At 30.6% G+C, this 51,547-nt stretch overlaps 6 protein-coding genes, 1 long non-coding RNA gene and 1 pseudogene across 15 annotated transcripts; 3 read left to right on the top strand and 5 right to left on the bottom strand.

Moving 5' to 3' along the window:
- Nucleotides 1–503: 503 nt before the first annotated feature.
- On the bottom strand, nucleotides 504–5,785 carry LOC137821550 (Myb/SANT-like DNA-binding domain protein). Of its 4 annotated transcripts, none has more exons than XM_068626192.2 (7): nucleotides 5,042–5,785; nucleotides 4,406–4,743; nucleotides 4,184–4,334; nucleotides 3,313–3,707; nucleotides 3,154–3,232; nucleotides 1,986–2,311; nucleotides 504–1,507 (listed from the first exon to the last, which is right to left on the bottom strand). In XM_068626192.2, exons 1-7 carry the CDS (start codon nucleotides 5,538–5,540, stop codon nucleotides 776–778), a joined length of 2,520 nt encoding a protein of 839 aa, XP_068482293.1. In that variant the 5' UTR covers nucleotides 5,541–5,785; the 3' UTR covers nucleotides 504–775. The 4 variants fall into 4 exon arrangements, with proteins under 4 accessions (XP_068482293.1, XP_068482294.1, XP_090151932.1 ...); XM_068626193.2 differs by having other exon boundaries at nucleotides 3,313–3,653; XM_090295806.1 differs by lacking the exon at nucleotides 4,184–4,334 and having other exon boundaries at nucleotides 3,313–3,653.
- Nucleotides 5,786–10,924: 5,139 nt separating this feature from the next.
- On the bottom strand, nucleotides 10,925–11,663 carry MAPR2 (membrane-associated progesterone binding protein 2). The gene has a single exon (XM_068624358.2). The coding sequence runs from the start codon at nucleotides 11,562–11,564 to the stop codon at nucleotides 11,262–11,264; it is 303 nt and encodes a 100-aa protein (XP_068480459.1). The 5' UTR covers nucleotides 11,565–11,663; the 3' UTR covers nucleotides 10,925–11,261.
- Nucleotides 11,664–14,544: 2,881 nt separating this feature from the next.
- Nucleotides 14,545–16,024, top strand: LOC137822492 (DnaJ/Hsp40 cysteine-rich domain superfamily protein). Its single transcript, XM_068627389.2, has 3 exons — nucleotides 14,545–14,824; nucleotides 15,423–15,572; nucleotides 15,680–16,024. The coding sequence occupies exons 1-3, from the start codon at nucleotides 14,624–14,626 to the stop codon at nucleotides 15,752–15,754; spliced, it is 426 nt and encodes a 141-aa protein (XP_068483490.1). The 5' UTR covers nucleotides 14,545–14,623; the 3' UTR covers nucleotides 15,755–16,024.
- A 294-nt stretch (nucleotides 16,025–16,318) lies between these two features.
- On the bottom strand, nucleotides 16,319–18,649 carry TIC55-II (translocon at the inner envelope membrane of chloroplasts 55-II). Its single transcript, XM_068627388.2, has 3 exons — nucleotides 17,993–18,649; nucleotides 17,692–17,794; nucleotides 16,319–17,585 (listed from the first exon to the last, which is right to left on the bottom strand). Exons 1-3 carry the CDS (start codon nucleotides 18,445–18,447, stop codon nucleotides 16,467–16,469), a joined length of 1,677 nt encoding a protein of 558 aa, XP_068483489.2. The 5' UTR covers nucleotides 18,448–18,649; the 3' UTR covers nucleotides 16,319–16,466.
- Nucleotides 18,650–19,045: 396 nt separating this feature from the next.
- DBR1 (debranching enzyme 1) lies at nucleotides 19,046–23,070 on the top strand. Of its 5 annotated transcripts, none has more exons than XR_016515747.1 (8): nucleotides 19,046–19,326; nucleotides 19,418–19,539; nucleotides 19,642–19,835; nucleotides 20,373–20,555; nucleotides 20,667–20,766; nucleotides 20,871–21,010; nucleotides 21,689–21,770; nucleotides 22,737–23,070. XR_016515747.1 is itself a non-coding variant. In XM_090295614.1 (8 exons), the coding sequence occupies exons 1-8, from the start codon at nucleotides 19,046–19,048 to the stop codon at nucleotides 22,835–22,837; spliced, it is 1,260 nt and encodes a 419-aa protein (XP_090151740.1). In that variant the 3' UTR covers nucleotides 22,838–23,070. The 5 variants fall into 5 exon arrangements, 1 of the variants encoding a protein (XP_090151740.1); XR_016515746.1 differs by having other exon boundaries at nucleotides 21,651–21,770; XR_016515745.1 differs by having other exon boundaries at nucleotides 20,648–20,766.
- Nucleotides 23,071–25,859: 2,789 nt separating this feature from the next.
- LOC150025191 (peroxidase 46-like) lies at nucleotides 25,860–28,047 on the top strand (annotated as a pseudogene). The gene is made up of 4 exons (XR_016515749.1): nucleotides 25,860–26,160; nucleotides 26,474–26,653; nucleotides 26,742–26,907; nucleotides 27,515–28,047. The product of XR_016515749.1 is annotated as a peroxidase 46-like (transcript).
- Nucleotides 28,048–33,717: 5,670 nt separating this feature from the next.
- On the bottom strand, nucleotides 33,718–34,904 carry LOC137820709 (protein ENHANCED DISEASE RESISTANCE 2-like). The gene has a single exon (XM_068624922.2). The coding sequence runs from the start codon at nucleotides 34,699–34,701 to the stop codon at nucleotides 33,883–33,885; it is 819 nt and encodes a 272-aa protein (XP_068481023.2). The 5' UTR covers nucleotides 34,702–34,904; the 3' UTR covers nucleotides 33,718–33,882.
- Nucleotides 34,905–45,059: 10,155 nt separating this feature from the next.
- Nucleotides 45,060–46,660, bottom strand: LOC137822623 (uncharacterized). Its single transcript, XR_011082948.2, has 5 exons — nucleotides 46,507–46,660; nucleotides 46,285–46,415; nucleotides 45,504–45,695; nucleotides 45,317–45,420; nucleotides 45,060–45,233 (listed from the first exon to the last, which is right to left on the bottom strand). It is a non-coding gene; the product is annotated as an uncharacterized LOC137822623 (long non-coding RNA).
- Nucleotides 46,661–51,547: the final 4,887 nt, after the last annotated feature.

Below are 51,547 nucleotides of genomic sequence, written 5' to 3'. Positions count from 1 at the left end.
TGTCTTTCGGATATATCCGTAAGTCAAATTACAAAGTTCCAAATAAATAAATCCATAACTAATATGTGACTTTCGGATTTCACCATCCAGAAGCTTATTTGGACAGCATAAATAACCTTCCGGATATCAAGATCCGTAAACAAACATAAATGAGTTCCAGATCTCAATCCTCGGCACCATTTACAGTACACCATTCCGGATACAAAAATCTGGAACTCATAACTCACTTCCGGATATGACCATCCGGAAACTTAAATGAAATATGAAAATAATCTTCCGGATTTAAATCCGGAATGTGTAAAAATGACTTCTGGATATTGAAATCCGTAAGCAAATGTGTGAAAAAAGGTAGAATGGGATTTTAAAATTTTTGTTGGGTGGGAGTCAAAATTGATTGGGTGCAGGAAGCAATTGCCAAAATATGAAGGCTAAGTTAAGAAATTGAAATCAAGAAGCTTCCAAATTTGGAAGTTTGTGGACTAGGAGTTTTACAACACCAGAAGCACACTCAATATAGCACGCTTGGAAGAATTTTGCCACTACCAGAATAGCTATTAACTAAGATCCTTGAAGAACAAAATTTTCAATGTCATGAATTTTGTATATGGCTTGAGCCTAATGTTGCACTGTACACAGTCACACTACATTGTAGATGGTTTCTAAGACTTTGCAACAGATGGATAGCAAAATGTGGCCATGGAAAAGAATGAAACTCGTTTAAAAGAGGTAAAAGCAAACAACCATGTGTAAGCTATATACAGTGAGTGTTGTGTTTTTACTGACGAAGCTTTCTAAGCAACCACTTCTTTCTCAAAGAGATATCCAAAGCTAAAAATATCTTTGCCTTCGTCTCATCTTCCAACAGATCAGAAGCATCCATTACTAACTCCTCATCTATGTCTGGCATAGCCTGAAGAACACTCAAAGCATCTTCAAATGATGATTTCTTCTTCTCTCTCTTATTGATCAGTGCCTTGACAGCACTAGCCATCTCAGACAACGCTTCTTTCATTCGCAGCTTCTTTTTGGGAAGTGTTGAGTCTCTAGACATCGTACCAGGCCTTTTTCTGACATGGTGTGTCCTTTTCTGACATGGGTTTTGCTTATCTCCAAATAATATTTGAGCGTAGCCAGTGATATCCTTATCAGTTTCCCTTGGCCTTTCTGTGTCTTGGTTCGATACTTCATTGTTACTAGTCACATCTAAATTTCCATTTGTTTCATCGGCAACATTGTCAACTTCATTGCTGCCACTCACCACCAAATTCCCAAATGATCCATCAGTATCATTTTCCCTTCCCCTGCCCATATCTTGCTCTGATATGTCAATATCGCTAATATTAACCAAATTTTCAGATGTTTCATCCATACCCACTTCAATGGTAAAATCATTTTCTTCAATCAACTGAAGCTGCTCCAGATCACTCACTTTGTTTCCGAAAATCTTGCATAAATCATGGAAAAAATACAAACATTTGTTTTTATATGAGATGGCATCTGGGTGATCCTGCAAATATCATTCAGCAACAAGTTGTAATCATAATATTTTGAAGAAACGGTATTTGAAAACTATTCTACCATAGGCTCCTTTGCAAGCCGACACCTATAATCATGAAAATGGGATACTTGGAAGTGGGGAAGAGTACTAGAGTACTAAAAGAAATAAAATAATTTGAGAAAACTGCGAGAGATGATATCATGGTTCTAAATCTTGGATAACTGTGTGTAACTCCTGTTCCCAAGAATGCTATAGCAGGTAGCAGATAGCCGCTATTTTGAATATTTTTATAGTTTATGCACACTATGTACATATAAATACTAAAAAATTAATGACATTCATAAGGAAGAACAAAAAGGTCTACGGCAGCAGCTATAGTGGGCAGGGGCTGCTCACCACTATGCCACTATAGCAGTGCTGTAGACCACTATTTAAAACCATAGACGATATCAAACAAAGAATGCTGTCAAATGAGAAAGGACCAAACCTTAATATATGCATCCCAGACATCATCCTCAGCAATTATTGTTTGTAGGGTTTCATTCCATGCAAACTCATTGTGACTGAGAATGTTGCAGATGTCATCATGCTTTTTCATCAAGCATAAATATTGATCCATTATAACCTTCTTATCAGATTGGAGTCCCCATCTGGCGTTAAATGCTTGGGCCACACGCATCCAAGCTTCCTCATTGAATAAATTTTCAATCCGATTTCCATTATTTACTTGCTCAGTCATAAGGTCAACAAAACGGCGTTCCATTGTAGAACCAGCATCATAAACATTTGAAAAAACGTCATTCTTCTGTTCACCTTTAAATGAGAAATATCCATAAGATTTTGGAACACCATCTAAATTTATATGGAAAACACTTGATTCCCAAAAAAAGCCAATGCATTTTACCCTATAGAACATTTCGCAAGTATAGTGGTGACAATGCCATAAATGAGAGATATGTTCAATGTCAACCATTGCTCAACTTCCTATCAAAATGTAATAGTGCATTTTGGTGGTAGATGTGTTAGAATAGGATACAACAAGACATGGGATTCTATTTTATATTTGGAGCATCTGAAGAAAAAAAAAGAGAACAGGATGAGGTTAAAAAAACGATAGATTTTCCATTCCATCTTCAGAGGAAAAACAAACACAACAACCTAAGCCTAAGTGGTTAAATCAATTTGGTGTAGAATTTTGAACATCCAATTGGCTAGGAAACAAAAGAAAAGAACCAATGAAGGAAAGCATGTGGAGGTTAAAGAAAATAACCTGACGCCTATTTGTTGCTTAATATTTAAAATTTTAGGTGTAATTTGTGAAATTATTCCCTTGACCTTTGTGATATTGAATTCATGCCAAATTTTGGTTGGATATAAGAGGTTTGCTTTAGAATTTGCCTCGAAGTAAAATAAATATTATCAGCAGAAAAGAAAATTTGAAACCTCTAGAAGCAGAAACTAACAGGTAGTTGGGGATGTAAAGGAAAATACTAAATACATTCATGCCACACTCATCAATCTACCAGCCTGTGTTATACAAGATAATGCCTTACTGTAGCAAGTAATGTGAAAAACAAGCCTGCTATCAATGCTGGTAAGTCTATACTGAGTTGTGCATTATGTGCTAAATAAATGGAGATATCTTGTATCAGTACCTTTCGCTCCAAATATGATACGCAAGTTCCCATAGTCGGGCAAGGTTTTAACTCTAAGCGATCGAGCTTCAGGGTGTGCCTGCATGAATTATATGTTAACGTGATAATAGAACAATAAGTCACAAGAAACCTGATGAGAGTAGGAAATGGGTCGGTCACCTTTGTATAAGAATCCCAAACATGATCCTCTGCATCAATCATTTCTCTTGTATCATCCCATGAGAACCCACCATGCTGAAGAAGATGGTTGACATCATTGAACTGTTTCCTCAAATGTTTGTAACGATTCTTCAGAACATCTTTGTCATATTGAGAATTGAATCGTTCATTGAAAGATGTAATCATGTCATTCCAAGCCTGGGAAATGAATGTCTGCCCAAGTCTATTTCCATCTTTCACTTGCTCCAATAACAAGTTAATGAGGCATCGGTCCATCAGGGGTGTCCAATATGTTCTAGTTCGGTCAGTGCCATTTGGGTTGCGATTTCCTTTTGCTTCACCTTCAGGTACATGATCACATAGGCAACTACTTAGTTCTCCAAAGATCTTAAGGCCTAAGATATCAATTATAACAACATATTCAATAAATGACAAAAGAAGAAAAGGGATCCCAGATACAATCTACCCATGCTAATTATGTAGCTTGTTCAAACATTCTCACATCTCAATTAGATTCGTAAATATAAGTTTCTGACTAGTTAAAAATATAAAGCACCTATAGACCAAACATGCCTTTGGTATTTCCATGCAGTAAATACATCTGAAGTGACAATGTTACAATTGCAACAAGGGGAACTGAAATTCTCTTTCGAAGTTGAAATTTTAAAACCCACACGTTCCAAACAAATTCTTTTCTTTAAATATTTTTATGTTCAGTTACACCTCCATACAAGTATAATAATATATTGGACGATTCTTCATTAGTTTTTCATGACCGATATGGCGCAAACTGATCATTTTGCTTTAGAGAATGCAAGAAAATAACATAATAAATTGAACAAGATGATGAAAGCTTTTCATTGATACACACCAGCCTTTGTTCTTTTTGATATGACATCTTCATGATTTTTCTCCAGTTGCAAATTACTGATCTCATTTTCAGACACGTTTCTGAATATTAATTCTAAATCACGATAGTTTGGCAAAGTTTTCGATCTATATATTCGTGCATGCGGATGTGCCTACAAAATTTTTAAGTTAATCAGTGCTGAGAATCATGTATATCTTATGCTCATTCTTATTGATCACATACCTTGACATAAGCACCCCAGAAATCATCATCAGCCAAAAGCATTTGTTGTTGTTCATTCCACGAAAAGCCTTGTTTTACAAGATTTGTTATATCACGGTAGTATTTCAACAGTTTCTTGAACCGATTCTTTAAAACCCTTCTACCATGTTGACAACCAAATTTAGCATTGAAAATGGCTAGCATATCTGTCCAAGCTTTTTTATTGAATCCATTGTCCACTTGATTGCCCCTACCCAACTGATCAACCATAAGCTCTATAAAAAACTGGTCCATAGAAGCAGTCCAATCCGTCCTGGTACGCTCACTACTTGGTATAGCGATGGCTCCTGTTCCATCAGCTACAATCACAGAATACATTAGTAACATCAGCTTCCATTACTACTAAACAATTAACTAAATTCCTTGCACTTATCACCGGAAAAAAATGCTGTTAACAAAAGAAAATAGTACAAGTAGAGAGAGTTTAAGGGGCTTTTATGGTGTCAGCCAATAAAAAATTCTTATGTATGTTAAAGTTTCTTTATTTTTACAATAACTACTCTAAAAATCATGCCTAGCCGGACTTTTTATTGGTTGACATTACGTTGACTCTAACTTAATCTCTGTTCTAAGCATTAGGGTGGAAGCAATACTCACCCAAATGCAGTTCTTGCAATTTATCATCAAGGCGTACGTCATTGCTAGATAAACTATATCTTCCATCAGCAACAGTGTGGCCATATATGGCACACAAATCATCAAAGTTCAACACTGGTTTTGTTCTGTAGCATCTAGCATCAGGGTGAGATTTCAAATAAATATCCCAAGCAGAATCATCATCAGCCACGACCATTTGCCGGGCAGCATCCCATGAAAAACCGAATTCAGAAAGAAGACTCTTGACATCATTGAACTGCTTCCACAAATTGGCATACCGTGTTTTCAAGACATCTTTGTCGAACTGCGAACCAAAGTTGGCATTGAACGAGGTGAGCATGTCTGTCCAAGCTTGCTTGTTGAAAGTGTGGCCAATCCTGTTTCCTCTCTGCAAATGCTCCAACATGAGATCAATGAAGTAGCGTTCCATTAATGGAGTCCACTGCATCCTTGATCGTTCGGTGCCATTGCTTAAACAACTTTGGCTTTGGCCACTCATTGTTTGTTGCTTACCAAACACCAAAGTTGCGTGTATTTTTCAGCAACAGTGCCCACATGCATAAAAAGCATTTCGAAGCATCAAAATCACGACTTTGGAGTTTGAACATAAAAGGGGTGGAAAAAGTTTGGGGCTTTTACAGTGGCGATGATGAGAGTCAAGTGAGAGGGGGTGAGTCCAAGTTTGGGCAATATTGAAATCTTAACCCTAATCCAGAATAAGGGATGAAGCCCCGCGCAGCATTCATCGTTTGTTTGGTTATAGCTGCATTTATAATCAGGGCTTGGACTTGGGCCTAAATATTCAACTAAAATCACCACAAGGCTTTTTTCTTCCTGCACCCCATATTGTAAAAGACTCTTTCTTCTTACACCTCCATACCTTCTTGTGCCACCCACATACTAAATGTGAAATACCATTTTATCCTCTTTTTTTCCACCCTTGAATTTGAAATAATAATCCTATGGATTATGTAATCCGGATACAGAAGTCAATTTCATATTTAGAAAAGACTTCCGGATTATGTAATCTGGAAGCTAATAACACATTTGAAAAAACAGCTTCCAGATTACATAATTCAAAAGTTAATCTTATGTATAGAAAAGACTTTTGAATTATGTAATCCGAAAGCTAATCACAAAAAGACTTCCGGATTACATAATCCATAAGCTAATTCTGGATCTAGAAAAAGACTTCCAGATTATGTAATCCAGAATATTGAGAAGGGTATTTTTGGAATATGAAAAACTTATGGGGGTGGCACAAGAAGGTATGGAGGTGCAGGAAGAAGCAGCCATTGTAAAAATAGTAAACTACTCTCCCATGCTGCATCATCCCACTGTTGTTGTCCCTGACACTGGTTCACTCTTTTGGAGGAAGAAGAAAAAGAAGAAGAGAGAGAGAGAGAGAGTAAAATGAGATTTGGTTGGAAGTTTGTTCTGAAAATTCCAAAAGGTATCATTTATGGTATAGAAAGCTTGTTACGAAGAATCCTTTTATCACATTTCTCTAAAGTTTCACATTAAAGTTTGAATAATTAATAAAGTAAATGGATTATACTAATTATATCAAAGTATCATTAAATCTAATATGTATTTAATCATCAAATGAATATTCATCTGGTTCCTAATTTGATTCTAAATTAAGAACACACAATTTGCAATCACAACAACATGCAAACCCAAAACTATAAAAAAGAGAAGGAAAAACTTATAACTATAAACAATAGGTTAAAACTCAATTTGGTTTGTTTGATTTTGACTTTGTGAATTAAATATCAATATTTAATTCTCCATAAATAAAAATCAACAAGCAAAATTCAGAAAAAAAGAAGACCAAAAGTCAACTTTTGAGAAAAAAAGTAAATAAAAAGATAATTCATAAAACTTTAGAATTTCGTAAATTTAAATGGTATGAAGAACGTAGACCTAGGTGTGGATTGTAATTATGTTCATAAGTTCAATTAGGGTTTAAGCTAATAAAAAAAAAAGTTAATTCGCATGTTACTTAACAAAATTTCAGCAAATCTTCCTCAACTTTCAAAATCCTAAAAAATAGTAGACAATTCAAAATTCAGCAAGCCATATGTCCATTTTGAAACTTTGAAAATGTAAAGTCTAATGAAACTAAAAAAAAACAAAAAAATAATAACTACATACAAAAAAGTTATTATTAAAATAGTGAGCAAAGATCAAATAAGTCGGAAATATAAAATAAAAACAAATATGTACAACCAATTTATTACTATCGAAAGAAAATGAGTTAAAAACTAAAAATAAAGCATATGGAAATTGCATTCACTATACAACAAAGTTATAAGTGTGTGTCATAATAGAGTTAACACTGACGATGAAAAAAAAAATTAAAATATTATGAAATATTATAGAAAAATCGAAAAAAATAATTTATGAAACTGGATTTAGGTTAAGAAATTTGTTATGTAAATTGTTAGTACCTATCACGCTTATAGTAAGATGATACCTTTAATTAAATATAAAAAAATATGATTTTTGAAATGTTTATTTTTTTTCCAAAAATAAAATAAAGATATATGTGAAATTAAAGAAAATATTTAAAAAAAATTATTTGGACTATGTAGTTCTAAAGTTCAAAATATGTTATTTGAAAAATGTTTTTTTTTTTTAATTTTGAAATTTTAATATTTATTAGATTTGAAGTTTTTATGATTCACGTTGATTAGTATGAACAATTATATTTACTATTCTTACAAATCATACTTTAAACGGAGATAATATAAATTATACAGTGATACCACCGCATATTATTGTGTGAATTTATTTAGAAAAAACGTATTTTTTAATTTTTCAAAAAAAATATATTAAGTAGAAGATTATACAGTCATTCATGAATATAAAAAAATTCTGAATTGAAAATAATACATTTTGGAAAAATTTATCCAGAAAAGATTATTGTGTTCCGGAAAAGGGGTCTGGAATATAATTTTATATGTACCCCATTTTGTTAAGGGTATTTTTGTCTTTTCTCCTGTAATTGGGTGCAATTATATGGTGCAGGAAGCAATTGCCTATATGTTTTGGGGTCAAAAAACTATTTAGAATACTCTTCTCCTTCATTAGTTGGTTGGTGGGTCGCATTACACTTTACCTTCTTTCCTTACAAACTCTTTATTCCTCCTTACTTGTCTTACCTTTCACTGTTCTCGTAGTCCAGACTCGGATGGTATATGCAGCAGATTAAGTCAGTAAAAATATTCGGCGCTCGGTTGTCAGAGCACTGGATGTACCTAAATTTTGGAATGTGTGTTATTTATATTATTTTAATGAATATTTCTTATTAGGTTAGATTAGATAGTTGAACTGTGTTTAATAATACATTACCTAACTCTTAATCATAGATTAGCTTCGTAACTAGATTTTGCGTTGTTAGTCAAATTGATGGAGACATTGACCTTTAGTCAATCCAGTAATGAGGACTAAGGCCTTGTTTGTTTATGTGCAAAGAAAAGTAAAGTTTCACTGTGCCAATGGAAAGCTCGAAAACCAATGTAAAATGACACGGAATTCAAAAAAAATTCACGCTCTAAACTTTCTTCGCTAAGTTGTGAAGAAAGTTGAATATACATGTATATTTTTAATTAATTAATTACAATTTACTATTTTACCCTTTTTTATTTTAAATAAAATATTATTATTTTATTTAAAATAGAATTATAATTTAAATATAAAAAATATAATTAAGATTATAAAAAAAAAAATTCTTCTAAAATAACATAATTAATACTTTTTAATAATAAAAAAAATAAATTTATATAATAATTATATTAATTAAAAAAACTAAAAATAATAATAATAATGTTATTTAATATAAAAATATTTTTTATCAAATATTTATAATTATAAATATTTAAATAATATTATAAATAAATAAATAAAATTAATTTTTTTATCAATTTTTAAATGTAAGGACAAATATGTAAAGTTACAGTTTTATCAATTAAAAAAAATACAATTTCAATCACACCCATCATATCACTTACAAACTTTCATAAACTTTCCTCCCACTTTACACTTTATTTACCTTAATCCAAACACCCTAACCTTCTTTACACTTTCCTTTCAAATCATCACAAATCCACTCCCTCATTTCCACTCCCTAATCCAAACAAAGCCTAAAAAATAAAATCGCTCTGGCCGCAATGTATCTCTATTTATTTGTTTATTTATTTTATATCTCTTTTTGTTACTTTATATCATTAACCATTATAGTTATTTTTATCTTTTTTTCTGATTCACCTTTTGCATTATCGATATTAATACATAAATAAAATACGAACTTTTATAACTGATGTACATAGTTTTGTACAATTTTTTCTTTACTTATAAAATTTTCCTAACTGTTTTACTTCTATTAAAAATGTTTTTCTAATTATATTTTCAGCGTGAAAAGTTGTCAACCCAATATGTAAGTATTTTCACTATTTTAGTATAAAGAACTAAAGAAAAAGGAAAAAAAATAATATTGAAAGAGAAGTAGAGACTCACCAACCAACGACATTTTATGATACTTTAGAAAAGCTGCCATTTTTTGTTTGGCGTCCACCGGCAGTTAAAAATCACGAAAAACCTTTCTTACATTTTGTTTTTTTATTGTGTTTTCCAACAACTATAAAAAAATAAAAATGTATTTAAAAGATACAATTATTTATAATACAATTAATTTCTCTATTTTTAATTCTATTTCTCTCAAACCAAATAGTTCTTATTTTATTTTTCTCATTTAATTTTCTCTCTCCATGAAACACAATTTATTTATAGTTATAAACAACCAAAAATGGTATGAGAATCATTAACCACGGCAAAAATAACATAATCATCACTTGATCCAATCTTGAACATGCTTTAATAAAAAATGATACATATAGCATAACTTCTGTGAGACATTTTCTATATGCTTCCTTCCTCCATTGATATTGTGTATATATATGCCTCTCAAAAATCATTTACCAACACAATATTAACTCAGCCATGAACACTTACACTGCAGACAATTCTTACACACTATAGCAACTCATACTCATTGATGAGCCAGGTGATATGAATGGTATGAGTTAAATCATGGATTTCTATGTGCAAGAGAGATGATAATTCAGCAAATAGCAGAGCAAATTCCTTCATTTCTCTCTGATTGTGACCTTTACACCTCCTAAATCACGTTTGTAAGTGTATATTTTCATCAAGCATCATTGTTAATCAGATATCTGAAAACAGCAAATTCACGGGATACCCAAATTCAAAGATGGGAGGAGCAGAACATAGTCTTTGGTGAAAAACATTACAATTTTTAATAAAAATCTGATGAATCCATGATCTTTAACAGACTTTACACAGTATGGTCACATGAATTCTCTTTCCCTGTATTTGGTTGAAAGAAAAAATAATTGTTTCTTGAAGGGTTTTTTTCCTAAGCAAAGAGACACACAGATTTGAAGTCAGAACAAGTATCATTGTTAATAAAAATCTGATTAATCAATGATCTTTAACAGACTTTACACAGTATGGTCACATTAATTATCTTTCTCTGAGTTATTGGCATAGTTTAAAAGGTCAAATCTTTGATGATTCCTTTCACAATACATGGTTGAGAGCCATGAAAACTGCACTCTAGGTATGTTACATCTCAGCTTAATTTTTGTCTCTGCCTAAATCTTTTCTTGACAAAGAGATTCTGAACATGCAATGAGAGGGTTATCTGCTTTTTCAAATCAATCAAAAGTTCTAAGAAAAATATTCAAATCTCGCCAATATAATACTAAATCCTAGAAATCAAATCACTTTCACAATAAATAGGATAAATCTGATAAAACAATCTATAGTTCAATAAAAGAAACAGCAGATAATGAAGAATTGATAAAAAAAAAATCTGATTTATTTCTCTCTGTTTTATTTTGTCTCCTTTCACCCCTTCATACATAGATGATACCAGCGATAAATATTAGGTTTTAGGAAGATTTGTAGTCCTGGAGGAAACACAAGGCAAACCCAAATTGGAAAAGCAACAGGAGGAGAAACGGAATCCCTTACCCAGAGCATGGACAGAGAAATTTTATTGCTAGTATTATCACTATTATTGTTACTACTAGGGTGAGATTGAGGGTGATGGATTGAGTTCAGTTACAGAAACAGAGAAACAAAGAGATGGCGATAGAAAGGGAAGAAGAAGGAGAAGAAGAAGAAGAGTGAATCAATTGAGAACGCGACCAACCACAGGATACTTAGCTTGAAACTTGTTCTCCCAATCGTTGAGAACTCCGATCTCCTTTTCCGAGAGGCCGTCCAGGGAGGGCGAGATGTCGTCGTCGTTCTTGCTCATCTTGGCGAGGGCTCTGCTGGCGTCCTTGCCGGCGAACATGGCGTAGGCGCCGCCGGGACCGTAGAAGGATTTTCCGGTGGTGACGTCGTAGACGCGGCCCTTGACGGCGACGTAGATGGGCTTGGAGGGATCGGTGCCGTTGTACTGGCTGAGCTGGTGAGGTGTGAGGTCCATTAGGCTTAGCAGCGTTGATGAGAAGAGATGAGATTGCGATTGCGATTGAGATGAGAGAATTCAGAATATAAACTCACTGCTTCACCTTTCATTCTTTTCAACAACTTGTCCTTATTACACATACCCCACCCTTCACCTACTTTTTTTTCACTTACTTTATTATTCTTATCAAAATATAATATATTTATATATATTTTTTATTTGATAGACTTAGAAATGAATATATTTATATATATAAAGTTGTTGTATGAAATGTGAGTTGTAAATGTATTATTATTTAAATATGTTTATTTCTTTATTTTAAATTACTTATTCAATAAAAAATATGTTTGAAAGAAAGAGAGTGAAAAAGAAAGAGAGAATTAAAGTTAAAATTTGTAAATTTTGGATTAGGTGATGCTACACCTCCATTCTACCATTCTACATCACATAACATAATCTTTTGAAAGGGAGTGTTGGTGAGATGTTTTTTAGGTGTAGAGATGTCAAATTTTTGGTGCATCTCATTGTTTCACTTGCAAATCACTCTTCAATTCAGCTCTTACCTCTTGCAACTTCCTCTACCTCTCTTTATTAGTATATTCAAAGGAAAATGGTTTTTTTACACCTCATGCTCCACCCTAAACCCACTAAATATTAATATTTTTTTTTAGTTTTTTTAATTTTGAAAATTATTTTAACATTTTACATTTTGCCTATATTTTCATTAAAGAGATTTTTTCATTTTTTATTACAAATTTTAATATTTAGTTGTGGGTGTAAAGTGGAGCAGGGTGTCAAAATATCATCACCCATATTCAAACCTCCTCGTAAAACCAACACAAAAATCTTTCAATTATTTCAACAACAAATAGTTGCACTTCGATATCAAAAAACAAGCGTGACTGCACTCATTACACGTTAAAAGTTGGGAGTTATTCTTCGCTACAAAATCTCATCTCTTACACATTATAATACATTGACTAAATCATCTAAAGCACATAAACCTATCGGTACAATAATCTTATAATCCTACTCCCATATATCTATACCAAAAATACTAATGTAATATTGCCCTGTCTAGAATATAAATTTTTTATTTTTTATTGTACAATCCAAAATACAAATTTTGTATATTAAATTGCACATTTCAGAATACATAAAATCACAAATGTTAATTTTTCGATTTTGTAATATGTGAAGTCTCCACATTCCATATTCCATAATTAAAAGAAATGCCAATGAAAAAGGATAACTTTGATATTTTTAGAAGTATGGAGGTGCATGAAGAAAACATGGAGTTGAGGAAAAATACATGGAGTGGAGGAAGAATTTGCCTATTTAGAGTTAGGACTCTTTCTTCCTACACCTCCATACCTTCTTGTGCCACCCCCATACTAAATATGAAAATACAATTTTATCCTTTTCTTTTCACCCCCTTGGGTTTGAAATAATAAGCCTATGGATTATGTAATCCGGATATATTCCGGATTACATAATCTAGAATTCAATTTCATATTTAGAAAAGACTTCCGGATTATGTAATCCGAAAGCTAATAACACATCTGAAAAAAAGGCTTCCGGATTACATAATCTGGAAGTTAATCTTATGTATAGAAAATACTTTCGGATTATGAAATCCGGAAGCTAATCACAAAAGACTTCCGGATTACATAATCCATAAGCTAATTCTGAATCTAGAAAAAAGACTTCCAAATTATGTAATCCGGAATATTGAAAAGGGTATTTTTGGAATACGAAAAATTTATGGGGGTGGCACAAGAAGGTATGAAGGTGCAGGAAGAAGCAGCCTAGAGTTAGACATCTAACAATTGGGCTAAAGATCCAACAACATGTGGACCTTTGGGCTCCCCTTCAATTTGTTTTATAGAAGAGTTCCTTGAGTTTTTTGGGAATTTCTCCTACACCTTCATAGTTTTTTTTTTCTGCAGCCTCATAATTATTGTAATCTCAAAAATATTCTTTTTCTTTTGTATTTTGAATTCTATAACTCAGAAGTATTTTTGGATTTAGAAATGACGTTCAAACTGTAGAATTCAAAATGCAAAGTTGACTTATGAATTTTACAATTCGAAAGTCTTCTATAAATCCAAAAATAACTTCCAAATTATTGAATTCAGAAGTCAATTTGTATTATGAATTTTAGAATTTAGAAGCAAATTTTGTATTACAAATTTTAGAATACAAAACTCATAATAACTTATATTCTGAATTTTATAATTTGAAAAATATTTTTTAAATTCAACTTTGTATGTAAAATATTTGTATTCTCTAAATTGTAAAATACTAAAGTTAACTCTGTATTCCGAATTTTACAACAACTTTGAAAGTCATTATATATGTAGACTAAAAACTTAAGGCTATTCTTATTTATGTTTTATTTGGATTATGGAGTAGATTTGAGAGAGTGAATTTGAGATGAACTGAATGAAAAATGAGCTTTTTTAAATTAAGGTAAATAAAGTAAAAAGTATAAAGAAAATTTATGAGTGATGGGATAGATGCCGACCAAAAAGATAAAAAATAAAATAAATGAATGATGAGATAGGTGTGATTAAAATTATATTTTTTTAATTGATAAAATTATAAACTTACAAATTTACTTTTATATTTAAAAATTATTAAAAAATTAATTAGATTATTTATTTATAAATTAAATAACATTATTATTTTTATCTTTATTTTTTATAATTAATATAATTATAATATAATTTTATTATTATTATTTATAATTATGTTATTTTATAATAATAATTTTTTTACAGTTTTAATTATGTTTTTATATTTGAATTATAATCTTATTTTAAATAAAAATAATAACAAACGGAGCCTTAACGAAGAAGCTTATGGAGTGCAGGGACTTAAGAATCATTTTTTTTATTTTACTAAGGGTAAAATGGATTTTTCACTTAAACATGTTGTATGAGACATCTCCACTGTCCTTTTCCCATGTTTATTACGGACAGTGTTTTCTTTATAACAACAACAATCTTTTCATTCATCTTCTTTAGTCTTTCTTCTTCTTCTTCTCATTATTATTGCAGAGAAGACTTTTTAATATGAGTAGGTGCGTCTCTTGTAGCACCGCTTCTGCATTCATTCGCAACAAGAGTTTGTGCAAATCACCAACTCAAATTCCAATTCCAATCAATGCAGTAACGGTCAACAGAACTTCTCGCCTGCGCGTCCACGTTTCCATGGTGGACTCCTCCTCTTCTGATTTCGCCAAGCGCATCGAACGAGCCTGGTTAATTTCCAAGGTTCAATCTCTTTCTTTCTCCCCTCGTTCTAACTTCGTTTTAGGGTTTTTCCTTTTCATAAACTTGCTTCCCTTTTTAGAATTTTTAATTTTATTCTATTTACGTGGTCAAATTCTTTTAATCATATCGTAGAATTCGAAGGCTATGTTCATAGATTAGGTAGTCAAATAATCAAGTCTTGTGGCTATGCCTGATCAGTTATCCTTCCAAGGTTCCTTTCTTAATGTGTTTTTGTGGAGAATTTTGACCAACCATGGTTATTATCTGGGTTGTAAGTGAGGTTAATTTTGATACACTCAGTGTATAAATCTTTACCCTATCTTAATTTAAGATTAGGTTTTAAATCTGTGTGTTCGAATATAATTCAATGCTAAATAGAACGAACATGTTTATCAGAGGGCACCATGAATCCGTGATTAAGTATTAACGCTGGGATTATTAAGCTGTTCCTGTATAGTTATGCAATCGATATCAATAGGCGAGGTATTTTGTAAGATAAAGATTATTTTTCATCGTACACCAAGTTTAAAATTTATGAAATTCACTTTGATGTTTGATGTTTCTGTGCTGGTCTTTGATATATTTGTGATGCTTGCAGCAACCAAGGCCAATCGTGTGTTCATCTTGCGACTCAAAAGGGCATATCGAATGTAAATGGTGTGCGGGTACTGGTTTTCTTATTCTTGGTGATAACATGCTTTGCGAAGTCCCATCCAGAAACACTACCTGTATCACATGCACTGGAAAGGTACCTCTCTATGGCTAAACTAACGTGATGAACTCACTTCACGTGTAAATTCTTAGCATGACGGTTTACTCGGTGTTTAATTTTGGCCTTAATTTGTCATTATTCAGGGTTCAATGTGCTGTTCTGATTGTCAAGGAACAGGCTTTCGTGCAAAGTGGTTGGGAGAACCTCCTACTTCTTAGTACCAAAACTACCACTCAAATGGTGGTGTGGCATGGCTTCTAAGTCCTGAGAATTGTAGTTATATTATACCTCGTTTTACTTGTGTCTGACAGATGCAGCAGCCTCTTTAGCTCGCAGAATACTTTTACTTTGAAAAACATTGTCTGGTTATTCATTTTTTAAGATTGAATTGTTACTAAAAGCAATCAATTAGTACTATCTTTGTATGTTGATTAACTTGTATAAATGTCGTTGTTTTACCAAATGAAATGAAAGCTTATTCTCCCTGACAGAACGCATTATATGAAGTCATGATCGGTATGAATTTTAAGGGGACCATCCTGTTGAGGTAGCAGATTTTTTAACTTCAAAGTTTCTTCTTATTTTATTTTATAATAAATAAATTTTATCTGATAAAAATATCCCTTGGCGAAATTGTGTTTGTTTAGTTACGATAAAATAAAATAAAATCAGGTTTATTTACTTCTAAAGCACAACACTGTGGGTGAAAAATGCAACTTGTATTGATTTTGAAAGTATATGAAATTTTGTAACAAACATATTTTTGTATAAAATCTTTCAAATATAAAATTACCTCACCTCAAATTTAATTTTTTAAAATAAAAATGACTCAAATCCATACAAATGCTGTGCCAAGCCCAATCAATCTGCAACTCATTTAGTCATTACATACAAGTATTAATTTGAACAACTATTTTTCCAACTTGTCACTCACAATCTCCTATGTGTCCTAACAAAGTTTGTAGTGTTCATTGTAATGGCGGTTGAGCAAGCATAGACTCCTATAGAGCACAGGGAAGCAGATGCCAAGAGAATGGCCTTCCACTGTTTCCCAGATACCAGAATTGCCAAAGCGACTAATGTAACTGCCACAGCTGAAAGGGCATTTTGCCAAGCTTGGAAAGCTTTGACAACGGTTCTACATCCTTTGCAATGTATCACATGCCTAAAATATCTGTTGGCTAAATTTGGGGCATGCAATGTTCCAATAACCCCCTTGGCCGGTGAGGAAGCTGATTGTCCTGCAACGAGTCCAGCAGGTGCATGTTCAACCACAGCAGGCTCTTTGGGCAAAGAGATAGTGCTGTGACCAAAATAATATGGCATCCCATGCCCCACTTTGTCCATCCACTTCCTGTATTCAGCAACCCATGTGTCTGATGATTTCAGATTCAGATATAGTTGCTTTGTTGGAACCTTCTCTTTCAAGAGAATTTCATTCTGAGATGATAAGAATCCCATGTCTTGCTCAAAAACCTTGCATGCATTCTGATGGAAGTACCACTTTGGAAACACTTTTACTAGTGGAGATGATTTTGTTGATCCAAACCTCACTATAAGCATGGATTTCCCTTGCCCAGTTGGTCTACAAAGGAACAGGCCACTGAAGTAGTTTGTTTCACCATTCTTATCAACAAATTCCTTGTTATTTTGTAGAACACATGGAGCCTCAAACCGCAAGAAGTTACCCTTGGATCCCTCTTTCTCAGTGCCCCACCAACCTGCAAACCCTCTATCAGTTCGCTCAGTCACCTCAAAACCCAGCGGCTGAGCATTCTCCCTTTTTGCGGTCCAATCCGTTCTGTCATGCGAAATTGGGACATGAGCAGGATCCATCAGGTTCTCCAGAAGAATAGAGTGATCGTAAGGGAGTTCATGAGTTGTTGAAACGTCTCGAAATCCCGGCCTTGCAAAGTTCTCAAACCAAGGTAGTTTACTATCATTTGGAGGTGTCTTGAGGGACATCCACACCCAAATAACACCTTGAGAGTCCCTCACTTCATATGTTTTAACACAAGCTGTCCTAGGTATTTTGGCATCAGCCGGAAGCTGTTGAAAACAGAAAAAAAAAATTGTCACTTGTCAGCATCATGTGGCCTTAAGCTGGGAATGGGACTTTGATTTAGCTGAGGATAACAGAGGGTGCATTACCAACCTGAGGTATCTTCACACATTTGCCCTCCCCTTCAAATTGCCATCCATGGTATAGACACTCAAGCCTTCCATCAAACAACTGTCCCTCCGACAGTTTGGCTAACCTGAATTGTACAAAAGACATAAGGTCCATCATTTGACAAACACAAACATCAGCAATCAGTGAAACTACAGTATTTTCAGTAATTGGGGGCATGCGGATTAAGGTAAAGCAATCACAAATTCCCGGTGAGATCAAAGAAAGAAGATACAAATAAAACAACCAAACTCAACCCACAACTACAATCATAATAAACAGTAACCTGTGGGGGCAGCGATCTTCGTAACAGCGGAACTGGCTATTGCCATCCTTGAACAACACAAGTTGTTTATCAAACACTGTGAGCCCCAAGGGTGCATCTTCGGGCACATTCTGAGTGAGATACAAAGGGTACCATTCCTCCGTCCAGTCATACTCCCCTTTCCCCTCCTTCTCGCTGGTGGGACCCACAAGAACTGCGCGATCTTCTTCACTGTCAGCTAAAGGTGCAGCTTTGATGTCTGCAGTGGCGCCACACGAGGCGTGTTTCGATCTTAACGATGGTTTGAGAGAAGGGGAGTAGAGAGCCCAACGGAGTACCTTCTTTGGCGGCGCGGAAACGCGCAAAGGGAGGAAAGTTCGAGTGGGAGACAGAAATGGATTCACCAACGCCATGTTATGTAACAGAATTGAAGAGTGAAGAGTGAAGAGTGAAGAAGAATAAGAAGAAGGTAGCATAAACAAAAAGGAGGAAGAAAAAGAGAGACTTGCACGTTTCGTGCGTTGTTCCTGGCCACATGATACAACAACACCTAGGACTCTTACCTTCTACCTTACTATACCTGTCATGTAACAATTATCCATTACTTAGGATCATTTTTCTCCTTATATTTTACTTATATGGACAAACCTTAAACATATATGAAAAAAAATCATTGAAATCGAAAACACACGTTTAAAAAAAATTGAGTCTAGTCTTTCCTGTGGGAGCTAATCTTTATTAAGAAATAGTTATTCACATATTTAGAAAGCACCAGAAACATAATAATTTATGAGAAGTATGCAATGAAATTGGAACATTTAAAGCAAGTTTTTGTGAAAAAAAAGTTACATAAGTAAGCAATATCAGCTGGACTTTACGGTATATGTTATTTATTCGTTAATTTAATATTATTACTTCTGTAACGATAGTTGTGTGTCATACTTCAATTTTCAAAAAATGAACTGGTAAAAAAAAATGGAAGGAGACCATTTAAATTTATCCGCTACGAAATAACGGAGACGAGAAATTAGGGTTTTGTCAGGGTTTCCGATCAGACAAGGGAAGCGAGCGAGGATGAAGATAGCGGTGGAAGGGTGCATGCATGGCGACCTGGACAACGTGTACAGAACCCTTCAGCAGTTGGAGAAATCCCAGAACACGAAAATCGACCTCCTCCTCTGCTGCGGCGATTTCCAAGCGGTGAGGAACGAGCATGACTTGAAGAGCTTGAACGTCCCGCCCAAGTATCGCTCCATGAATTCCTTCTGGAAGTACTATTCCGGCGCCGAGGTTGCCCCTTACCCCACCATCTTCATCGGCGGCAACCACGAAGCTTCCAATTATCTCTGGGAACTGTTAGTTCACCTCAGCTTCACAGTCCAATAACTGTTCTGTTGCATTGTGATTTAGGGTTTTGATAAGTGTTTTGGTATGTGTTTGTTTTAGGTACTATGGAGGATGGGCTGCTCCTAATATCTACTTCTTGGGAGCTGCTGGGGTGGTGAGGTTTGGGAATGTCCGAATTGGTGGTCTCTCTGGGATTTATAATGGTCGAGACTATAAATTAGGTTGTTTATCTGTTTGTGAACTGTGGGATTTTGAAGTGTTTGAATCTGAATGGGGCGTTTGTTTGCCGATTACTGAATGATGTTAGGTGTTTGTTTGAGCAGGACGCTTTGAGAGGCCTCCCTATGATCAGAGTACCATTAGGTCTGTGTATCATGTTCGTGAGTATGATGTTCGTAAACTAATGGAAGTTAAGGAGCCCATTGATGTTTTTCTTTCGCATGATTGGCCACTGAGAATCACTGATTATGGGGATTGGAAGGAGCTTGTTCGTCGCAAGCACTATTTTAAGCAAGAGGTGGGATTTGTTGAAATTTTTGAAGTTATGAAATTGCAAGGGTTTAGTAATAATTTGCTTGTATTTTTTTGTCAAGGATTCAGCAACATGGAGAAAGCTAAGAACTAAGCTAGGAGGATGATAGTGTCACGTCTGTCTTATCAAAAAATAAGAAACATAAATTTATTTCAGGGGAATGTGGAACCATCGTATGCATTATCATTGGGATATATCAAATATGCCCTGTTCGGATTAAACTTCTTAACAAGTAATTGTAGAAGTAATTGTAGGAGAGAAAAAAAAAGAAAAATGAAATAAATTTCTCCTTTTAAGTTAAAATTAGCGTTTGCAAAATGTTTAAATAACCTCTTGGAGAAGTTAAATTAGACCACTTCTAAATTAGCTTATGCACAACGCTCTAGCTAATTTTGAAATTTTTTCTGATTTCATTTTATCATCTTGTGTTTTTTTCTTCTAAACGTTTTTATTGAGAAGGTGGTCCAGATCTTAACAAGACAGTGTCTTATTTCTGTACCTGATAAGGCTTATATTTGTCAGATAGAGGAAAAAAGATTAGGGAGTAAAGCTGCTGCTGAACTTCTAGAAAAACTGAAACCAAATTATTGGTTTTCGGCTCACTTACACTGCAAGTTTGCTGCTCTGGTTCAACATGGGGAAGGAGGTCCGCTGACAAAGTTCCTTGCACTGGACAAATGTATTGCCGGGCGTGATTTCTTACAGGTATAGGCATACAATTATAATTTTCAGGGTTAATCTTCTGTGATAGCCATTTGAGTTAGGGATTACAATCATGGCATGTTCTGTGCCTTTAGATTGTGGAAATTGAATCAGATGCAGGTCCTTATGAGATTCGGTATGATGAAGAATGGTTGGCGATAACACGGAAGTTCAACCCTATCTTCCCTTTGACCACCAAAGGTGCAGACTTCAGGTGTGCATGTACATGTGAAAGCATCATAATTGACAATTAGGGCTTGAGTTCACAAATTGTTCTGCTCTTATAGTAATAATACTGCCATATTCACTTGCTGACAGAGGTATAAATCTTGAGATGGAAGACTGTCTTGAGTGGGTTAGAAGCAGGCTGCGCGAGAAGGGGTGCAAACCGTTTGAATTTGTTAGAACAGCTCCTTGCTATGACTCTTCACGGTCCAATTTTGATGGTGCTTTGACTGGTATTTCTTTTGTTTTCAATTACTAAGCACACATTGTAAACCCCAATTAAAAAAATTTCAACTTGTTTTCTGGATAAAGATATTCTAATCATGATCACTTAAGTGATTGGGCTAACTTGTAGCTGTCTAATCTTATTCGTGCATACTTTGTGTGAGTTCCCATGCATGAACATCGTATATGCATGTTATGATTAGGAAGTGTCGACTATGGTGTCTTCCCATTCTTGTACATATGTCAGTAAAAAGTTTGATTTTTGCGTTTTGTGGTGCAGTAATACAGTAAAATAGGCTCCAATTCAAACTAAAAAATACTCCTTTCAATTGAATGTCAAATTGTCAATCACATTCTATCTCCTGAATTAGTCACAATTAAGATTTACTTCTATGATGGGAATGTCTACCTGTGAGTTAACTGTTCTTTTTTCTCTTGTATTTACTCCTTTTATAATTATTTTTTTTATCTTTATAATGGTATAGTTAGCTTATAGAAAAGAAAATTGAAAGAAAAACGACCGAGTTCTTATGCAACGATGATGTTTGCCATTATTTCATCGTGTCATGTCTTGTATTGTTTAAAATGTAACTATAAAAGTGTTAACTTTATTTGATTTTCTTCTCTTCTGTTTATTATTTTTTGTAGCAAGTCCCCGAAACCCTCAGACAGAATCTTTTTTGCAGCTTCTGGAACTTCCATATCTTCTTGATAGCAATCCTATCGCAAAGGACTTTTCACCTTATCCTTCTCTTTCAGTTAAAAGAGGTAAAGCCTTTTTTTAATGGCCATAGATTGGAAGTCAGTCCATTTTTTACAAAAAATGATATAAGCGAAGTCTGGAGAATATCTTGGGGACATACAATTTTAGCATAAGAGCGTTTGTAGTCAACTTAATTAACACTTGTTCCTTCGAATATCTCTCTCTCTTAATTGGGTTATTGTTCTTTTAATTTAAGCTATCTCTTGATTGTTATGGTGTTATGAAATTATAATATCATCATATCCAAGATAGAAACATGTTATGAGTATTCTTGTGAAGAAGATCAGAAGACCCTTATGGGCTGGCATCTCTTCTGACTATAGTCACAGTCCTTGATTGCTAATATAAGCAAATATCACTGCACTCTATCCCAGCTTGCACTTTTGTTTTTTAATGGTAGTAGTTATAACAAAAGAGAAATAGAAGATACATGTGGAATTAAAGTCTATAGTTATGGGGTGAGCTCGTGTTAAATGGTCTGTCTCATCTTAGTACGTACTTAACTGATGTTGCCCCTGGTCGCTTTTGTTAAAGAGTGGGTCACTGCAAAGGGGAAGCTTTTTGTTATCGTTGGGTTACCCCGTAGGGACATTTTCTCCTGCCAACTTAAGGATGACTTCTTAGAATGTCTTTCACTTAGGTTTCCTTCATTCATAGGCTTCTACCAGCATAACTTATCTTTTCAATTGGCCCAAATTGGGTCCTTGGAAAGATCTATTAATTTGCAATTATAATTTTATTTAAGTTGAAGATATAGGTAGGTACACACTGCACTGAAACCAATAACCCATACTCATGACATGACTACATTTGCATAAAATGTAACTTTTTTTGGGGGGTGACTAAAACGTTTGAGTTGGTGTCAAATTGTGATTACAAATTTTTTATTAATAGTATTACGCTCGTAATAGTATAAATTTTGACCTTTTTCGTTGAGCTAACAACTTACAATATTTCGTATACATTTCTAGGCATTAGTGATGATAATGAGGACATTCCCATTGATGATGTGGATGATGATGATGATGATGATGATGATGACCTCCCAAAAGTTGATAACGTTGAAAGTTGAGACCGGGACTTCAAATTTGTGAATCTTCATTTCAAATTAACATACTGAATTGGTAATTATCTGCAACTAGCATTTTATGCCTATTACTTACAGAGGACATTGACTCTTGATGAGGCACTCACCAGATTGTGGATTTTCTCACCCACTAATGAGTAGTTAAGTTGCATGTATATTATTAACTGACCATTTTTCTTATAACAATAAAATCTCTCTCAAGGTCTCCATTTTTCTTATAATGGCTGTTTACTGCATTTTCTGAATCAACTGGCTGAGTAGTGCGAATTGGTTCTGTCAAGGGATTTGCTGCTATTAATTGCATTAGTTTTGTACTGTGGTTCCTCTTCCTTCATCTCGTCGGTATTCAAAGATCAGAAGCCATGCTTGTGTTTTGGATTTAAAAGCTCATATACAGTTAAGGATCGAAAGACATTGAACGAAATTGTGAAAATATTTTGAGTCGGTGGAATCCCATCGAGAATGAATGTGCATAAAAGCTGTACTTTTAAAGTTATGTAAAATTTCAATAAAAATAGAGAGAAAAAAAAACGTATATCTCGGTGAAAAATAATATTTTTATTCTTATCAATGATATTTTTTTTATAATCAATAATAATAATGATGATTCTGCTTTGTTAGATAGAAGTAAATTAAATGTACAAGATTATAAATTGGTAGGGGACTAAGGAAAATTAGGATGTCATTTTTACGCTTATTAATTTAACTTGAAGTTAAAAATTTAAATTAAAAATTCGAACTAACTTTTGTGATAAAATTATTATTGATATTTCTTTAACGATTCGTGAACGAGATAAAATATTAATTGCTAATTTGACAAAGATTACTTACTTTATCTCAACTCATTTTTGAGGAATATTTTTTTAAAATATGTTGAGGTCTAAAGTGGTTATCTTTTTAGAAAATAAAAGGCTGTTATAATTAGTTTTTGACAGTACAGTTATAATTGTATTTGATTATATTGTTCAGTTTTAAAAACTTGGCACTACACACCGTGTTCACACAATTCTACCCATAACTCAACTTCTTAGGTAAATTAATTATACCGACTCACATTATATTAAGTTTGGATTTTGGCCCGTATGTGATTTAATAATAATAAAATAAATGATTAATTGGTTAATGTGAAAAATATATATATGATGATATCTAATGAAAATTTACATATGATGATTGAAAATTAAGAGTAGTAGGGTTCTTTCTCTATAAATAAAAGTTGGCTCACTTAACTGTCAAGAAGGTGTGTGACAATAACGGAATTGTCAAGAGATACATTAAGAATAAAGGAGGTAAAGAAATTCTCTCATGGATGAAGATAAGTGTTTATCTCTTTCTTAATTGTATGTAAAGCATGTGAGAGTGAGAATCATAATATGTTAAGATCTGTATGAGAACATTATTGTATGTGTTCATTCATGTTTATAATTTACATGTTGGGAATATTTTAAAATTAGGGTTCTTATGATTTTTGAAAAAACATTGGAGAATCATAAAATGAGCAATGAGGCTAATACAATAATGTTCTCATACAGATCTTAACATATTATGATTCTCACTCTCACATGCTTTACATACAATTAAGACACTTACCTTGATCCATGAGAGATCCTACGAGAGTTTCTTACCTCCTTTATTCTCAATTTATCTCTTGCTAATTCGGTTATTGTCACCCACCTTCTTCATAGTTAAGTGAGACAACTTTTATTGCAGAGACAAAACTCTATTACTCTTAATTCTCAATCTCCATCAGATGTAGGTTTTCATTAGGTATATCAGATATATATTTCTTACATGATTAATGAATAATTTATTCTATTATTATTATTAAATCACATTCGAATCCAAAGTCCAACGTGAGTCACATTATAAAAATTAATTTAATTTTTTTCTAAACCCAACAATTTTAGCTTTACAAACTCATTTAGAAACGAACCAAATGCTAATTTATAATTTATACTTTTACCTTATTTCTCCATTCATTAACTATATTACTCTAAATAAATCACATCATATTAAAGAACACAACAAACATATTTCACTTATACCCTAAACTTAAATTATTACAAAGTTAACTTCTCTCATCTTAAGTTTTTTTTTTTTAATTTAAGAAAGCTGGAAGAAGTGAAACTAAATCATAAAAAAAAACTTATTGATCGCCTCAATTGATTCAACCCTAGTTATAAAACGCTTTTAATAAATCTCATAATAAAAAGTTTCTTTTAAGTTCATATACTTCCCAGTTAATTAAATTTAACTAAATATTTTTTCAGAATATAATTTTTAAAAATTAACAAAAAGATTTTAACGTTTACCAATGCGTAAGTAGTTTTACAATTAAATCTATGTAAATAATGCTTTCAGTATTTAAATGATTTTAAAAACATTAAAATAAGACATTGTCGCACTAGTTACATAAAGGTAATACACATCTTAAGAAAATCTATTGTTATAACTGCATTAACCTAAAGTTTATAATACCTGTGTTTGAATTAAATTAGAACAAAAACACATATTTACACTAATTACATTGATAAAATGATTTGTTTCAACTAAAAACATCGTCATTCAAATAATTAGATGAAATTGTAAGTTAATTAAAGCATTTAAGTAATTTATCAACATTCTGGTCAAACTTAGAACATGAAAGAGGAAGGAAGAGTGAAGCATACACAAGGTTCTAGAAGTTATAACTCAATTTTCTATAAGATGAATCAATTGTCATTTTTATTATTTTTCACTGACCAAGTAGTTGGTTAAATTAAATTTCCTTGGTTCATTGACCAACTAGGAGTTTTTTGTTCATTGAGCTATAAACTCTCTGTTGTAACCTGATAAAGTGTTTGATCAAATGCATAAGTACCAAAAGAGTTCTTGAGCATTTTCACTAATTCTACCAAACTTGATGAGAGAAGAGTAATTAGAAGCAGTAACCAAATCCTCTATCTACCTACTGACTTCAACTAACCACATAAATGTAGTTTTAAATATGCACAATTTCCTAGTTACGTTACCTCTGGTATTGTATCATTATCAAGTGGAAGACTCTGCAGATTCAATGCATTGCCCCAAAAGTACTAAAAATTGGTTCTATGGAGACAAGAACAAGAATTTTTTCCGTGGCAATCTCTTCTCTTTTTATGTTTTCTTTTGTTTGGTTTGTTAAGGGTAACCTCTCTTTCAACTTCTATGCAGCTTCATGCCCATCAGCTGAGTTAATCATAAGAGACACAGTTAGCTCATCCTCTTCTACTGATCCTTCTATTCCTGGAAAGCTCCTTCGCTTGGTTTTCCATGATTGCTTTGTGGAGGTTAGTATTCAACTGTTATGAAATGTGCTTTTCTTTTGATTCTATGCTACTTGATTCAGCCAAGGAACTTATCTCTTAACTAAATGTTCACCAGATAAAAACCAGTTATAGAAGGGAAAAATTCAAATGTGATTGTGAGAAAAAGGATGTTTAGTTCCACAGTGATGCTGAGTATATAAAAAAAAAGAGTAGCATAGATGAGTTGAGATGTTTTGTATTAAAAGAAAAAGTGAAGATGAGTTGAGATGTTGTGAGCATTTACAATTGTAGCTTACAGTGAGTTTCCTTGATGTAACGACCACTTTATATGCAGGGATGTGATGCCTCTTTGATGCTACAAGGGAACAATACAGAACAAAGTGATCCAGGGAATAGATCTGTTGGAGGATTTTCAGTGATAGATTCAGCAAAAAGGGTCCTTGAGAAATTCTGCCCTGGAACTGTTTCTTGTGCAGACATCATAGCTATAGCTGCTAGAGATGCTGTTGAAATAGTAAGTTCTACCTCATTGCATGGATGATATTCTTCAATGGTTATTCACATTTTGGTATGGTTATTAACTGAAAGGCACTTGAGAACAGGCTGGTGGACCTAGGATTATGATTCCTACAGGTAGGAGAGATGGGATGGTTTCAGTTGCTTCAAATGTCAGACCCAACATTGTGGACACCAGTTTTTCAATGGATCAGATGATTCAACTCTTTGCCACTAAAGGATTATCCTTACTTGATCTTGTAGTCCTTTCAGGTGCATGTTCTATGTCCAAAAACAGTTATAACTTTACATTAACCCCCTTACAGGTTTACACAGAAGAATGTGTTTTTTTATGACAAGAAGTGTTAATGATGTGTTTCAAATCCAATGGTTGTCAGTGTAATATGCCCTTCCTATTATTGGTTTGCTTCTTTTTAACAATCTCATTTCCTTTGGTTTTCATCCTCCTAATAACTTATTTGAGGTCTATATTATTTGAATTCCACAATTCAGTGTTTTTTTTTCAAGTAAACTCCAATAAACAAGACAATCTGGTGGATAGAAAGAATGTTAGAGGATTTGTAGATGAGAATCTTCTCAACTGTCATCAAATTTATGTTTTTTTTTACTGTTGTCCAACTTTGTAAATTAATGGTTTAGTATTTAGGATTTAGGGTTTAATGGTTCCATCAATATAAAATTGTACCAAATATTATTGATTTTTTTTTTTATATATTTTGAATGTATTCAAAACATAAGTGTTTGAGATAAGTATTACAGAATTAATTTTCTGTGAACTATTGAATATGTTAACCTTTCACACTTTTTGCTTTGAAATCATGCTAGTAGCACAAGCTTATGTTATATTTAAGCTTTTCAGGAGCTCATACCATAGGCACAGCACATTGCAATTCATTCAGGGATCGTTTTCAAGAAGATTCAACTGGAAAGCTAAGACTCGTTGACAAAACGCTTGACAGTAATTATGCTAATATGCTAATTGGACAATGTCCAGCTGGTGTGCAACCGTCTATAAAAGTGAACAATGATCCTGAAACATCTTTGATCTTTGATAACATGTACTACCAAAATCTTCTGCGTCATAAAGGTTTATTCCAATTCGATTCTGTTTTGATAAACAATGATAGCACAAGAATATTAGTGGAAGATTTTGCAAATGATCAAGAACTGTTTTTGAAAAATGGGGTCCGTCATTCTTGAAACTCACTAGTGTTGGTGTAAAATCTGGTGATATGGGTGAAATTAGAATATCTTGTGCATCAACTAACTCATAAGGGAAAAAACTTGGTGCAGCAACCAAGGCTCTCTTAAGCATTATGGAGGATGTCATCCTAACAGTAGTGTCTCTAAATAGTTTCATTTATCTTGTTCTTCTTCTTTCCCCATTATTTGTTGTCCTCTGATCTATTTTTTCAGAAACTATGTAGTTTGACTAATATATTAACATATTGGGACATGATTTTGTAATTGAACTTTAAAGACGTTTAGGGTTTCAGACAATGTAGTCCTAGTTGAACTGTCATCTTCTAACATTATGATTTGTAAATGTAGTCATAGTTGAAATGTCCTAGTTGTCTTATAGTACTTGGGATAAATTTTTGGTGAAACCCAGCATGCTCAACATGGCCTAGTACATATCTACCCTCTAAATTACCTTCCACCTAATCACCACATTAACAATAGTAATTAAGTACCATGTCATATATTAATACAAGACTTAACAATGATGTTTGTATTAATTGGGTTCAACACTTCATAAATCCAATTCAATTTTATAAATAAGTACATATTTAATAATATTTATTATCTAAAACTACTGAATATCAAACCAACGTTGAAGATTTTTTACAATTATCTTGTGGAAATGCCGACTGTCGAAACCTCCATGTAATGTACATATTGACTGTCAAAACTTAGAGAAAATGCAAAAAAAAAACAAAAATAAAAAACATTCCAAACCCATAAAAACAGAGGCACTAGGTCAAAATACATGATAAATAAAGTAATAAAAATGTTTTATCTTTTAGCAAAATTAAACACGTAAATCCAATTGTGAAAATGAGAATGTTGGCATCTGTGCAAATAAGTATCATAGTGTTTGAAAAATACATTGTTTTATCTGGATTTTTTACTTACAAAATCATGTAATACACTCATCTAATATAGATAAATCTTTTATAATGGAAAAAACATTTTACACATAAGAAGTTAAAAGACTATTTTAGAAAAATAAACTTTACTATTTATGAGATCAAAAACTTTTTTAACCTAAATATAAATTTCAACCTCAAACTGTTCAAGTATCCTCAAGTCAAGGTGTTCTAATAAAATTCAATAAGTAATTTAAAATATTTTTCAAATATTTAATTATGATTTCTAATTTTATTTTTGGTAAAATATTTTATTTCTAATGTTTTTTTTTTCTTACTCGCGTATCTTATTTGACAGATTCAGAAAATGTATTTAAATATTTATCAATGGTTAGTTAATAATTAAAGCATTTAAATCAAGAAAAAAAATCTCTATTATTTTCTGAGTGAATATTTCAGCAGATGTTTCAAGTTATATTTCTCTCCATCAAACTTTGCAATTGGAACAGTGACAATCTTCGATATTGGCTAACTAACCCAAAAACATCAGACCAATTTGTGATTAGTGTTGGTTCTGACACTGAAGTTATTATGAGGAATGAAGCAAAGACAATTGTTTCCTGCACCATATCATTATGAAGAAAAGATGAAATTATTCTAAAAAAATTTCCAAAATATGTGTTCTGGATTTTTTTTTCTGGAATGAGATTTTATATTACGGATTATTTTGTTTTTCATTTTTTTTTTCGGATTTTCATTTCCAAAACACAGCAATTTTTTTTCTGAATTTTTTTTTTAAAATGTATTATTTTTCAATTTTGGATTTTTTATCCAAAATAAAATTTTAATTTTGTTTTCAGATTTTTATTTCCAAAACTCAATAATCACTTCTGAATTTATTTTTTCGGAATATATTATTTTCAATTCTAAATTTTTATTTTCAGAATTAAGAGCATTTTTGGAAATTAAAAAATATGTTGGGTGCAGGTTAAAAATGATTGGGTGTAGGAAGCATTTGCCTGAAGCAAAACATTAGAAAGCTAACTCTATTTATAAGCATGTAATGATGATGATTAATTGGATTAATCAACAACACCAATTATTTGATTAAGAGTTTGTTTGTCTTATTGGCGCCCTTTTCAGACGAAGCCAAGGCAGCGGAAGTCTACGCTGATGCTTATTACTATTCAAAGGGCGATCTTCAAAAGGGATGGAGGAAAAGTCACACATACTTAATATGATTTTTGGTTTACCTCAGACATTTTCTCTCAGCTGAGAAGAAGTATTTAATAGTAATATTTGATGAAAAAATAAATAAAAATTATTTTATTTTCATAGAAAAATTAAAATATTTATTTAAATTAAAAAAATTGGAACTTAAGTAGGTAGGTTGATTACAAAAAATTATATTATTATAAATTTTACCTAAAAACTAAAACTTTGAAATTCTTCTTATCTTTAAATTTTATGTTTTTTATATTTATTTTAAGAGGTATCAATCAAAATGTCGTCAAGCATATTTCAAAAAGTTTTCGAACATATTTTTTCAACTAGATTTTTTTAAAATTAAAGTTGATTGTGATTAATTTTTAAATTGTTGTTATTAAATATTTTTTTGTTAAAATATGTTTATCAAATAATGTTTGCTAAAATTTTCTCTGTCAACTTCAATAACTATACAATCTTTTTAATTCACACCAACTGAAATTATATACAACTGTTGTTAATAAGGTTATTTTTTCGATTGACCAAAATGTAGATTAAGGTTAATTCTTAATCTAATGTTAATAAAAAAAAACTACCAACATTGAAAAAATTGCTTTTATTTTTTTTATCGATATAAGACAAGATTTTAGTCGATGTCCATGAAAATTATTTTTTTATTGATATTAGTAAAATTATTTATCAATTGTTAAAGTTAACATCAATTAAGACTTTTTCAATTAATGGGTGATAATGTTTTTTCGATAAATGTTAATAACATTTTTTTATTGATGTGTATGATAGTATTATCTAGTGGTAATTAAAATATTTAATCAAAATAAAAAGATAAAATTTAATAAACCTAAATATTTAATTTAAGTACTAAATTTAAAAATTAAACCTTTAAAATAAAATCAATTCAATTTAATGCATTTGAATTTGTTAAAAATTGTAAATTCTCAGTCCAATCCCAAGGTAAAGGTTGAGAGTGTAATGGATTTCTGCTGGTGACCAACAAATCCAATGCCAGGGTAAAGGCATTTCATGAATTTATTTTTTATTTTTTTATTAATTTATGCATGGTTGAAGTACTGATATATCTATGTTCTTTATTGCCATCTCTTGCAGGGTAGTCTGATTCAGATCCCTGGTAAAGAGGAATTCAAACAGAAGAATCATTTTAGAGTCAGTGATTGCAAGATGTACTTGCAAAGCAATGGAGGGTGCCTTGTTGTAAAGGTTGATCGTTATGCCAAAAGCAAGAAAAAGTCATATACCAGATTTGAGCTTTTGTTGTTAAAGAGAAAGATATTCCCATAGAAGTGTTGGAGATAGAGAATAAAAATGACAAGATCATTGCATTTGCGTGGGAGCCAAAGGGGCATAAGTTTGAATCTTATGATGTTGATGAAGGAAATAATTTCTGAGATCTATAGTTCAACTATTCTGCAAGAAGGAAACAAGTTCTTTCATTTTTAATACACTTATGCAGAAATGTTGCTACTTCCTTGAGTTCAGTTCATGAAAGGGAAAATGGGTTTAATATATGCTTTTGATGACAAACTCCTAATGATAATTTATTTCAGTTATTCCAACAACTTTGACTCTGAACAGTGTGTTTATGTTTTTCAAATTAAGGTCGTTCTGAAATTCAATTGTAGTGTAGGAACATGTTAAGTGACTCGTTGTTATTAACTGTTAACGCTTGAAATACCTCTCTGGGTTTTGTTTTAAGAAGGGAACTGACAGGGATTTAAGATTGGCTTGGTAGTAAAAATGGAGGAAAGAGAGGGATAGGTTGTGAGTTCAAATTCCCCCTGTAAGGGCTAACATTAATGATTAATATTTGTCTATAAAGAAAAAAGACACTGGAATACTAACCTTTTCCTTTCTTTTTTTGGAATATGAATTGCACATTTTTTAGTTACTTTTAGTGATTTTATGAATGAAGAAATGATTGATGATGAGGTACAGCAAAGCACCTTTACAATGTGTTACTTCTGGTAATAGCTATTTTTGGAATTTTCTGTTCATGTTCATGTGATGCCCTAATGTTGATTCTTATTGAGGATGTGTAAATCCAGGAATTAACATACGAGGATTAGGAAATTGAAATAGAAATTGAAGAAATGGTTGATGTAGGGAAGGTGGTTCCAACATAGTAGGAGAATTGTGAGTGTTGTGGAATGAATGTGCACTTGACTTCCTGCATTTCCTTCCTTCTTTTAGCTGTGTTGTGATAGCACAGAGTCATATGATACTTGTAAAAACACTCCAACGATCAAGTCAATCAGAATGTCAGCACTTACTTATTAGAGTAATGTAAATAATGAGTATTATCATTATTTAGATAGTATTTGTATCATATATGTTACTAAGGATTATAACAATTATTTGTATTATTAGAAGATGTTAAGGGAATAAAAGTCCTAAACCGGAGGCAAGTAAGAACATTGCTTTCAATTTATTTTTTCATTTGATTTGTCTTAAAGTAAGAAGAATGCATTTTCCCCTACCCTAAGGCGGCAACTGTTATTGAATGCTCATAGCTCTCTCTCTGCATCATACATTCAGAAAAGTCGGCGTACAAATATTGAGCGCCCCGCAGGATTGTTCTTCAACTATCGCTTTTCCTCTCTGTGAGGTAACATTTATCAACTTGCTTTGAATTTCAATGCTTTCATATTCAAAAAATACCAACTGTCGTTATCATTAAAAGAAGACATTTAAAATAGAATCCGATTCTGTAAGCCTAAGCATGAGCGACAATACCAGGTATGACTCTAACCACAACTTCATTTCAACGTATCTTGGGTTAAATAAAAACTACTTTTCTAAAACTTCATTCATGGACTCGTAATTTTTCTCTAAGAAAACACCTTAAACTCGTGATATTTTTTATTTTATTTTCCAGTATTCTACGACGCTTTCCAACCAGAAGAGTTTTGGCACAGTGAACGAGAAGGAAATAGAACAATTTTTTACACTAAAAAACAGCACCCCGTGAGACAAAAGGTCATTATTGATCTTAATCATACACCGCTTAGTCAAAATTATTAAATTATTAAATTGAAAACATACAAAATGAATGACACGCTATAACCAAACCGTCTTTAACACATTTTTTTTTGTAGTTTCTATTCTGTGACGAAACTAAACATCCACCCTCTTCATTCATTTTTCTGTACAGCAATCTTTTTGGTATAGTTGTAATTTAAAGCCATGATAATATTCTGAACAAAAAGACAGCATAATCCCATAAAATAGTAATCATCATCATCATCGCTGTCCCATAGTCCCAGCATCTCTAAATGTTATCGTCCAATAGAATAGAAGTATCTAAACACGACGCAAAAGGTACGTTTAGTGTGCTGTTTGATTCCAAAAAACAACAGCAACTTGGTGGATCAATGATTCGCAGGAATCATGAATCATAATAAAACCAAAACAAGTACCCATTGTATTTGTATTGGTGGGTACTTTCACAATGTTCTTCAATCAAATTTTAATATTAGCACAAAAAATACTAAAAAATAGTGTTAATAAAAAGGAGTTTGGTAGTGGTAAGTTTTATGGAACTTTTCCAAAGCATGTGAGGTTGCATTCCACTACATTTCCTCCCTAGGCAGCTCCCACCCACCTCAGTAGCCGCCCACAATCACAAATTCTCCGATGCTAAAATTGCAACCTTTTTCGTCATTCCCCTGTCCCACTACTTCCAATTTTACAAACAAAATCGCAAAACAAAAGTAATGGCGGAAATTCCAAGGGACCGAAATTCAGTGAATAATTTATTACTCCCCGAAAAAAGAGCCTAAGAATACACCGATAACGAGGACCAAGCAGAAGCGGAAGCGAAATTAAATCATCTAAATAAACATTTAATATAAAAAAATACATTGTTATATTTTATTTATTTTTTAATTTAAATTTTTTACTCATCGTTACCACTGAGGTGGTTGACCTTGTTGCCGCGTGGAGCGTTGGGCGCGTCCAGGACGGTGGCCGCGGACATCTCCATCTGGCAAACCCTAACCGCTCCGATGAGTCTCTCGGGGAGCTCCTCCTCCGCCTGCGCCTCCACCACGAATCCCATGTCGATGGTGACGCTGGTGACGTAGCCCAGCGCGAGGCGCAGGATAGCGTTGGCGATGGCACTGCTCCCAATGTCCACGTCAATCTCGAAGTAGTTCGGTCCCCTGTGATAGTTACACGTCAGAGCCTTCCCCAATAAGCAGGCGCTGTAATTCCCCACCGCTTTTTTCACGATCCACGGGCCCTTCACGATCCGGTTCACCAGCTTGAACCGCTGGTTCCTGAACGCGTCGTCGCCCTCGATGAACCGCCCGAGGAGCGAACCGGAGGGGACCGGTTCGTCCGTGAAAAAGTAGAATACCGCGCTGTGGTGCTCTTTCCCCGGCACCTGGAGGTTGACAGCGAAGATGAAGCTCTTCCGGGCCCTGCCTTGGGCCTGGGCCTTCCGGAGGGCCTGGCCCACGCGGTTGTCGGGCCGAGCGAGGACGTTGTCGAGCTTCGATTGGGATTTTAGCCAGTCCATGCCGGCCGGTGCCAGTAGGTAGTCGCCGGAAGGGGCTTTTTGGCGTTTGGTGAAGTAATTGGAGGAGCGGAGAAGGAAGAGGTCGCCGGGCGGGGAAGCCCAGCCGTTCGTGCCGGAGTCGAGGTCGACAGGGCGAAGGGATCCCCCGTGGACGGCGTCGGAGGTCCAGTGGGCGGAGGAGGCGGTGGTGGACATGGCGGCGATAGCGGGTGGGTCTGGATTCACGCGGTCATGTCATTGAGATTGGGTTGATTTTGAGATGTGATTTTGGGTTTTCGATTTTTGTCTTTACTGAGTGAACAGAACAGAAAAGAAGAGAAGAGAAGACGACGCAAGTACTGCTTCTGCTCCCTTTATTGATGTTTGGTGTTTAGCATATGAATCAAAAGAATTGAGGTTAAAGAGAAGACAATACCTAAAATACCCTTGCGTTTCGTCCAATCTACGACTAACGCCACACGGAGCAAACGCGATTTTTCTCTTTCCTTTTTCACTCATCACTGCCACGCTCATTTTATATAGTCAAGCTTTGGACTTCACACACGAATTCTTATTAAATATATTTTATTTTTTATATAATTCTGTTAAGCTAATTTATTAATTAGTATATTTAACATATTGATTTAAAATATTTTACTTTATGGAACGGTTTTTTATATTTATATAATGATTTTCTCGATATGTGATGTTTTTTTATTTATTTGTATTGCTATATTTTTCAGTATATAATAAGAGATTAGTTAAGATTAGTGAAGCATATTTTATCTTGATTAATAAAAATTTGTTTGCAGATGACAAAAAAAACCAAACACGCCTTATTGCATCTGCCTTTCGTATCTTTTGCAAGGAATATGGTTAAAAATAATTATATAATTATATTTGAGTAGAAAATTTATATATGATATATAGTGACATATTTAAGTTTTGAAATTATGAAGGATTTAAATTAAAATAAATTTATATATCTATGCTTCAAATTTATAATTAAAAAAAATCATAATTAGTTTTTTAAACCAATATTATTATGTGAAATATATAATTGTATTATTAATTGATTTATAAAATATTCCTAACTTAAAATTTTTAAAGATTTGAATTAAAATAAATAACAATGTTTATCAATCAAATAATTTTATTTTTAATTACAATTATTATATATTTATTGTATTTATCTCTTAATTAGCGTTTCTTCCAAATATAATTTTGTACTCCTAGTCTGGAGTACTATATAGTGTAGTTTGTATTTAACAAATTTAGAAAAAAAGTTAAAAAGTATTATTTCAATTAAAAATTTAAAATAAAAAAAAAGTATAGTAAATTATAAATAGTTATTACAAACAATAGCTTCTGTTTGTATAAAGACTTAATTTTCCTAACAATATTAATACCAAAGAAATACATTTTTATAACCATCAAACTTAAAAAAATTAAGACTTAAATTAACACATAAACTTGTTGGTGTTTTGTCTACGTTTTTTTGAAGTTCAGATATGATTGTTGAATTCTATTGAGTTATACATGTTATGGAAGAAGTTCAAAAGATGGAGTTTGCTAATGTCTGACTTTAATGTGATTTTGTCTTAGTTTGCGTTGCGTTTACGGTTATGACTAATTTTCATTGGATGATTTTTTTTTCATTGATATGATAGACTTTCATCTAGTATGTTCTTAGAATTCTTTATGAATAAGTATAATCTACCTATGTATCATTTTTGTTAACATATGAGTTTTGGTCTAGATAATAAATGAAATATCAGTTCAAAAGGTAAGTATGAAAATCCTAAGTAAAATTTCATAACACTCACTCTCTATATTCACATTATGTCTATACTTACATTACATGCATGTTCATTAAATTCAATAATAATGATCTCCTCTCCATACATTATCACTTCCTGCACTAAAATAACACACTTGTCAACCATAACCAATTATAATAAGTATTTTAACTGATTATTAAGCGAACCATAATCAATTAAGAGACAAATTGACACCAAGTTCATTTTATTGTTCTACAATATTTAACCATTTTCATGCACGATGGTCAAAATTATAATTGTCCAATTAAATTCATATTTTTCTTCAAGTTTAAGGGGAGTCATTTTTCCATCTTCCTCTCTTTCTTTCCTTCCAAATCACCACAAATCATCTCAACTATGCATGAAGATTGTTACACTTTCTCATCTTTCAAATATACTTCAACATCTTTCAAATATACTTCAACGAAATATGTCAAACAAAACACTGTGTTAGTTGTATATTAACTTTAAAAATTTGGCCTCATGGAAAGGACATCTCTTTAATAGAGATAAGGGCTGTCTCAATGTTTGTCTTCACTTCCTTGCCAATTTATACTATGCAAGATTATTTTGGGTCTCTTTTGAGTTTATGAAGAGATTAATACGATTTTTTAAAAATTCTTTTAGTCATCTTTTGGAGAAACAAAGGGATAGAACCTTGTAAATTGGAACAAGACAATAAAAGGTCTAGACACTACTTGTAGTTGTTGACGGTATTCCTGCTTTCTTAAATCTTCTTTTCTCAATGTTGATGCTCGGTCAGTCGGATACTTACAATTACACTTCGACGCTCTGTGTAAAATGTATTATGGTGAGATATCAAAAAGGTCATATTTTAAATAAACAAAGGGATAAAACCTTGTAAATTGGAACAAATTCTTACTCATAAAATAAAGAAAGGGTTTGGTATTAGTGATGCACACAGTCTGAAAATTTCTATTGGGGAAACTTATTTGGAATTTGTTGCTGGTAAATGTACTTTGTGAGTCACGGGGTTAAATCACAAGTTTGTGTCAAGTAAATATATCTTAACTATCAAATATCTAAAACCTTATTATAGATGGGTAGAACTATAAAAGTTAAGAAGCACAAGTTGATTGATTGATTTATATTTCATTTGGAAAATAGTGAATGAGGTTTTATAATTTAACCACACTTAACCCTTTATGGAATGTGATGAATTTTGTACCAGTTCAAAAATTTACATACTTGTGATTGGGGGAGAAATTTTAAGAGGGTGACTTGTAAAAAAAAAATTGAAATGTTTTATGAGAAAATATAGTTTAGATAAAAAATTAAAAACAATTCTAGAATTTTATTAGTATAATTGGATTATTTAAAATTACATGATTTAAAATTTTACTTAAAAGTAAGAATTTGAAAATTTTCATATTCTCAAATTCGTATTTTATTTTTCGTAATTTTCTTTTAACTTAATTTTGGTTAAAGTGTCTTGGTTTGACTAAAATCAAAACATTATTAGAATAAATACTTTTTAGTTGATGTCAACTATAGTTCTTTTTATTAATGTTAATAGAACTTAAATTGTAATTTAAATTATTAGAAATTGTTTAGATCGCTATAATTTATTGCTTGATATTAATTAGAGTTTTCTTGATAATGGACACAATTTTTCTTACATATGTGAATTAATTACAATAAATATTTGTCATGATTATTTTGTTATCAATATTAGCTGTGAATTTTTTTTTTTATCATCGTGCAGTTATATTTTTTTTGTCAATTAGTTTGCTAGGAACTCTTTTCTAATTTTAAATGGAAAAACTTTTGTCCACCATTAATTATGATTGTTTTTTTTTATTAATGTGAATTAAGAAAAAAATTCAGCCTCAACCATCAACATCATAAAAATAGCTTTCATCAAACTCATCATAAATATTTGTAATCAGTCAAAAATAATTTCGATTAACATCAATTAAGAATTTTGTTTGCAAATATCAAATAAAAATGTTTGACGAACTATGACAGAAAATCAATGAAGATACACTGTCAAAAAAAATTAATATTACTATTTTTGGATTTTTAACAATTATTATTTGATATTTAAATATTTTTTGAATTCGGTAATAATTAAAAAAAATTTAAAAATTAAAATTCACTAAATTTGTATTATCTTTTCCAAACAAAATATTTTAAAAATAAAACAACTTAAAATAAGATCAATTTAAATTAAATTCATTTGAATGTGAGTAAAATTGTGAAATTCTTCCTCCAAATATAAAGATAAGATAAGAATTCATTTCTACTAAACTACATGCATGTCATCATGCATTAGAACATTAGAATGTAGATGTCACAAAACTTTAGCAGATGAACTAGTGAAAAAGATTAAAAGAATACTCCTTATTAAGTGTGAATTTGTGATTAAACGTATTTGTAAAAAATGCGATGGCATTTTTGAAATTAATTTGATTTACAAATGCGATTCTAGAGTAAAACTGTATTTGTAAATCAATGCCAATGATTTACAAATGCGGTTATATAAAAAACCGCATTTGTAAATCAATGTGCACTGATTTAAATTACCAAGACCGCATTCGTAAATCTTAAACCCCTAAACCTTCATCCCTTATTCAGAATAATATACAAATGCGGTTATTTTAAATAACCGCATTTGTAAATCTAATTTATAAATGCGGTTCTATGACCGCATTTGTATATCTCTGATTTACGAATGCGTGCTGATCAAATGCGGTTCTATAACCGCATTTGTAAATGTAAAATAGCCGCATTTATTTTACATTTCTGCGCTAGTGATGCTTAAACTCGATCTCATTCATCTAAAATTTTCATCACCTCTTGAACCTATCATTGGTTATGTTCATAATCTGTTTCAAGACAAAGTGATAAATTTTATAAATGGTTATGGAAGCAAGGATTCCACAGAAAACCAAGCTCATTTTCTGCCCTATTTTACAAAATTCTTTACCTATGAACGCAAGAAGGTATCAACGTCACTTCACAACTTGCTTTGGATGTTCATCTTGTTTAGGCAAGTAAACACACTTCATTTTCTCTGGGAAATTCCTCATGTTAAGAAGATTTAATGACATCAAATAAATACAGGTAGATATTTTGAGACAACCACACCTTAAGGTGCCACCTGGAGTAACATGATGGTGAGAGGAAGTAAAATAAAGGATCATTCATTCACAACTTTAAAAAAAAAATTCTGCAAAAAAAAAGAAATAATTAATGCAAATTATCCCTGCATCTCCATATTTTATATTTTTATTTTTACATTTTTTTTTATTCCATCAATACCTGCATGGTGGATAGTGTGATGTTTTATTTTTATTTAGTGGTTGTTTGTGGTAAACTTTGATGATTGATATAAGTTTTCTGATATTTTTAATGGTGGTGATTTTATTTTTGTTAGCTTATTTTTATTTTTATTTTTTAAAAGTTACAAAATCCAGAAAAAAATCAGCGAGATGCAAAAATGGAGTACTAAACTCGAAAAAAATTATTTTATGAAAAACGTCAAATACAACGAATCTTTTTGTCAACCTTCTCACATGTGGAAGAAAAGTACGAGTGCAGTTGAGGTTATTTAAATATGTAAAGTTATCTTTCATTTATAATTATATAAAAAAAAATTAAAACCAATTTTTTACATAAAATTAGTATGATGTTGCATGGGGAAAGAAAGATATGTGGTGAAGGAAGAATTTATCTTAATTAATAAGTAATGATTAAATTAAATTTAACTTTATTGTTTGTGCTGCATTTATTAATAGAACTAATGTTCCGTGAATGTTTTGTAATCGATTAAATATTTGTCTTAATTACTATCCGAATTTATTCATATATAATCATTTGTATAATAAGTTTTTATTTAATCTGTTATTAAAAAATTATTTATGAATATGTATAGTCTACATATGTATCGTTTTTGTTAACATATGGATTTTAACCTAATCTCTATATTTTTGTATTTTTTTTTTTCATGTGATGACATATTATCATTGTTACTTATGAGATGTTAAGTTGTAATGTCTAACATGAAAGTATTTTTATAAAAAAAATAACTTTATAGTTATTAAATCAAATAATTTTTTAATAAATAAATTACGGTTGGATTTGTGCCTGTAAATAAGTTTATTGACAGATTATCATGGAATAATGTCAGTAAAATTATTCACATACAAAACTTCGTCGATAATAGTTATTAAGATAAAAAATTTTTATGTTTTTTTCGTTAGTAATAACCAGATATTGAAAAGTATCTATAAAAATTATTTATAGACAAGTATATCCATAGATTTTACAAATTTATTTATATACAAAAACATTGACTAATACTCTTACAGTATACAACTTGGGACTTTAAATTTGAATTTTTATGACTCAAAACACAATTTATAAGGTGATAAAATTTTTAAACATTCTTTAGCTGTGTTGATATTTATCAAATCAAAATTGTTATTCCCAATTTAGTACATTTACAGAAAAATAGGAAATTTATGTATAAGTATCAGTCTAAGAAATGATTGAATATTTTTAACCAATTACATTCGACTTCACATATTAAATTGATACATTCTAAATTTTCTTTATTTTAATATGTTAGATTTGGAAGTGAGAAATTAAATTTTGTTCTCGGTAACTTCATGAGTAAATCATGTGCAATAAACTCTAAAAATACAATGCAAATGTATACCAGATTAATTTTTATGTAATAATAAAGTAAAATGTAGTTAATAATTAACTATAAAATTGACTTCTGTTAATTATCAAAATAGTAGCATTTCATAAATAATTTAAAATAAATGATAATACATACTAACATCACACTACCATGTGAATAATATATAAACAGTACCTTGAATAAGGGGTTTCAGTCCTAGGATAAGAATGAGCGTGTATTAAAAAAACAATAATGAGAAAGTTGAGAATGAAGTATGAGAATTTAATGGCACGTGATCATAGAATATAAAGGATAAAATTAATATTGTATAAATATCACTTGTTTTTATTGCTTTTTCTCATGCTTTTATTATGAAAGTACATTTACTTTCTTTGTAATTTTTTTTTCAAAAACCATTATCATAAAAGGATCCATTACTTCTTTACTTCCCATTCTTATCTTATGAATTAAATATATTTTTTATCTTTATATTATAATACAAAAATAATTTTTATCTTTATCTAAATTTTAGATTATTCATGTATTTATAATTTCACATACAAAATGATTTATTACAATATTTTTCATGTAATTAGATGATCTAAATTTTGAATTAAGACAAAAATCAATTTTATATTATAGTACACAAACAACAAATATATTTAACATTTTTTTATTTAGTAGATACTGAGTTTAGTACTCGTCATCGTTTATTCATCTTATTTGTAATGAGCTAAAAAGCTTAATTTTTTTTAAAAAATTTTAAGTGTGATACCTAATTTTCAATGAGTTTTAAATAATATAATAATATGTTAAAAAATATTAATACTTCTTTTAATAAATAATTATAAAATTCAATAAATTTATCAAGCATACATTTATACAAATTCTTTGTAAATTCAATAATTACTTTACATTCATCTTAAACAAACTACTTTACATTATCAATTTACAAATTCTTCCCTCTATTATTCATTCGTATTTAAAAGCATCTTAAATACATTTATTTTCATAGCAGCAAATAATCAATGTAATTTTCATCCATAAATATTCATCTTTATAGTAATTTAATTTATTTGAAAAACCTTACAAATTCATTTTCATTTTTTATGGTTTATGACTTCTAAATAAGGATAGATATGGATATTAGATACCCGAGTGATCTCAAGTTAAACAAACTATCGTTGGTGGTTTACGCTCTAAATGACTATGATACTGTATTGAGAAGTAGACTTTAAACTCAACTCAATCTTACAAAGTTGGTTAATGAAGTCAAGGTTCGTACTCACTTATATACTATGAAATATTCTTATTTTTAGTCAATAAGAAGTCTCAAACATTAAAAATTTGACTTTAAGTCTAACTCAACTTTATAAAACTAACTTTTGCACCCACTTATATATTATTAAATATTTGTATCTCTAGTAGATGAGAGATCTCCAACACACATCCCCATGCCGAGACCTTCCAACTCGTGCGAGACTATATATATTTATGGGTGGTCTGATATTGTGAGACTATATATTTATTTATGGTCCAACAGCGGGTGACCTGATAAGGCTAACAAAATTTCGCTAGGATAGACTTTACATTGATATGATATCATACTAAGAGGTGAACTTTAAGCTAACTCAACCTTACACAACTCATTTATAGGTTTGCACAATCTTATATACTATTTTATTGAAAAATATAAAAATAAGGAAATATCATTAAATATAATACAATATTCATAAAATTTTATGATTTTTAATAAAATTCAAACATTGATAAAAACATAGTGTTGAAAATGTATTTTCGTTGTTATTTAACAATTATTTTATTTTAAAAACCGAACCTTATTTTACTCTGAGGTTTATTAACTTTTTTCAAACTTGAATTTATTAGAATCAAAATATTATTTTCATTTAATTTTTTTTTTAAATGTAGGTTACTTTAATTTTTTATTTTTATTAATTTAAATATTTTTACAGCACATGAAATACTCACTAATAAATTAAAATATAAACAAAATCGTTCATTTTTTTTTTCATTTAACATACCAGCCATGTGAAAGTCTACACTCTGACGTAAATAAAAAATATGCATACAAAAGATGTTAGGATTAGATTATGAAAGATTACAGAGTAGTATTTAAGGGTTTTGGGTATAATTAAACTTAAGATCTTTAAGAAAATGAAAAAAAAAAATTATGATAAGATTGTTCTATTTCCTTAATCTATATCCATTTAGACATTTTTTAACGATAAAACTATGATAATATATAATGTGATAAAAAATGAAAAAAAAAAGTCCAAGCTTTAATATAGCCATTTAAAGTAATGATATGGTAGTTTGATTCTCATTCATGCACCTGCTTGCTCAGCTGTGGATGTCAGTGGAATCAATTAAGTGGTCAAATACCACATGTCACGATTTTGAGCCTTCTCATGCAGATATTTTAGGAACATTCAAATATTTAGTATTTGCTTTTCTTTTCCTATAATAATTTTGTTTCTACAATATATTTTCCGTAGGACACTTTTTTGGACGCAGTGTATTTGTGTGTTTTTTTTTTTTAAATTCTGCTTTGATTGTATTAGAATGAGGATGCAAAGAGAAACACAATTAAGTTTTAAGTTTTGTATTATAATCTATAGCATAAAAATAAATTAAAAAATTTATAACAATAAATTATTTTATACTTTTAGTCTTTTTAAGGAGAGAAATATGTTTTGAGTTGGTGTACTTTAAATCAAACATGTCCAAGATTTTTCTATTTTCTTTCTGAAAAAACAAAATAAATAAATTAGTTTGTTTAACTCGAAGATTGAATTAAAAAAAGAAAAAGAAAAATCAAATTCACATGTTTCTAAAATTTTGAAAATTAAATTAGTTAATATAACTAAAACTATAGAAATATATGTTTGTCCAGAAAAAGTAAAAACAAGTATTTTTGTCTTCTAAACAAAACAAGCATTTTTATTTTTCTATCTTTTTCTGTGTGTAGGATTGTTAGGTATTTTGATGAGAAGTGGATGGCTGAGATAGTTTGTGAACTCCTCAATCTATATGACCTGTAGGATCCACAGTTTTAAAATAAATAACTTATTTCAGCAATCATACGTTATAGATACTCTATGTCGAAACATTTTCCAGTGAGGAAAACTCTTTCATTGTTTATTTTCTCCTAGTTCGTCCAATTAGGTTGGGTCTAACTTATCCTTCGATGAAATCAATGAAACTTCACTTATAGTGTGTTCGGACAATCATCAAAATCATTTGAATGTCTGTATTACATCACGTTTAACAGGAAGGCTACTGTGTGTAACCACTTATTGTCCACATATTTAACGGGCGTATAGAGTTAAACGCCAAATTAAACATATATTTAGTAGTTCCATGTGGACAGCATAATACTAATAGTTCCAATCTAGGATCATCTGAGAACGTACCCTTTGGGCGAAAATACTAATAATTCCACAGGAAATTCAAACATACATTCTAAGGAGAGAGAACTGAACATAGCAGTGGTTTTGGAAGTTTGAGTGTAATCATGGCGAGTTTATGCAATTGAAAGGAAAATAAACTCCTAGGCTTTAATCCCTACCAAAATTTGTAATCATCAAAATAACGCAATACCCTATTCTATCGCCAATGGACATTGTAGTTCTGGTAGTTTGCAAAGGGGAATCTACACTACAACCAGAATTTGATGGTCACTCGCAGGAACATTGGACAATCAAGGTTGAGCATATTCGGTTAAACTTCTTTCTGATTGTCACTGGGAAATTCAATAACAAGTTAGAATGTTTTTGAAGATTGAAAACACCTTTGTTTCAATTACATTAAATGAGATTAATTTTTTTGGTGTGCGGCCGGTGATTGAGTGTGCTTTGAGCTATACTAAAAATGTTCAGGTTTGTAAAGGGCAAGGTACTACCATGTCAGCTCTCAAGAAGCTCCACAAAGTTAGTAATAATTTGTCTCAGGTTTGAGCTGAATCTTAGATTGACATGCCGTGTATATATGACAATAACACGTGTTTCTTCTGCTTCATTTTACTACCTCGCGAATACCATAGTTTTGCAGAAGCAAATGTATAAATACAACTGTTAGGGTTAACATAAAATAAATTATGCTCATTCATTCTTGTTTATGATTTAAATTTTGCTTGATTGCATTGAATGCATACCTTGGTTTGCATTTCAGAACAGCGTTGCAGAAGCTGTCCCAGACTGTATTGAAAAATGAAAACGCTTTACTGTAGATTGCGGATGCCCCGTGCTTCAGACTTTCTTTAAATGAATGAGGGCAAGTTAATCGCAAAGTTATTTTGAGCAAACATTTCTCTAACGAAACCAGCAACATAAAGACTCACTTAAAGCATAAACTTAACAAATCCTGAGCTCAGTTGTGGCTTGACCGTATTCATACATAGTTGATTACTTCCTCTTTAAGGGATTTGACTCTTCTATGAAGATTCTGGAGAATAGAATGTTAATTAGGAAATCAAAGGTGTGCATATCATCCCTTTAGAGAAGCCAAATTCCAAGAGAAACCATTACCTTTGGAATTACATGGAGCTGACCAACCTCTAACATGACTTGAATTGAAACACTAAAAAATCATATTCATAAAGTTGAGGGTGCATACAAATTGCAGGACTGCATTCTTTCAATAATCTCTCCAGTAACTTTTTCGTCTTTTATCAGAAAAATGTTTTGGACGCCCAAAAAACATGCTGGAGTCACACTAAGCTACAGTTGCAAGTTTAATAAATTAAATTAAATTCTATTCAAACTTGTTCAAATCATCTAATAGATTAGTAGTATTCCAGATAAAAACAAAACATAGTAGTATAATTGTCCGTGTACTGCTACTATACCCTGCCTGCTTTGTATCATTAAACAATACCATTCACGCAACCTTAAAAAAAATGTATTAAGCACTAATATGGAACCAGATAATCATTTTACTTCTCCCAACATGCTCGAGCTATTCTATAGGTGCTGGGGAATTATAAAGAGGCCGTGCAAGAAAGAACATATACGGAAAAAAAAACAGTCTTCAAGGGTAATTACTGAGTAAAAAAAATTATTTGTTTTGAGAAATCAGAATGCAAAGGTATACACCACACAGAAACTGCTGAGAAAATTGATTAAAATAAACCCAATAAATTATCTAAATTAAAAGCATGCTCTACAAGAGATCATATATTAAAATCCCAACCATATAAACAAGTGTGGAAACACTAAGAAGCTGCATTTGAATTCAATTCATTTGCTCTATGTGAACTAGCAAATGCCGCGATCATGATCAAACAAGGCCGATAAAATGAAGACTAACCACATTCTATGGCGGCTCAGATTTTCGTAGGAGGTAAATTAGGATTCGCAGATGACGAACCTTTACCCTCAGTGAGCCTTTCTCCTACGCTGCGGCTGTTTCTGGGTGGCTAATCTGTAAATCCAATACACCTGAAGTAAAATCGAAAGAACATAGAGTGATTAGAGATAGAAATGGTGGAATTTGTTTGAAATTAGAGCGATGAGTGGAGAGAAAAATGACCATAGCGAGGACATGCGCTGCTATCAGAATAACCACTAGCATAAGTAGTGCGTCTTGGATCCATGGTCGCGTGGGTTTGTGTTGTTCGTACGCCATTCCGCTCTGAAATTTCAAAAACGCGAGGAAGCGATACAGTGAGGTTTCGTTTCACTTCAGTAGGGATTGCAACAAATGGGGTTCATATCATAACTCTACCCATTGCAGTAAAAATATTCATATTTTGTCAATCTGTAAAGATAGTTTACTTTTAAAATGCTTATGTTAACAATTAATAAACCTAATTATAATATACTAGCAGATTCTTTTCAGCTGTGTATCTACAAATATAAATAGATATATTAAAAAAAAATATTAATTTTAAAAAATATATAAAATAAAGATAAAGATTGATATTTGGATGTCTTTATAAGTATTATTAAAAAAATAAAATTGTTATTAATGAATATATCCATTAATTAAACTATAACAATAATCAAATTGTATAAAATATATTATTCATAATTTTTTTAACTTTTATAAATTACAGATTTATTTATTATTACTTATTTGTGTATTCTTATCAAAATTATTAAAAATGAAAGTTAAATTAGCTACTAAGTATTACAATTTATTTGATTTTCATAAGAAAAAGAAATTGAATTAGAATGTGAAATAAATAAATAAAAATTAATAAAAATGCATAATGAACATGAAAAAAAGAAAAAACATAAAGTTATTTGGTGAGCCGCGAATTTTTAGCCCGGAAACAACACTAAATAATTTATATATATTTATTTGTATAAATTTATTTTGCATGATACTTATTCATTGGATAAGCACTTTTTAAAACTAAACTAAACAATAATATCATTCTTAAAATCAGTTATAAAGAAAAATAATTTATATATATAGATATAATATATTCGTATTTATTAAAATAAATTACAAATCTATATTCTTAATATAAATATGTAAATAATAATATTTTATTTTATTTTAAATGTTAGTTTACATGTCCTTTATTCAGACTAATGATAGATCATAAGTACCATGTAGAATCCAAATTGTCTATTTTTTTTTAAAAAAAATATGTAATTTAATCATTAATATTAATAAAACCAAATTTTAAATTTACTAATGAGATATTTATGGAGTTTTACTTAAATCCCTACTATATTTTAAAATAATTAAAAATATATATAAAAATTAAATAATAAAATTAAATATGTCAATCTATATGAATTTTTCATTATAAATGTTTTTTTTACACAAATTCGTTCCTATTTTATTTTTGTTATTTTGTAATTTCAGTAGTTAATAAAATAATTTTTTAGTTTTAAAAACTTTATTTTATTTACTCTCACTTGACTATTGCTAAATGTGAACTACGTTATTTGAAAAAATGAAATGATTGATACGCTTATGTTCTAAACTATTTTTTTCAATTGCTATTATATAGTTATGAATTTATGAAAATTGTGATTAGGTTGACTTAGTTGACTGCTTTTAATCTGATTGATTATGACATGATAATTTCTATTACTTTTTATTTATTTATTTGAAGTTGTAATTCAATTTTTAATTTTCAATTTAATTTAAATTATTTACGAAACAATTTCATTTTGAGTTTTGACCCGTTTATTTTGGAAGCTACTTTTCTGTTTTAAAGTTTTTCTTCTCTATTTTAAAATTAAAGATATATGTTGTACCTCTTTCATTAGGTTTATTCTGCCTACTCAATCTGTTTCGAATATAATAGCAATATTCAGACCTGCAACAACAACAATGTTTCGCTCTTAAAATGTTAAACCTGAAAGATTTAAACAATTAAGATTTGTTAAACTCATTTATCTTGACTGATGATTTAAATTGTTGCAGATGAAAATAATGGACAAATTTTGTTGACTCTATATTAAGAAAAAACAAATTAAATTATATATAACTTAAGGTTGTGATTTAAATGAATGAGATTTGATAAATTCAAATAACTATAAAAAATTATACCATTTATAGTTCTATTAGTCAATTTGACTACATATAATAAGAATCTAACTAATGGCATCATTTATGCTTATATTAGTTAATATGACTAAATAAATAAACTGCGTCATAATATATATATATATATATATATATTGTATTATATATATTTATATTATCTGTGTTATATAATTTATTATCTAACCATTGTTAACAATGGATAAAATTTAAATATATACATATGACATTTCCATATATAACAATGATGTTAGCTAGATGAACCACATCCATTTTATTGAGCCTATACTACAAACATTCATCTAAACTTATACTATTATTTTTATTATTTCAACAGTAAATACATTTTACACCATGGCATAAAAAAGTTTATTTTATACTTGGAATTATAATTTTGCAACTATTCTTTTGTAATAAAAAAGCTAGCTTATGTTGTTTAATAAACAAATTTCATCTATTTGAAAATCTGAATTATTTATCAAAATGGACAAGTTTAATTCATGAAAAAATGATTTTAAAGAACTCTTAGTTTGATGCCTAGAGCTAATAGTATTAAAGTATAAATTAAGTTAACGTGTATATTATAATAAAGTAGAAATTTATTATCATTATTATTAATTTATAATAAAATAAAATAAAAACTTTATGATGTGAGTAGAAGAGGAAGTTATGTACTGTTCAAGATGAAGGGTATGAGTGGATATCAATGGTTTGGATCAAGGGATGTGCAGGAAAATGAAGGAGATGATATACTGTGAACAGTAAATATCCTCTCTCCTCAAAATGAAGAGATGTAGAGGAAAAGTCATGTCAGTATTTTAAAAAATTTATTGTACAATGTTTAAAATATATATATATATATAATATTTAAAATGAAGAAACAAATCATAATAAATTTTAAGGAAGTTTTAAGTTTGTTTATTATTTTATAAAATATTATAAATCAGTGTAAAAAAAAATATAGTTAAATAAAATCTTTCATTTATATATTAGTTATTATAGTAGATCAGGTGATACCTATTTTTCAAGTTCTAATCAGATATTTTATTAAATGTGATTGAATTTAGTTTTTTTTAAAGAAAAGAATATATTATATCTAATTAAAATTGAAAATATTACCTGGATCATGGTCTTCTTATACTAAACATTTTTCATTTTATTTTATATTAAATATTTAATTTATTTAATACAAAAAAATCCCTAAAAACAATCCATCACTTAAAATAATTTTATTCTAACTTAAATTATTCATTAGAAACTGAAAATATAATTAATATATTAAAATATGTATTTATGTATTATGTTATGTTTTATTTGGTTTAATGAGCACAGTACTTTTTAGATGACCCATGCATGCAAAAACATATTATCTGAAAAGGCATATGCATGGTGATAAAATGTTGATTTTTATGTATCAAACTACACTTTATTATAAATATTAGTTATTAAATAAATTTAACTAACACAAATATTTAATAAAACAAAATAATAATAATTAATTATTGAACTATATCGGATTATACTACTAATACGTTTTTATCCTTATTTTTTATTATAATTTTTTATGGAATCCTTTTCTATGGTTAATTAAGTTATATTTTTGTTAGTGTTGTATTTTTTAGATTGCTTTATTGTGAGGTTTTTTAATATTAAAAAATAGTAATTTTTTATTTATATAAGATGTGATTTATTTTTTAATTTTATAGTATATGTTTAATATTTAAAGAAATTATTTGAAATTCTTTTTTTTGTTATGTTTATATTAATATATTTCTATATATAGTTATTATGTTTATGAGTTATAATTTATTTTATTATAATTTTTCATAAAAAAAAATTCTATTGTTAATTAAGTTATATTTTTGTTGTTGTAATATTTTTTATTTTTCATTTCTAGAGGGTTTTTAATATTAAAAAATAATATCTTTTTATTTATATAAGATTTGATTTATTTTTCAATTTTATTACTTGAAGTTTTGTTTTTATTTAATTTGTTGAATACATATTTTTTTTTCTAATTATAGTTTTTATATTATACATATTTACATTTAACATATATTTTTTTAATTGTATTTTTTAGATCTAGGAAATGTGTGAAAGTTTTTCATTTTTAAACAAAAACAACTCATTTTATTATTAATTTTTTTTAATAGGCAAGGGTTAATCTGTAAAGTAACATTTCACACCTTTAAAAAAAAATTAAAATTCCCTCATAACCATTACATCACTCACAAACTCCCATAATTTTTCCTCACACATCCACCCTAACATACCAATCCAAACACTCTCACTTTCATCACACTTTCCTCACACATCTTCACACTTTCCTCACACATCTTCACACATCCACTCCCTCAAATCCTCACACATCCCCTCCCTAATCCAAACAGAACCTTAGGCTCTGTTTGCAAGGATGTACTGTTCACAAGGAAAGAAGTGAGAGAATATCTATGGTTTGAATCCAGGGTTTTGCAGGGAAGAGGAGGAAGGATATATCTATGAACAGTAAATATTCTCTCCCCTCAAAATGAAGAGATGTAGAGGGAAAACCAGATCATCAAGTGCAATTTCCGAATTTACCCTCATTAATCTGCAAGAATTTTTAATATTAAAAAATATTTTATTTATTTATTTATATAAGATGTGATTTATTTTTTAATTTTATAGTACATATTTAATATTTTAAGAAATTATTTGAAGTTATTTGTTGCTGCATTTATATTAACATTTTTTTTATAATTATTATGTTTATGAGTTAGTAATTTATTTGATAATATTTTTTTATTAAATTATTTTCTATTGTTAATTACGTTATATTTTTTAGTTTTTATTTTATTTTAGGGTTTTTAATAATAAAAATATTATCTTTTATTTATATAAGATCAGATTTATTTTTTAATTTTATAATGCATGTTTAATATTTTAAGAATTTATTTGAAGTTTTATTTTTATTTAATTTGTTGAATACTTTTTTTTTCTAATTATAAATTTTAAATTATATTTATTTATATTTAATATATATATATATATATATTTTTTATTTTATTTTTTCTAATTTTAATTT

Source organism: Phaseolus vulgaris, chromosome 9 (assembly GCF_051622355.1).
Source record: "Phaseolus vulgaris cultivar YP4 chromosome 9, ASM5162235v1, whole genome shotgun sequence".
Classification (NCBI taxonomy): Eukaryota; Viridiplantae; Streptophyta; class Magnoliopsida; order Fabales; family Fabaceae; genus Phaseolus; species Phaseolus vulgaris.
This window is presented reverse-complemented; position numbering and strand designations above follow the sequence as displayed.

Coding starts and splice junctions, on each gene's coding strand:
- LOC137820709 (XM_068624922.2), bottom strand. CDS start 34,701: ATGTCCACCACCGCCTCCTCCGCCCACTGGACCTCCGACGCCGTCCAC.
- TIC55-II (XM_068627388.2), bottom strand. CDS start 18,447: ATGCTACCTTCTTCTTATTCTTCTTCACTCTTCACTCTTCACTCTTCA. Junction 17,795..17,992: donor GAAGATCGCTGCCCCCACAG/GTTACTGTTTAT, acceptor TGTACAATTCAG/GTTAGCCAAACTGTCGGAGG. Junction 17,586..17,691: donor AATGTGTGAAGATACCTCAG/GTTGGTAATGCA, acceptor TGTTTTCAACAG/CTTCCGGCTGATGCCAAAAT.
- MAPR2 (XM_068624358.2), bottom strand. CDS start 11,564: ATGGACCTCACACCTCACCAGCTCAGCCAGTACAACGGCACCGATCCC.
- DBR1 (XM_090295614.1), top strand. CDS start 19,046: ATGAAGATAGCGGTGGAAGGGTGCATGCATGGCGACCTGGACAACGTG. Junction 20,556..20,647: donor CCGGGCGTGATTTCTTACAG/GTATAGGCATAC, acceptor CTGTGCCTTTAG/ATTGTGGAAATTGAATCAGA. Junction 21,771..22,736: donor TTCTCTTTCAGTTAAAAGAG/GTAAAGCCTTTT, acceptor ATACATTTCTAG/GCATTAGTGATGATAATGAG.
- LOC137821550 (XM_068626192.2), bottom strand. CDS start 5,540: ATGAGTGGCCAAAGCCAAAGTTGTTTAAGCAATGGCACCGAACGATCA. Junction 3,708..4,183: donor ATCAAAAAGAACAAAGGCTG/GTGTGTATCAAT, acceptor TTGATATCTTAG/GCCTTAAGATCTTTGGAGAA. Junction 3,233..3,312: donor TTTGGGATTCTTATACAAAG/GTGACCGACCCA, acceptor TAATTCATGCAG/GCACACCCTGAAGCTCGATC.
- LOC137822492 (XM_068627389.2), top strand. CDS start 14,624: ATGAGTAGGTGCGTCTCTTGTAGCACCGCTTCTGCATTCATTCGCAAC. Junction 14,825..15,422: donor GAGCCTGGTTAATTTCCAAG/GTTCAATCTCTT, acceptor TGATGCTTGCAG/CAACCAAGGCCAATCGTGTG. Junction 15,573..15,679: donor GTATCACATGCACTGGAAAG/GTACCTCTCTAT, acceptor GTCATTATTCAG/GGTTCAATGTGCTGTTCTGA.